Raw genomic sequence first — 72,089 nt, 5'->3', positions numbered from 1 at the left:
AATCTGGTTCTGGGCGCTGAGCGCATTAATTATGCGTTTTCAAGCAGCTAAAGCATGTTTATTTGTTTTTATTTTTTTTTGTTTTTTCGTTATTTTTGGACGTGCAAGCTTGTCTTTGTTGTTGTGGTCTGAAATTCTTGGCACGAGTTGGTTAATTAATTTAATTAATGTTTTTCAAAGCGACGGCGGTGCTGCCGTTGACGCCACTGATGAGTTCGTTGAGCATTTTGTTTTTCGTTTCATTTCTAACGGCAGCTCGAATGTTTGCAACAAAAGCAATATGAAAAGCCTAAGAGAAAAATCTAAAACACACACGTTTGCAGTTCACATAACATCAACTTTTCAAATTTCTACATAATTATTAAAATTTCGCTTCGATTTCGATCGGGTTTGCAATTAACGTCAGTTAATGTTTTGCATTTGATTTTATTTTTAATAACCCATCGGAAGTTTAATTAAAAAATTTAATTACTACAACATGTCTCTACTTCATATTCTACTACTACTTGGATAGCTACTTCTTTTCGGCTAATGAAATTCATTTAAATTTCCTGTTATTACGATTTGTCACAGTTCATTTTGTTGATAGCAAATCGATTTATATATATGTATATCGATATACATATAACAACTCCGTCTAAATGCTAAATCCGAGCCTCCAGCTAAGCTCTGAACACAAGTAAAAAAGAGATAATCAAATGAAAGAATGTAACTTTGTGCTTTCGAGAAAATGCGATAGGTTCTATTAGGAAGTATTTGGTATAATTGGTATTAAATTTATTCTAAAACATCGAGAAAGTCGATAAAATCGAGAAACAAAGAATGCTAATAATTGGTCAAATAAATCAACACTCAATTGAAATCGACTTTAGATGTTAGCTCTCAGCTATATTGTATCCATTTCTGACCATCTCTTTCTCTCCTCCTCTCGCCATTCAATCGGCTGCATTTCTGATGCTGATCAACAAATTTGCGCATTTGCCAAGTTGAAGGCCGAAATGTGCGCATTGTGCAACGATTGCCGCACAAAAATTGTTGCGGCAAATTTAATTTGTTGCCATTGGGCCAAGGAGGCAGGCGAAGCAGGAGCAGCATCAGCAAGAGCTAAAGCAAGAATGCCGCAGTAGCGATTGTCGCAATGCCAACGCCAACGCTGACGACGCTGCCAACGTCGCTGCCAGCGTCGCTGCTGCTGCTGCATTTGTATTGATTTATGCGCAAGCGGCAACATGAAAGGCGCCACAAAGACAAGAGGCACGACTATCGAGTAGGTTTGAGGATTGGGCATTGCGATTGGACTTGGGATTTGTGGATGCCACTGCAAATGGCTTATGATATGCGCCACAGATCGTATGCGTAATATGCCGAGGCAATGTAGTTTGTTTTTTTTTATTCTTATGACGAAGGGGCGGGGGCATAAGAGGGCTTAAATTAACTTCATAGAACACGCTCGACATGCTGCGGCAGAAGATACACCGCTACAGAGCATTGACACTGGCATCATTATCAACATTTTAAGCCAAGGAGGTCTGCGGCAAGAGGGGAATGCCCATTTGGTGAACGACTATTGACAGCCGCAGTTAACAAGCGCTTTATGAAATTTATCTTTCAAGCATCATAAATCATAAAACTAGAAAATAAAAAATAAAAAAATAAAAAAAATAGCCAAGCTAAGAAAATCCAAAAAAAAAAACTTCTTTTAGTCAAGCAACTGGCGTCGTCGCTGCTGAAAAGTTATATAACAATTTTGGATTCTGTTGCACAATTAGATGGTGCTCCAAGGAGGGGAACGGTAGTTGAGGAATTAAGAATCGCGCACTTGCCATGCTCGCTGACTTAATTACCCAACTGAGACTCGACGCTGCCCCCATTCTCCCTTCCGCAGCTCCGTAGCATATTTAATAATTACTTGAGGTAACTCTCATGTACTTTGCTTTACTTAGTTGCGCATAGGCCACAGCGCCAAGTTGCTTTAGTTTCTGTTTTGTTGTTGTTGTTTTTATATTTATTCTTTTGTTTTGACTGATTAAGAAAATGATGAAAATGCAGCCAAGCGTCCAAAAATGCTGCTGATAAACAACAAGAACAACAACAATACCAGCAATTACAACTAAATATGCGCAGCGAGTGTGTGCAGTCAATAAAACCAAAAGAATATACATGTATGTATATAGAAATAAGCTCTATGCTAAGAAAGAATGTGTATACATATATAAAAAGTATAAATAATTTATATGCACTTCTATAAAACAAAAAAAAAATGCATATGCAATAAGTGACGAAGAAAGCTTTTGTTTTATTTGACAATTTCCATCTATCAATTGGCAAATTGTGCCGTTTTCGACTTGACTTGGCTCAAATGCAATTTACCTCGACTTCGAATACGCTAGCATCAAGCTTGACTTGGCGTGCAACCAGTATGAGTATGAGTCCATTCAACAGGCTGTCTTCTCCCGACAGTCGTATATATGTATATATAGATATGAGCGACATCCAATCATAATTCAGCGCCTTATCGCATCCATGTTCATCTCCAGTGTCGTTTGCTGCCGCAGGCCAACTGTGGCAAGCTAGCAACTTGTGGCAACTTGTGGCAACTTGGCCAGTGACCGTAAACTTTCAACAAAATGTCGCGTGCTCTAAACTGCAGTTATGCAACTTTATAATGCCTGACAACTCGCTGACGGCGTAGCCATAAAATGTTGCGCTTTATAACAAACAACAATAAAAACGAACGTGATGGCAGAGGTGGCCTATCGATGTTATCGACTCTATCGATAAGCCCAGCGCAAAATGCTCTTGACAAATTGCTGGCCGTGCCTGGAACTTCCACTTGGCCTACACAGCAAACAATTTCAACTAAAATTCAACACATTTTCGCACAAAGTGAATTTGAATTGATGAACAAGAGACAGACAGCGAGAGAGAGAGGAGAGAGAGGCGCCAGAAAGAGTGAGGCAGAGGCGAAAGAGTTAAAAAGAGCAGAATATTTGAGAGAGAGACAAATAATGAGTGCTTTCAAATAATAGCAACAAACAAATCAAATTCTTTAGTTCGTAAAATTGATTAAAAGGATTTTGTTGAATCGATATTACAGGGAATTTGAAATTGCATCTAAAATATTGTACTGTGCGACAATGCGAAGACAACTGATTATAAATGCTACATTTCTGGGTCATGCCACCTGGCCGCCTTGCCACCTTGTTGGCTTGCCGCGTGGGTGTTAAATTATAGCCACTGGCCACATACTGACAGCTGGAACTGGAGCTGATGGACGTGGCAACATCCGCGCGTCAATGTCAACAAGCTGCGGCATGCGGCAACAGTCAGCGAATGCAGCCCGCTGGCAGGCAGCAGCTTCTAATAGTTGCAACCTGATTGTTCAACTTCCAATCACAACACCCCCCTCCCTGCCACCTCCTGCTGCAACCTAATAATTGTATTTTGCGCCGAACAGCGACCATTTTGGTGGGCGTCGCTGTGGGCGTCGCAGTGGGCTGCTCTGGGCACTTTGACACTTGATGGTGGTATATACTTAATGCCCGGCATTTTATATTCCCGTCGCCTCCGTGGAGACAATCATTAGGCGCTGCCACATAATTTGACCGAAAAAAAAAAGAAACTGCAGAGTCTGCTAAATTCAAAGTCAAAGCCACATTCAAAGTCAATAAAACGTTTGCTGCAACTGCCAACTGCAAACGTTGCAACTTTTGGCGGCAAAGATGAGAGACGCGACGCAACGCTAACTCTGATCCGACCACCAGCTAAATTAGTTGTCATGGGAATTTATTGTGCTATTTGTGCCCAGCACAAAGTCGAATCCCCACAGAACTGCCGCCGCTCTGAGATGGGCGTGTTGTGTTTGGAATATTATCAGCCCCCAAAAAGCACGAGTCTCCAGAATGACACAAAACACACGATGTAAATGCACGAAGCATGACAGTTCATTTAAATATGAAAATATTGGCAGAATATATTTGGAAATCAACTCACTTAATTCATATATTGAGTACACTTTTTATAACGCCTCTTTATAATACCAAAAACTTATTATTATACTTTATATACAATTTATGGAAATATATATATACCATAAACTACTATCTCAACCTTTTGCTCGACAGATCGTGCTCCTCTTTCATCTTGCAACACTTTTAAAAATTGAAATTATTTCCTACACAAATGAATTACGTTAAAGACAATATTATTTTCGTGCTGTTCGTGTTCAGACGAGAGGCACGTTGCCATCGTTAGTGCAACATTTTGATACAGTCAAGTGTAAGAGACTCTTGGCAGACTCCCAGACTGTGTGACTACAGCAATAGTCATCACTGCACTTCCCAGTTTCCTCTTACCTTCTAATCCAACCTTCCTCTTCAACTTCAACTCCCTCTCCAGGCAGTGATCATGCGCATGATTAGCCAGCAAAGTGGCCAACGAACCAAGTTCTCAGACAATGTTTCAGATTCTTCGTATCTTCTGCGGGTTACTTACTACTTTTGTTGTTGCTGCTGCTGCTGCCTTGCCCCATTACCAATTTGTATAAGAGTTTAATTATGCAAATAATGCGAGATACACAGATTCTCGGCCAGTGCTTTCTAACTGTCAACTGTCACACGCGCGAGCTGCCTGTAAAAGAATTAAGTATTTTTCTTTTCGTTTTAAAATTTGTGTTTTTTTTTCGATATTTTTTTTTGTGTGTGTGGTTTTGGCTGCTCATTTGTCTCGGGGCGGCCATCAGCTCATCACCAGCTGTGTACCTGATGAACTCTGCGGAGGCTGTCGTCGCCATTAACGCAATCTATTATTAAAATGCCATTAGAGCGGTGCAACAGCAACAGCAACAGCAGCAGCAGCAGCATCTGTCCCAACGGCAATCGCAATTATTGAATATATGTATGTATCTATGTATTTATGTATGTGTAGATTTGAGTATTTTCAATATTTGCAGTATTTCATATATCATATTTCACGGCAAGCAACCATTCCATATTGCCAGCCAAAAACATCATATTTCATTTGGCAAATTTCATAGAAAGCCAGCCCCATAAACGTTGTCCAAATATTTGGCGCGAGCAGATCGCGTGTCCCCAGGGCGATCCTATTTGTACAATTTGCAATGCTCTTACAAAAAGTCTTTTAATATTATCATGAAAAGTACAACACATTACGATTTAGACCAAAGATAGCAAGCAATAGGAGCAGGGATTAGATTTGAGATGATCTCTCATCAAAACTATATTGATTAATAAACTATTTCGAATTGTATTGATTAAAAAGTGACACCAAAGAAATGTATCAAAATCCGGTGCAGTTTACTTTTCAAGCAATATGTGTATATGTATATGTCCCTTTAATCTTCAATTTGGTTAATGCCTACAAGAGTATTTCATCTTCAGCAAACTTTTCTTTCTAGTGTTCTGCTTTCGGCTGCTTTATTTTTTTCCCTGTTTATTTAAGCCAATTAATGTCTGGTCCGTGTGCCAAGCGATCAGCCAGCGGTTCAGCGCGCTGCGTTTAGCCAAATTAAGACTTTGCATAATAAAGTGCCAAAAAAAAAAGAAACCACTGAAAAAAAATGGGTTTGCATTCCACAAAAAACCATAGTCCATTAAATACAATTAAGTCTTAAGCATTTTCCAACTTCTCTTGGATATCCATCTCTCTGTCTCTCTCTCTTTCTCTCTCTCTCGTACTAACCCTGTCGATCTCTGTCGAAATTAACAGTTCATTAGCCAAAGCTCTGGCAAATATTTTGCTTCTTGCAAGCAATTATGCCCCCTTTGGGCCAACCCTGCAGGCACCTCAAAGTGGCGACCCTCTGATGATGTATGTTTTGCCACAATCACCTCTTCGTTCATTCCTCTCCCCATTCAAGATGCCCCTTTTTTCCCCCACGAAAGGTTCAGCTGACACAACTATCGAAAGCCGTTATATAAATCTTTTCGCACCGACCATTTAAGCTGTGAAACTGGCCTCGGGTCAAATATGTTGTTGTAGACGATTAGTTCACTCTGCAATCAAAGCAATGGGCTCAGAAATTATTACTGTTATATTGCTATATCGTAATACTTGAGTGCAAATCTAAGGTTTTCTTTATCTTTTATTATACTTGTCCATTCTTGCTTACTTTGGAATGTTCTTCACCAAAATCAACATTTTTTTTTTGTTGGCAGTATTAACTATTATTCTCAGTTAAATTTGATCCTTTTGAGCATCCTCTTACATTCTGCATTTTTGTTTAGCTTCATTCTCATTTCCCTATACATTATCAATACAACAAGTCTCAACACATTTGCCTTTCGCTGTATTTAGCTTATAATCAAAAACTAATCTGGATACTCACCAATCAACATAATTATAAAATATGCCATTTGTCATTTGTTTGTATCTTGTTTTTTACATATCGCATCTTATTGTACTGTACGTGGAACAATAGATGCATCTACTTATGGTCCCATTGCATACCAACAGGCGCTCTCTGACTGGGCCAACAACTCTTCGGGCCTGGCTAATTGGCATGCGTCGTCGTTGCCGTCTGCGTCTGCGTGTGTTTCTGCTTCTGCTTTCGTCGTCGTCGTCGTCTGTAGCCTGTCAGCCCAGGAATTTGTTCGCCCAAATTGGCAGCTATTGTGGCTGGAGGAGCTGACCTACTTAGGCGCCAGTGCGCCTTTTGGCTTACATCCAAAAACAGTCAAAGCATTGCACCCGCGTTCGGCTTTGGGGTCGTTTGCCTTCATATATGTATCGGACAGATACTTTTTATGTATCTTTAGATGCCTCACTGACAAATTATCATACACAGCACTCTCCGTCGCTTCATCGCCCCATCTCTCTCTCTCTATCTCTCTCATTCTCGTCATCTCTCTCCATTTAAACCAAAACAAAAATGCGTTGCCCGAAAAGGCTTTCATATTGAATTTTCAGAGACTGCGGCTGTCCGTTTGCGAGCGTTTAACTGATAATTGATTGATTTATTGCTTTATTGTTTGCTAAATAAGCCACAAAAAAAAAAACATTAAATAAATAAACGAATCGAAAGAAAATACACAAAACCACACAATGAACAAAACGAATCGAAACAAAACAAAACAAAAAATTAAATCGATTCGAATCGCAATGCATCCAATTGAAATCGAATCGAATCGGTCTTTAAAGCGCCTCATAAAAGATAAAAACAAGATAGATTCAGCGTATTTCGATAGCCGATGATTAAATACTCTATGATTTCGTTTAATGCCATGCATCACTGTCTTTCTACCCCGTACTACTTGTACTATCGTTAGTACTACTCCTATTGCTACTATATTACTTAAAAGTCTGTGTTTTATAAATCGAAGAATCTGTCTTTCCTTCCCTCTTCTCTATCTGGATCTCTCCTTTACATTAAATATATGTCTCTTTCTCATTCTCTTACAATACTAAATTTTTCTTTCTTTCTTTTGAATTCTAAGGATCGTCAACTCGATGTTAAAATAACAGGGTATACAAAGCAACAGCGAATGCTGCACTTGGCGCAACTCAAAAGCAAACTCATGTCAAGTATTTGCATCCGAAGGGCAAGTGGAGGAGGGGTAAATGTAGCTTCAGTTATGGCATGATAAGTTGAGGTCTCTCTTTTTAAAGGTTGACACGCCAAAGGACATGTTATCTTGCTGACAACGAACTTGAACTAGTCGTATAAACAGAAGATAAATATATATTTAAATAAGTTTAATCGTTTAAGAACTTCTTCAAATTGAATTTAGATAAGATTCATAACAATATATTCAATTTAGTGTTGCGTTAACATTGCTTAAAAATAAAATTGATCTTTAGTAGAGATTTGTGGAACGGATTGAGTTTAAAGTTAAAATAACAAAAAGACATTCATTTATAAATCTATTGTAAATATATTTGTACTTAGAAACACAATCGTATTTTAGATTGAATAACAAAACTCTTGCATAAGAAATTAATTTGATGTATTTATAAAAATGCTCGAGTCTGTCGTAAGCAAGTTATATCCGATATGCTAAGTGTTTTGGCAATTACGTAAGTAGCTGTGACTTGGAACCAAAGTGGCAAGCAGAGCAGCTGCGCCAGTAGCAAGTGTGGCATCGGTTTGCATTTATCTTGCAATTTGACTCAGTTGCATTAAATGCCCATTACGCGACTCATTAACAACAGTTAAGGTTCGGAATCACAAGCAACTTGGCGAATGTCAATTGCAAATTGAGCACCTGCAATCAAAGAGTTACCAGATGCATAGACTTCAAGATACAAGATACGCAGATACAAAATCGATTTGCAATTTGAGTTGATTCGCGTTGAGCGGGGCTTATATAAACTGACCGGAACTGTGCGCATAAGCTGTAATGAGATGCGGCAAATGCTAATTGTTAACAATCCCCCCTCACCCAGTAGCCCCCCGCTCCACCCCCTTCAACGCCCCTTCTGGCACTTAACACTTAAATGAGGTCTGGAGTAAAAAAATGTGCATTAAATTGAAATTGAGGCAATTTCTTAGGCAAATCGCAATGCTAATTACTTGGCCAATTGAACACTCACACTTACACACACACACACACAAACACACTTACATACACACACACACACACACACATCCTGCTGGCAGCAGTTGCGGAAGCATCATACACTTGCGGAAGTACGGAAGTTGCGCGCGTATGCGAAATTAAAATGCACTTAAACAAATAATAATATTAACCAACAGCTGTAAATTATAAACAAATGAGAAGCAATTTGAAATGAAGAAGGTGAAGAGGTAGGGGTAGTGCGGAAGAGGGTGGTGGGAAAGGGGTGTTAAAGGGGAGCAGCCGCAGTACCACAACGTCATTTATTATGCATGCGACTCATTTGGATATTGTGTTAACACGAATTTTAATAGCCCGATTAAAATAAATTGTCGACAGAAAAGAATCAAATAAAAAATAAACACAAACCCAAACCGAAAGTCGAATGTGGAATACCCTTACCCAAGTCAGCTGTTTGAAATAGTAATGAAATTTCAAGCAAAATCGGACTTTGCGAACCTTTGGGACGAACCTTCTTGACTTTAAATAAATAGCTCCAGTGAAACAAAATTAGTGAGAAATTCCATACTTGAAATTGAGGTACATAAGTCACTGCATTTTCATGTCTTACATTTTATGTATGCTTAGGGAACGTTTTGGTTAAATACTTTAAAGAATATCTTCAGATTTTCTCTTTGTATAATGAATTTATAAACTTTACTCTGATTGGAATTTATTATTTTGAGAGTTGCTCAAGAAAAAATCGCTCAATTTGTAACTGATTGAGCAATATAAAAAATTGGAGCAGCAGATGAAACTGGGAGCCGTTTGTTGCTTTTAGCTGGAAGTCGAAACTTGTGCCAATTTGATGGGCTTCACTTGGACCGACTGTCAAACGCATGCCAACAACAGTTTAGTGCAACAATTAGCCACACATTTTCGCCAAAGTGCCACAGTCCAGAGACAGAGGCAGAGGCAGAGGCAGAGGCAGAGCCAGTGGCAGACAAGCAGACAAACGGACATTCACTTAGCCAGGCAGTCGGCCAAGAGATAGAAGCAGAACCAGAACCAGAACCACAACCACCAGAACCCATACTCATACCCATACCCAGACATCTGTCTGGCTAAGTGCTTAGTTGGCTGGTGCCTGGTCGCTTACCTGGTTGGTTCTTAATCAAGCGTTAATTTGCTGGCCAAGAGACAAGCTCACGAATGTCGGCAACATTGTTGCAACGTCTACGTTTACGATTGTTAGATGTTTCTCCTCTAGAGATGGCCAAATATCAAATTATTCACAACAGAACCCACAACTCGCTGTCAGATATGAAACTGGAAAATATTAGGCAGACATTGAAGAAAATGGCAAACAATCTATAATCATTCATTACAAAACTCAACAAAATTAATTCTTAAGTCACATGACATACTTTTCTTATAAATCACAGGTCGAAACATAGCAAAATAAAATATATTTTAAAGTTGTGTAACATTTTTAAACAAACTAAAGTAGTTGAAATATTATTTGCAATTTTTTGAGCAGTGCATAAGGTCAAGAACATGTAGCCAGCCTGTAACGAGCCAGCCTGTGTCCGAACTGGCAAAGAATAACTTAAAATAACCAGTATATGTATGATAAAATATATGTATCCTTTTGCAGCCTTAATAGCCAAGAAAATCTAGCCAGTTTTGAGTGTGACTCATCGCTAATTGAGTGTCAGCAGCAGCTCCTCGCGGAGCTTTGGGCAGATTTGGTACTGTGGTCATTTTTTTTTCCTTTGGACACACGTGTTTTGCATTTGTTGCCCCTGTCAGCGGTGACTGCTTTGTGAGACACGCCACACGACTACATCTCCACTTGGCCTAGTTTTAAGAGAAGTTGCAAATTGAAATTATCACCAACGCGCTCAGCGTTTAATCAACAAATCAAAATTAAAAACAAATTCTTCTTACAGTCATTAGGATAATCATGGATTGTGTTAGATTTTATATTTATATATATGTATATATATATTTATAATGTTACGCTTGTTAATTTCACTTGGCCGATAGGCTGAGAGATAGCTGGCTGTAGATGGGCAGGGAGAAGCGTTCGAGTGAGTAGGTTCAACAACCTGCAGAAGTAGACAATTCGCAGCTGCTATCATATCAGCTTATAAAATGACACAAACCATAAAGCAAAAACAATAAACAATTCACATACAAACATAATTTGTATGCAATTCAAATTGAAATGCGTCCGCAAAACATTTCGCAAAATGACAGAACCAAAATAAAAAAGAAGAAAAGAATGACGCAGGCGGCCGCATAGATAGACAGATGGTCAGATAGATGGATAGAAAGACGACAGCATTGGCACTTAAGCTTAAGTTTAGTCAAAGAGACGAAAAAACCAACATATCGGTAAAACATAATAAATTTTATGTCAAGCTTTTGTTCAATGTATTGTTATTATTATTTTTTCGGATATCTGACGAATATTTTGAGTACGACGACTGCGTCTGTTGTTGAACAATGAAAATCAGGACTATTGTCTGTCAATCTAAGTCAATACACTCCATTCCACAGCACAAACAATAGACTTAAGAAAACCAGAAACCTGACCGCTTATCTGTAAGTGATTGTGTCTGTGTGCCACACGTTGACAATTAAAACCGTTACAAAATAGTTCACCAGTTCATCGAGCAGCTTTTGTTCCGAATTCCTCTCATTATCAGTTTATTTTGAATTTTGATTGCTTTTCTTTAAGTCTTTTTTTTTGCAAAATTATGGCAAGCTTTATCATTCTTCTATTCATTAGCAAACTTAAAAAAATAGTTTAGCTAAAGCTTTGAACTTTACAATAATAATATAATACAGAACAGATATAATTCATTTATCCGAACTGCAGCTATATTGATAAAAATTAGTTAGTTCGATGTTTTGTAAAGTTAAAGAAATCTTGAATCAAAATTCATTATTGGATGTTATGCCTAAGGCTTCTGTTTCAATAGTTGTGTGAATAATGAGAATATTAAAAGAATCAATGAAATGTTTGGACATCCAGAAATCAAATCCGTAATTTTAATCAATAGATTTTGTCAAAATTAAGAGATTAAAATTTTTATTGAAAATTAATTAAATCATTAGGTGTTTACAGGGATTAAGTCGATAAGCTGTCTATCTCTGATTGAAATGTGAATGTCTGAGCTAAGAAGCTTTGCATAAGGCATGGCAAATGCTAAAGAGCAACTAATTTATTGGACCAAATATTAGCATCGGCTGTCAAAACTGCCAACATAATTTACGCCGGATTTCGATATGGGCGTAAACTTAATGCCACTGACAGTCAGGCAGCATCGGAATTCTATGCGAATTATAAGAAACTCGTAAAAACTCGTAAAAACTCGTAAAATATTTCTCAATAGACATGGGCAGAAAAAAGCAACCAAAGATCGCAAGAAATATGTAGAGAAAGAGGGAGAGAGAGAGGGAGGGAGAAGAAGGGAGAAGAAGGGGGGAGGACGAAGAAGACTAGTAGAGTTAGCACACCGATTAGCAATCAAAAGTGTCGTACCCGTCGTCAAATCTAAAAGCTGCCAATAAAAATGTTAAAATGCGCGAGCTTTTAAACATAGATATTTTACTGTCAACGATCGAGATGAAATATAAATGGAGATTGCTGGAATATTTATTTCGCATAAACAAATATATAATATCATAGAGTATCAAATTAAGTGAGCATGCTAGCTCCTTCGATTAGTTACGCAAGTAATTTCCTAAATTTAATACATTGCACATAAATAATTTTGTGCATATTCTTAAGGATAAGGATACTAATACTACAAATATATAATTAAAGTGTATGGTGAAAGTGCCCGAAAGACATTCCAAAACACACTATTAAAAAAGACTATTAAAAATTAACATGAAAATAGACTACTAAAGAAAACTGGATTGATTTTTTATATGAAGGCTCTTTTGAAGAACCAGAATTAAACTTTAAGTCAACTAAAATGAAATTTATTTGGCAGTTGGAACTAAAGGATAAATACAAAGGCACTAAACAGTTCGAAATGCCAACTATAAGCCAAATATTTGCATAAGTCCATTTCTCAAACTTTCTAAGGCATATTCGTGGCTATGAATCAATTCTAATTATGATATCTGAAAAGGCACCTTTCACTTAGCTGGTTGGCAAATAAGAGATCGACTGAATTGAATTGAAATAAAACAAAATGATCAGCTATAAATACATATATCAGAGCAAGTGCTTAAAGTAGCGTAAAGATCGTGAGAAAGGCAGATGACCAAGCCCATCCGCCCCTTAATTCATTCATAGCCCATGCCATGAAATATGAGTGCAGTTTGAACAGTTTGAAAATCTTTCTCCTCTTTCATTCTTCTGAGACAATCAAAGAGTTTAAAATACAGCCCAATAGGTTCTGTCACTCGTTCCGACTGCGGATGGGGCGCTTTGGGGCTATCTTAAGATACATAAATTGCTGTGAATATATCTATTTGCTCCAGTTGGAAATGGAATTCATGCATTTCCAGTTCCAGCTTGCAAATGACATGCGATTGATATAAATGACTAAGGCGGCACCATCGAACTTAAGATTGAAATTGACGTTAGACTTGAATTGGATGGCAAAGTGTCAAATCCACTTAGCGCAGTTGCACTGCGGTAGAGAGCTGTGAACCAAATAAAATTATGAACGGCATTTAACGGCACAAGATCAAGCCTCTCCTCTACGAATACAGTTTAGTTTATGTGAGTTAGTTGTTGCGCTTTCTCAGCTAAAATGAAGCCAATTTTCTAGGATAATTATGTAAGATTGCTTAAGACATTTCACCAAATATCCATAAAATTGGAATGTAAAATTTGTTAATGACAAGAACTTTTATTTGCCAAGTTGCCAAAAATGACCTTGCCCTGGAAATCACCTTCAAAGACATCAATCTTTAAAGGGCACACCATGGCAGATTAAATTATTTAAGTGACCAATAAACAAATGGATAATATGTAAAACTAGTTACATTCAAATATTTGGCAAAGTTTGGCTATATATTTATAGTCGAAATTCGATTTTATTTAGTTTTTATTAAGTTGTCAGGGTAGTGTGAGTGAGGCGTTTCTATGCCTCGCCCAGTTCATAATCGGGCTGACCAATAATAATTGATTGGTAGGTGTGAAAAATGTCTTTGGCTCTTGGTCTAGAGGTGGGAACAAAATAAAGAACTCCTCAAGAGTGAGAAATGTTTTGATTTCGAACAATAAAACGCCACAGGAGTCGCACAGCAGCTCAATAACTATTCTGGGCCCTCATCCGACTCTGTTATTTGTGGGCCCTTTCAAAAATATTCAAATTTGTGTTGTTGTTCTCGTTGCTGGCAGTTTTGAAATACGAACGTGTATTTATTAGCGATTAAGTATCAGACATAAATATACATAGAAGAGCGAACAGACAGATAGTGCCTGCCCAGTCCGGCTCGAATCGCTCTGTTCTGGTCTGGTCTCTGGGAGTTAGGGAGTTGATACTACAACTGCCGGCATAGATTAGAATTAGGAATTTACTGTGAAATTATGCAAATCGTTACTAACAAATTTTCGAAAGTGTCAAAAGCACTAAGAACTAAGAGAACATGCTATCGACGATACTCGACACGAATCGGATAGTATACTTTTCTATGAGTGTACAAATACACGATCAGAGTTTGGTAACGCTTTACAACAGATAGTGTTGTCCTCTCTTGGAAACTGATATCTTTATCTGCCGCGACTCGTTAGCAGCCCAACGAAAACTTATTAGACAGTGGAAGGTGTGAAAAGTCAATACAACAATAATACAACAACAAAACCAACAACTGGGCAGAAGGTGAATGTAAATGTGAATTGTGAACGATTCTTCATTCGGTATTGGCTCGCGCTAAAGTTCTGCTCTCATCGTTGTCGTGGCTTATGAATCAATTGAAATGCAAATGTCGCAGCAGTCGATAGACTAATATTTAAATACAAAATGACAAATCGTTGAATTATGAGCGGCATATTATCCACAAGATAAAATGCCCCCGTCCCAAACCCCAGCCATCTACGCTCTTCATCATGTCAATAGTTATTTATATTGATACATTTGTTGCCTTTGCTCAACTCTTGTGCAGCAGACACTCTTGAAGAGGGTTCTTTTGCCTGGCTACCCCGTGAGGATGAAAAAGGGTATTCTTAATCTGAATATATTTGAGAATATGTGAAGCATATTGTAACTTTTCTGCAAATCCCTTGCTGCGAATCATATACCATTTCAGTATTTGGTTGTAGGGTATATTGAGTAAAATGTGCGCTTTTGTTAAGCTTTTATTATGAATTGAGCTTTGGTTTGAGTTCTATTCGGTTTTTGTATCTGTATTAAGATATTTTGTGTGCGTGTTTACAAAAGAGAAAGGAATCTCAGTATTAATGCCATAGTCAAAATAGAAATGTAGATAGTTGGATGGATGGTTATTTGGCCAGTTGCTGCCATAGGTAAACGACTCGACTTGTGCCAGAGATGCGGCAGTTAAGCAAAAATTTTGCAGGTGTTTGTTACTGTTTGTTGCTGTTGCCAGTTATTGTTGTTGCTTGGCTTGACATATGCAACAAGCTGTCCAAAGCAAGGCCAGCAACTGGCTACAAAACTAAAGAAAAAATCAACGATGCGGCTGCAGTTGCTGCTGTTGTGGCCATGGCCAAGGTCCATGGCTAGCACGACAGCAGCAGCAGCAGCAGCAGCAACTAACGAGGCACGTTGCTAGCAGAGCGGCCGTGCGGCAAGTAGCTGTTGCTGCTGCTGCTGCTGCGGCTGCTGCTGCGACTGCGGCTCTTGTGTATGTATCTAACAGTTAACTATGCAAACATACATGTATATGGCTAATATGATGTGGTGCTGGGCAAGGCACACACACGTGTGTCGCTAATTAGATTGCAGCAGTCGCAACTTTAGATATTGCTACTGCTGTTCCTGCTGTTGGTTTTCAGCTTGCTCACATGGGTCGTAAATTAGCGAAGCGACAGCTAAAAGTTGTTTTTTTTTTGTTTTTGTTTTTGGCTGTTGTTTATTCCCAGTTATTCTCTTTCTCTCGCACCCTGATAATCTATCGTCGTCTATCAAGGCGCATCATGTTGCCAATGTTGTAGTGCTACTGCCGCTGTGCGTTACAGTTGCTGCTGGTGCTGTTGCGAATACTGCAGCTGCGCCCCACCACGGCAATCATTCACTTTTAGCCAAAGAGTAATAATAATATTTCAGCTAGTCTCAGTCGCCAGACATGCGATTCATCTTAACTCTACATTTAGATAAGAGCGGGCCTTCGTGGGGGGAAAGGGAGCGGGTGTCTTAAGAAGCATTGCATTTCGATTTAATCGAGTTCGCTGCTGTCGCTGTCGTTGTCGTTGCTGCTGCTGCTATTGCTGTTGCTGATCTGATCTTAGTTGCATTTAATAATAATCGTCGTCGTTGTCTGCAGCCTCAACAAGTTTGCAACAGGCAAAACAGGCTAAAACAAAAACTGCAACTCGAGAACATTGTTGTTGTTGTTGTTGCTGCTGCTGCTGCTGTTGTCAACGTCAAAGTCATGGCAAATGCGTTGCTGTTCTTGCGGCTGCTACTGCTGCTGCTGCTGTTGCTGTTGCTGCTCCTGGTGTGCCTATATTCATATTTCAGCAATTAAAAATCTAATTGACAAATACTTGAAAGACAACGTGCTGGCAGCCGGAGCCAACAGCAAACTGCAGCTGCTCCACATGCAATGCGAGTAACACTTGCAGCCACAATCTCCAGCAATTGTAATAGCAACAGCACACAGTAAACAATTGCGGTTTTTTTCTTTCGATTTAATAAATCCTAATTAAACAACTAATACAACTACGCTCATAATTGTCACACTTTGTGTTGAATAGTATGGGGCATCAAACCCAAACTCCTACAACAAATTTAATTATATTAAATTGCTATACAACTGATATCAAAAAATTAATGTGATTGATTTTTTATTTTTTTACTGTGCATAAGCATCAGCAACAGTTGCAGGTGCAGCAATTGCATTTCACTGTTTTTGGTCGCATCTTGTTGTGATATTTAACTGCCGTTTGCCAGTAGCAACAGCATTATTATCCACAACAGCAATAACAAGTTTTAATAACTTTATCTGTCTTAACCTGACTTTGCTTTTGGTCTAATACAATGTTGCTGTCGTCTGTTCACTTCTCCCTTTCAGACTTAAGTACAGTTGAGCCAAGCTTAACGGCGAGTTGCGTGCAATGATTGACCATTGAAGAACGTACCAGCAACAACGACAACAACAGCAACCACAAGAGGCAGCCAGTTGGCCGATTGGCCGCTTGGCCTAACAAGCAGGGCACGTGCCCTATTAAGCTTTGTGGTCAAAACCACTTGATGAATACCTCATGCCTATGGTTAAGACTATAAACTAGTTATTAAATATGCTCCTAAGACTTGGTTTGGTTTTGCTGTTGCTGCTTAACTACATTAATTATATCCAGAAACTTGTCATCGTCTTCTGCTGCTGTTCACTGGGTCAAGACAGTATGGGATATCAATGGTGCGGAAAGAGGGGTTGAATTGGTGCAGTTATTGTTTGGTATTCGAAATATGCACGTGATATATATAAAAATATATATATATATATATATAGATAGAGAAATATGTCCAGATACTTGTTCTTTAAGTTGAAGTGCATTTGAATTAAACATTTTTAATATTGAATATTTTCTAAAGGCCTGTTGTTGCCAAAATAGTTAATTCTTCATTATTTTAATTACAATTTAAAATTGCATAAAATATAAAATGAAGTAAAAGTGTTAAAAGTATCGCAGACAAGCACGAGTACGACTCACGCACATCTCTACTGTAGATGGGATATAAAACGAGGCATTTCAGCCGTCGACAGTTTAATTAAAGAAGCGTCGATAGATTTTTTTTTGTTTATGTTAAACGCATTTCGAAGCAGTTCTCAGAATTAACAGCTTAGCCACCTGAAGTTCCAAGACCAATAAAAAAGAGGAAGACGATGCGAGATTAGGGGGCTGATAGGGTGCGGGGTATAGTGAATGGTATAGTGTGTTAAGACAATCGCTGAGGCGTGTAATATTTCGTTGAAAAGCTAAATGATAATTTCCATATACATTTAATGTTTGCTTCTTCCCCTCAGTCTCCTCGCCCATCCCACGCACTCCGACAAAAACGCAGTAGCCTCTTCCGCTCAACGGAGCTGAACTGAACCCATGAACGGAACTGCGGGGGGTCTGGCTTGGCTTCTCTAACAACTCTGTGCTCATTAGAAATGCTCATGGACTCATTAAACGAATTGCCATTTAGGGATTTAGGAATAAAGGCACTCACGGATTTGGGATTTGGCGATAAGCGAAAGTGAAAGTGGACAAACAAATGGAGAGAAGTGTAAAGGTGACAATTTAGATTCAAGGATCAAGGACGAGCGATAAGCGATAAGTGAGCGCAATGCCAAAAAGGACAATCGAACGAAACTGTCAGCAAGATAACCAGGGAGAATGGATAGGCAAGCAGAGCGTACGTCGCTGTCGTCCTTTTTATTTATTTTACCTGTCGCTGGTCCCTTTTTACCTGCTGCTCTGCTGCTCTGCTTAACTGCGAAGTTTTGTCTGCTGTCTGCACAATAATCACCATCACAATAACAATAATAATAATAACAAAGCTGCTCATAGTTCGCTCTTCAAGGAAGGGCGTGTAAATTTACGCCCATTTTTGATAGCAACAGCAGCAACAACAGCGTCAATAACAGCAACAACAAGAACAACAGCAGCAGTTGCAGCGTGGGAACTTGTATACGATTCAGGATGCGCCAAGCGGAGAGGAAGTGCGTTTTGTTAAACTCCCTTCCTTTCTTGTGTTTGCCGTTATGTTTGCTCATGTTTTCTAAGGGCTCATTTATTTTGAATTTAAATCGCGAGTTTTGGTCGATTTTCAAGCCAGACACATTATACCATATAAGCGAAACAAATGTTTTTGGATCGTAAAGGTCTAAAAAAAAATGAGCCCCAATTAATTTGAACAAGAATTCGCATTTCAATTGTTAATATCTATTAATCATTGAAAAGATAATCTCACGTCTTAAGTTTAAAACTTAAAAAAACATTTTAACATTAAAAATGTTATAAATTATAGTTTTTAAATTAATACAAATATATATTTAAAAATGTATGTGCAAATCCAATGAAACTTATTAAATAAAATTAAAATATATAATTTTTATTGAACAAGATATTTTATTAAGTAACTAATTGCTACATATTCATTTTGAAGTCAAAATTAGTAACAGTTACGATCCCTATTGCAAAGTCCAGCAAAAAGCGGATATGAAGACAGCGAGACGCTTTTGAGTTGCAGCAAACAAAAGACTTAGGCAACGAACTTGCTCAAGACAATTTCTGGAGCTATTGTTGTGTTTGTTTTTGCTGTTGCTGCTACTTATTGGCAATATGTCATATGCATGTCGTATGTGCTGATGCTGTATGTGTGTGTGTGTGTGTGTGTGTGTTTGAGTGTGTGCAAGTACTGGCCTGTATCATAGTGAAGTCTGCGACGCATGTAACCGTGAAAATCTATTTTTCTTGTTCATTGACCAAAAACCTAAAAACCAACAGCAACAAAAAAAAAACAAAACAAAACAAGAGCCACTTGGCCAAGCAGTTGGCTCTTTCACTGGGCTCTCTTTTCATACCCCGTACGGCGGCTTTTGTTTTTTCTGTGATTAACGTTGTCTGAGCCTGCAACTCAACTTAACTCGACGCTGGCGTCTTTGGACTCAGTCACGAGTCTTGTGTGATGTCTGTGTGTGTGTTGTACTTACGCGTGCTGCTGGCAACTATGACAATGGCAACAGCAACAGCAACAACAACAACAACAACAACGGTAATCATAGTTTTAAGTTGGCAAACAAACAGGTGCCCTAATGTCAATAATGTTGCTGCTGTGCCCGATGTTGTTGCTACTGCTGCTGCTGCTGTTGTCTGTTGTTGCCAGTTGTCGTTGTCATAACATATTGACAAATTGCCTACACATTTTGGCCACAATTTTTGTGCAGCAGAGTCTTGTAGCTACTGAAGCATGCGACCTGATCAAATGTTGACAACCAGAAGCCAACCTGAGCTTAGCAATTGCCAATGTTGGGGCAATGTTGAGCACTAAATGACGGACTGAATGACTGACTGACTGTACTACGAACAGCAATTGCTACTGGGAATAAAATACAACTGCGTTTTGGGTGGCACAGCTAGCATAGGCCACTAGGCTGTTCATTCAAGCAGCGCTTGGGCAAAAGCGATTGTTGTTGTTGGCAGCCGTTTGCTACATACTGCTGTTCTTGTTCCCCTGATGCTTAAATTTGTTCTCCTTTTTGTTTCATCTTTTTTGGATTTTCAGAATTTTTTCGGACAGCAGAAATCGTGAGTTTTGTGTTGCTACCGCTGATCGTGATTTGTTGATTTGTGCGATTGTCATTATTGCGGTTGTTGTTGTTATGGTTGCTGTTGCCATGCTTTTCACATATGTTGCTCTGTTCAGTCTGTTGCTGCTGCTGTTGTTCTCTCATGTCATTTTTGTTAATTGTGCCCTGCGACTTTTATCCAAATCTCATTCCATATTTCACTAAACAAAAATCTAACAAAATTATCCAACAGCAACAACAAAAGCAAATGAAATTCGAGAAAATTGTGAGCTCAGCCTCCGACTTCTTTTAAGATTAAGCAAATATTTGCAACAAATATAGTATTTGGAGGGGTGCGACAGCTGAAATTTTGAGTTTGGTTTCAAATTTCAAGCACAGCAGCAACACGGTAGCTTAGCAACTCTATGAATTTGGAAACAGCACCTGTGCCGGGTTCCCACGTCGCAGACACACACAGAAATGCGAATCAAATTGTGCTGATCGATAGGCGAAGACCAACTTTGCATTGCATTGCCAACATCAGATGCACTCTGAAGGATGCGGCACAGGTACAGCGAGAGCAATAAAGGGGGAGAGAGAATGAAAGAGAGAGAGAGAGAGAATGAGAGGTAGACTGCTCACCTGATCATGTTGATGATGAGCAGCCACCCTTGTGACAGATTTGTGATAGACAGACACAGACAGAGCAGTGCGAAGGGTGCACAACAAAAACTCGAAAGGGTTGCCCTGGGAACCTGAACCGCAAGTTGAACCTGTGTCTGTGTCTAGCAAAGGAAACTCTCCACCTTTTATCCTATCGCAAGTGGCGTAGGGCGGGGCAATATATATTTTATACAACATGTTTTGGGTTAGAAATAACGCCAAAAAAAAGGGGACTGCTGCTACAACAATGGGCATAGAATGTACGGCGCTTCCGCAGATGCTTTTGAAACGGAATACCGCAGCCCAAATAACTGAGCAAAGTGTGACGCCATGGGAAACGGAAGTTCACTGATTTACTTTGATTTGGAAGCGGGGATGGAGTTTCGTGTGTGAAATAGACATGATAGATCAGTTACGATCAGAGTACAACTATTTATCTCACTTGATCAAACTTGATTAAATGAACTTGCTTAAACGTTCCACTGGTAGTACTAAATTCATGTTTGGGAGCGTGTCGCATAATCAAATTCTTTTAGCACATTATGTAGATTATGGCTGAAAGCTTCAAAATATTGAAATTCAACAAAGATTATCTACACGAAATTCACAATTTGTCTAATTTTAGGCTTTAGCACTTTAAAAGAAAGCGTGCCAAATGTGTTGTATGCAAATGAATTTGGTTGCCGATTAAGACAACATCTTAAAAGCTCAGTCCCTCGAAGCAGCGGCGACCTTGATGTTCGTTTTGGGAAAAACAAAAACTTTGAAAAACAGTCAAACTTACATTTGGATTAAAAATCTATAAAAGTTGTTAACACAATGGGCCAATGGAACAAAGACAATACAAGACAACAATGCATTTTGAGTTTTAATGGTAATGGAATTGAATTCGTATCGAATCGTATCAAATCACATAGATCTCCTAGAGCTTGTTCATAATATGAGATTACAAAGACATAGAGAGTGGGAGGGAGAGAAAGAGAGACAGGGAGAGCGAGAGAGAGGTAGGGTGGTGGAAGGTGAGCTACATTCATCAAGAGTCAATCAAATTAAATAAACTCATTGGGTTTCTATACGGAATCCTAATTAAGTAACAAAAAAAGAAGACACTTAAAAACTGAGTTCAATCAAGTTAAAGAGAAAAGAAAATCTACAAATAAAAAAAAACAATAGACCAAAATATATTGTCAATATTATTGAATGACGCATCCAGCTTCTTTCCCATATATACTAGAAAAATAATCATTTTTACATATTTTGTCCCAAATACCTTGAAATTTTTATTTCTCTTGAGTTGAATTAACAGATATGGTATATAAAAAAAGAACCAGAACAAATATGTTACAACAAAATATAAAAACTCTATCTCTTAATGATGGGAAACATATAAATGAATCGAACTGGAACAGAAGCCACCGGCAACTAAGAGTGGGCAGACACCTAAAGATACAAAGCTTAATCCAATTATGTTTCACTTAAACTGCATTTAACAATATTGAAACTAGTTTAAGATGTGTGTCTCCATTTCAGGCAACGTATTAAAAATGGGAAAACAATAAAATCACTTCAGTATCAAATAAGAATGGAATATTTTATGTATTTTCCTCGACTTGGTTTTTATATAGCTTTTATGAGCTAGTTTCGAATTAGCGATCAATATTTATTGAATATATATTGTAAATACTTATGATACGTCTAGTTTACGGCACACCTAAGCACCACTCACGTCCTTTTAAATTTTCTTGGATTCAGATGAAAAATCTTGTTTCTCAAATGATTTTATTTTTCTTAGAAAGTTTGTTAGAATTAGTAATAGCATATGGGTCAAGCGGCCTTGCAAATATGATAAATCAATTTTTGAGCGGGGTATGTGGGATAGGGGAGAGGTGATGGTGAGGGGGGTGACAAGGCATACTAATGTCATTGGCTGGCAACCTTCTGGCGTTGCGAACCGAACAAAAACAACATTAAACAAAGAAACAGGAACAACTTTTACGCGAGTCAATGAGACGGACAAGAAAGAGACACCGTAAGACAATCACCGAAGCGATGAGACGTTGCCATTGGTAAATGGTTAGATGGGAAGATGATCTTGACCATTAAGTTGGCCAAGCCGATGGCCAATTGAGCTGCACATATTTAAGCGCAAAATACGACAGTTATTATTGTTGCTGGGATTGCTGCAGAGCCGCTGATCGTCGCGGCGCAATCAATTAATTGACAAAGCACATTGATCGAGAGACGAAGATTTAACACAGATGAATCCTCCGCCCGAAACCGATCAACTTTTTATAGCAGCATCAAGCTTAGAGTCTGTGTAGACTGTCGACTGTAGACAGTGTCTGCTGCTGCGGCTGCTGCTGCTGCGGCTGCTGCTGTTGTAAGTAATTGAAAAATAAAAGAAAATGCGCGAAAATCGCAACGCATTAGCCAACATCATGCAAGGGGCCGAAGCGTGCGAACAATTTGGCCGTCGATTCGTTGCGCCTTTTGGCCAAGAACCGCTCTGAGCCAAGCGAATACACCGACACACACATACATGCATAGTCTGTGAAGTACCAGCAGACCTGCCGCGATTCTTAGCGATTCTCATTCGTTCGTCCATTTTAGCCATTTGCATTTTGCATTTAGAATTTTTTTGCAATTTGTATGCGTGCAGCGTGCAGCGTGGAGTGCGGCATGAAATACGCTTTGCCCATTTGGCGCCTCGCACAGACACCTGAGACGACGTCGCTGGTCGTCTATGGAGTGACTGGCCCCTGGCCGGTATAGACGCTGCACGATTCACCAAATGAAAATATAAACTTTAAATTTCCTTATTAAATAACGGTCGCCAAAGCGGTATGCACAAGAAATACATTCTATGTATGCGTATACATATATCATAGGCATTAGCATTAGCATTGAAGCACATGGAAAACTGAACTCACTCATGGAAATCTCTCTATCTCCTTTAGCTGGAGAAACAAGCGTTGAAGCAGGTGCTTTCCACATGGCGTTACTCTTGGTTTTGCTTTTGGTTTATCTTCGTTTGTCTGGGGTCGCCCGATCACTGAGAAACTATTGGGAATTGTTTGATTGCCAACGAGTCATAGCTCAAACGTGTATTCAAATAAATCAGTCAACGCGAATTTAATACTCTAAAACTAATCCCCAAGTCCGAGCTTGATCGTTTAGTCGCTTAGTAAACTTGTTTTGCGTATTTATCTATTTGCTTATTGGACAAATATGTTTATGTTCTCATTACAAAAGCAATCAAAATATTAACACCACAATGACTCTCTTGAGGATTATTCTTATAATTTAAGGAGTATTTACATATCCAAGGTACAATTTGTAGTACTGCTTGGGCGTCAATTCTGTGGTAGTTACAATATAATCACTTAAGTCTTACTATATTGACTTATTGTGGTTGATTTCGCTGCTTCCCTTGACTATTTAAACAAATACCTAATGCATAATGTAACAGTCGATGTGTGCACAAGCACCTTTCTTGCATATTCAGATTAGTCGACAGTTTGCTGCAAGTCAATGCCTTTGACTAACTTTGACAACACACACACACATAAAAAAATCCAGGTGCAGTGTTGTTATTTGCATGAGAAATGTGTCGTGAGCAACGTGGAGTTAAGCAAGTGCGAAAGCGACAACTGACAGGGGACAACGGACAACGGACATCGGACAGTGGACAGTGAACAGTGAACAGTGAACAGTGGACAGTGGACAGTAAAGCCAACATCAGCCACAATGTCAGCATCAGCATCAACATCAGCATCCGAGGTTTGTAGAAATGGCTGCACTCTGGAGGCAGTCAACCGCATCATCAGCTCATCATCGATCACGGCGGCTCTGTGGTCCGCAACAAGAGAGAGAGGCTGCTAATGCCAATGGCCTGCAGCCAAGTGCATTAGAGAATCACCCGATCCCTCTATGCTCCTCTCTGTTTACAGTCTCTCTCCCTCCCTGCCTCTCTCTCTCACTGTCTCTCTCTCTCTCTCTCTCTCTCTCTCTCTGCCTCTCTCTCTCTCTGTCTCTGTCTCACACTGTAACAGTAATTTGGTGTTTTACTTGTTCTTGCGCGCCAGCAATCACACCTATGGGAATGTTTCTTACACATGTCCGATGGCAATGGCAATGGCAATACCAATGCCAATGCAATGGGGCAACATCTAAAATTCCAGCATGCACTTTGAACAACATTTTCCTCAAGTCTCTCTGCCATCGTCGTCATCGTCGTCGTCGTCGTCGTCGCAGTTGCATCATTAAAAATTTATCAGTTGATTGGAAAATTATAATTCTTTGCTTTTACGCTTCGCGCAGCGTTATGATTTTTATACGTTTACCCCGTCTACCCCCATCACCCATCACTTCTTGCATCTCAAACGGAACTCAGCTCAGTCGATGTTGTCGTCTGAGCGCCAGTTATGTAATAACTTTTGCTCCGATCTTCACTCCACGGTTTCTGTTTGTCTTTCTGTTCTGCTCAGTTTAGTTTTTCTTTTCTTTTTTCTTTCTTTTGGTCACATTTAATAACTTACTGGACGACTGTAGACTGTCTATGCGTCTCTCAGTCAATCTGTCTAAATGAATGACTGACTTACTGACTATTACGAGCGATTCAGCATCCCCCAGCCCCACACCACCCAACCAGTCGCATCTCATCTCATCTACTGTTGGCTGCCTCTTTGTTTTGTTTTTTCTTCTTTTTTTTTATTTTTTTATATAGTTTTTGCCAGCTGCCAGCCTAGCTGTAGATGCGGAAATAAATGCGCTCGGTTTCTTCAACTTGTTACATAAATCGTAATTTTCTATAGCCTCGTTCTAAGTATATCTAATGTATATTGCATTCTGCTACCCGTTTTTCTATTTGCCCACTGACCACTTGCCGCGCCACTGGATTTCAGCTAACTGGTGGCAGTGTTGTCGTTTTGGTGGGATCACCCCAACATGCAGCGGGCTTATTAGCTTGCTAGCGGAGAAAAATGCTAGTGGAAAGACTTAAGGACGTATCCAACTATTTACACTAATATTCAAACGTTAAACATTTTGATATTGTTTCACAAAAAACAATCAAAAAAAAGTCAAGCTATTCACTTGATATATTAAGACGATTATTTTTTAATGTTTTTTAAATTTATTTATTTGTCAAAGACTCTTAGAGATTTGTTTTAGAGCGTTGGCAACACTGACTGGAGACTAGCTCGACCCTTCCCCACCACCCATTTTTTGACCTGGCAGCCAGGTGTACATAGCTCATAATCGCACATGTCATGGCCATTTCACTCGCACTTGAACTTCCTGCATGACCAGCGTTAGCTAAGAGTTCACAAGCTCGTCCAATGAACCACTGGCTCTGCTCTGCTCTGCTCTGCTCTGTTCTGCTCTGTTCGCCGGGGTGAAGTTCTGGGTGGGGTATGGCGGCTTGGTCATCGGTGATTTCCACGCTCATGATGTGATTAGGCGCTTTAGCGGTACAGTTCATCGTTTTTTCTTCTGCTTTTTCTAGGCCCCCTTCCTGCCTGCCGCCATTGGCTGCGCTGAAAAAGAAGCATCTAACAGATTAGTGAGAACCCAAAAGTACAGATTGACACAAACACACTGTGAGATTGCAGTTATCACTATACACTATACACTGAGAATATTAAGAAATATATAAATAATAAATTCAAGTTGTCTGTCTTCTCCAATTATTGTTAGAATCTATTTGGCCAAGTCAAGCTTCGAGCAAACTAGTCCTTGGTGCAGAGCAAACTTAACTCTTTGTTCTTCTTCAATTTTTAAAGATTTGCATGGGTATTGCATAAAAATTTAGCTTTTGATAGTATTTTATGCTTATAAGGTCCCACTGACGGTTGTCTCTGATCGGGTGTCAGTTTTTAAGAAAATTCAATAACAACATTCTTAAAATAAGTAGCTTAAATGATTACATTTATTTGTGTGTCAACTTTCATGGCATTCATTGAGATGTGATTTGCGACAAATTAAAGAGCGTTGAAAAAGCGTTTGCAAATGATGTTAAAGACAACTGTCGCTCAACACGAGACCCGCATATGTATACCCCTGTTCCGGGCGGCGAGCAATCCGAGCAACTTCGTTGGAACTGGCCGAGTTGCAATTCTGCTGGCAATGACTTTGTAGTTGGCCTGCGAAATTCCACAGTGTGACAGGGCGATCAGCACTTAAAAGCCTGTCAACAGTTGCACATCACCAAAAGCGAAACTGCGGCCAAAGGAGTAACACATTACATTTGGTATATACATACGCCCTAGCCCCGAAATCTTGAAAAGCAATTAGCAAGAGCCGAGTAAAGTAAGTTTCAAACCGCAACCGATGCCCAATTGCAATGCCACAAATACTTGCTAGATGGCAGCCAACAAGATTCTAACTCACAAAAAAAAAAAAAAATTAAAGAAAAAAATACAGGAGGCAGAGAGAAGCAACAGAAGCGGGACTTATCAGTGGCAGCAACGGCGACGGTGGCAGCAGAAAGCAATTCTGTGGCTGATGGTTTCGCAGAAAATTACAACTTGCGGGTAAACAAAGTCAACTGCCCCAGACATGGCAATAGCATGGCAGCAGCAGCATATGCAAAGAGGAGAAAGAAGCAGCAGCAGCAGCAGCAACAGCAGCAGCAGCGGCGGCAGCGGCAGCAGCAGCAGCAGCAGCAGAAGTCAGAGACGTGTAGACATGAACTCCACTCAAGTTGAGACACACGCCAAACCCCACGGGCCCGTGGCTGTGCATCTGAATGTGGCTGTGGCTGTGAATGTGAATGTGGGTGCGCAATTATGCCGCCACAGCAACTGACTAACCATAAATTTTCTTATCAGCCAAAGTCGGAGCACAGGAGCGCATTCACGGAAACGGAGACAAACGTTAAACTATTTTTAATGAAATGGTCAGAAGATACATATAAACAATTTCAAAATAAGGTAAGCATTAAAACGTTATTTGTTGAATTTAAACAATCTTAACTCAGAATCGAATTTCGCTTATTCTCAATTTAATAACAAAAGAATCTAAATTATACGAATCCGTTGGCAATTAGTAATACAGATTTGATTTTAAATTATGAATTCAAAAAAGCAACAAAGCAATCCCTAATTCAATATTGTTCACATGTCAAAAAGCTTAAAATTTGTAGTCACAAAAGAGAAAGATTTAGAAAAGAAAAACGTGGCAAGATGGCGAAAACATCTGATGATAATTCGCAGGATCAGATCATTGAGGGACTGGGAGATTGCAACTTGGTCCCCGTTGAACATATGGATTTGCTGAGTCATCGGACGCGATGCCGCAAAATTGAGATATTTCATTTTGATGACGAGGTCAGTTTTACACCCAACGACACCGATGTCGAGGAGGAGGAGGATCAGGGGCTGAGCTTCGCTCAGTTCACTGAGGATCACACAGACGATGTGGATCGTACAGTGCAGCTAGCTGGGGATGTGGATTGTCTGATACGACGCATCCAGCAAATGCAGTTGATCATTAAGCAGCGCAAACAGGATCAGCAACAACTTGACACGACTGAAGTATCTACTGAACAGCAGGAGGAGGAGGAGGTCATCAAGCAGCCACCAATACCGCAACTAGGGAAATTTCTGTTCCAGGAGTGTATGGAGCAAACCCTGGAAGAGACAAAGCTAGATATACTCAAGCGCGAGCTAAAAGCAGAGATGAAGCCGGACTCAAAGTTCAATTCACTTAGTTGCGATGAGCAGCTGGAGATACGCGATCTACGGCATGCCCATCATCGCCTCCAGTGCGAGATCGACGAGATGGTATGCAATGCTTGCACGATGCGCGAACTGCTGCTCAAGATTAGGAACCAGGTTGGCCAGGACAAAAAACGTTTGCTCAAGCTGGCGGCTATAGCCACCAAGCACCATGAGTGGAGCAATCTTATTTACAAGGAGCTGCCCGTCTGCAAACAGCGCTACCAATATCTGCTCGAGAAAAAGCTATCCAAATCGGAAGCGCATCGTCTGATCCACGCTCACATGGTCAAGGTGATCCATTACAACAAGAAGTTTCTTACCCGTCGAGAGTTGCGCTACGAGCTGCGCGAGTTCCACTTGGAGATCGATGAGCTCGAGAAGTATGTCAATGATCTGCGCCAGGACATGGTGCGACGCTTTAGCAGCATTGAGAATGAAACGTGAAACGTAAACACAGCCAGCTGACATACAGATCCAAATAAATATAATATATATATAATTGCTAATTGTAATGCATATAATAGTAATAGTAAGAATCCGAAGAGCTTCTATCGCAAATTCTTTCTGCTTTGGGCGCACAATTAGCCCGCGCTGCGCTCCTGCTGTGTGCTGCGGCTGCCGCTTAAAACTAAGACGCAAACAGCAAACCACCAGCAGAAGGTAGTACATCATTTTGGACTTTATCAGCAGCGGCAACAAGCAGCAGCAACGCGTGGGCAGCATCTAGCAAAATTCCTACGCCGCCAACGCTACACAAGAGCAGCAGCAGCAACTGAAACAGGCAACAGGCAGCAGAAGCAACAACTGCAATTGCAACTTAATTGAGGCTTGTCTATGCAACTGCTTTCAGTGTGTGTGTGTATTTGTGAGCCTAAACAAAGTAACTGCGGTTGCTCTGCATCCGTCTTAGTCTCTCTGTGTCTTTTTTTTTTTATTGTGTTGTCCATCTCTCTTCCGATGTATAATGCACTCCCCCTATATCAGTCAATTGCTGGGTCTGCGTGCTGGCGGGTTGCTGTCGCCCGTTGCGAACTTGATGCCTCGCTGCCCCAGTGCCTTGATGCTCCACAGACGAGCGACCAGACAACTGCAATGGCAATAAGAACAACAATAACAGCCGCATAATAACGTACTGAGGGCGTTGAGGCAACAACATGCAACAATCTGGCAAGTCAGGTAAGCAGGCAGGCAGCCAGGCAGCCAGCCAGCCAGCCAGCCAGCCAGCCAGCCAAGCAGCCAACCCAACCAACCAACTAACCAGTCAGGCAGTCATCCAGGCAGTCACCATCTAAGCTCTGCGGCTTATGCAGCTGCAAACAGCTACCTCCCCCCGCCTCCTCATTTTGCTTCTCTCCTCCCTTTTGATAAGCCTAACCCCCTCCTACCGCTCGTTCGTTAGCTGCTGCCATGGACAATTTAAGCTCATTCACTTGCCGCTGATTGCTGCTGGCGTTGGTGTTGTTGTTGTTGCAGTTGTTGCTGCTGCCTGTTGCTGCTGTTGGTGGTGGTATTGGTGTTGGTGTTTACTTCATTCGTCGTCTGGCAAATTCGCAAGTTCAAGTCCAAGTCCAAAGTCGTAGGGTGCACACTTTTCTCATTTCATATGACCTTTCAATACTCTTTCCGAACAATTTCCCAATATATAAATATGAAGCTTGCTTCAGCAAATGCTTGTCTTTTGCCTTTTCAATATATTTTAATCGCTAAACTTTTCTATAAAATCACTCCCAAAAGTCAATAATCGAGAATTTTTTCATGATTAAGAAGTTTTAGCAGTTTTGGTTTAAAATGTGAGCAGTTGCATTTGCAAGTGTGTGTTAACAATCGGTGTGCCACAAATAGTTCTTCTCGCTGGCTTCGTTCAGTTTTAAGCCATCGTCAAAATTGCATGCGCTGTGCGCATTCAGAGCAAGCACTGGGCAGGGTGGAGGCAGCTAGGAGGGGTTGGGGAGGGGTGTAGGGTCGCTGACTGCAATTTGCATTGCGCTGAGGCGTTTGTCAAATGGTAGCTGGCGCGTTGGCGCGGCTTTAATGCCACGCGAATGTGGGTTAAACTCAGCTTTAAGCCAGAAATAAAGCAACCGCTACAACAACAGCAGCAAGAAAACAATAATAATAAGGAGTTCAACCATATTTCGGCCAAGTGGCCCGAAGAGCAAAAAGACGCGCATTCATATCATTGTCTTATATCGCTCTATAATCTGTGTCATTAGATGCCACCAAATCAAATTGTAATTGTAGTCCATTAGATGATCGTATGCTCTATCTGACTGACTGACTGCCTTGCCTCTCTCTTACCTGGCTGGCGCCTTGGGGGAGTGGGTGGAGCGTCATTGAGACAGCATTATTCTGCTGAATTCGTCAAAGCCAAATCGTCAAACTGCAATGAAATCATCTGCTTAACCCATTTACTCTGTTCCATTCTGTTTTCCCAATACGAACTCCGAATTCATATTTGATATGTAAAACATGTTGAGTAACTGAAGTATTTACATACAGTCCTGATGCGTTTATGGGTAGCTGATTATCATTGTACCCTGCTCCCCATTAATTCAGAAAAACTTGGAAAACATTTGCTCTCTCTTTTTTTCTATTTCGGGCTATCATCTGTTGTTCGATCATCATCTCTCTCTGAATCTAATTGTTCTCTGTGTTTATCTTTCTTTGCTTTCGTTCTCATCCTAATTTTTTTTCGAATTTTATCTTTGTATCCTTCCTTGTTCTCTGCCGCTCTTTCCTTCTTCCTTAAACGTTCCTCTTAAACATTTGTATCACTTCTTGAACTTACGTTTAGTCAACTTTTTTTCAACTTATTCCTTAGTGTTAGACAAAATCGCACATTGGCTATAAATGGGTTAAGGCTGTAGAAAGAATTGAGCGGCTCTTATGAATTTTGTGAATCTTGCCGAAATCAGTAAAGTGGCGTATTGCATGTCAAATGCTCATTTGCTCAGCTGTTGCTCAACAATGTTGTTTAGCTGTCATTATGTAATGGCTACAACTAAAGGCGGCGACTGCAGTGGATCTCAGCGCACCTATTGCTATTATTGTTGCTTTTAGTTAGTTTTGGTCATGCACTCTTCATTTGTCTTCTGGCTGATGGGAATAAAAAAGTGTCCTGAGCTCATGCTCAACACACAACACCAATAATAACAAGAACATCAACGTTTACACACACACACACAGACACACAAAATGTATGGCAAGCGCCTTTTTTGTTGTTGTTGTTAATTTATTATGGTTACATCTAATTAAAACGGTTCTACAGTGCTGAAAGAGAAGCACGAGCAGCAGGCCAAGACTCGAAATGGCTTGACGTAATGAAGCTAAATGTTCCGCGCTATGGTCAATTGCTATTGCCCATAACACATGGATTCTTGAAAGATGATGCCTGGCTGACTTTAGTTCTCCTCGTTTCTATTCTATGCTTTGGCCGTAACGATTTCAGTCTCAACATTGTAGAATAAGAACAATGTAGTCAAAGTCAATTAAGTCAAACTCTAAAAGGCCGCAAATAAATGACAAATGACGTGTCTCTTCTTCATTCCAAAACGCAAAAAAGCAACGAGCTCAAATGTCCGTTTTTTTCTACTTAATACCCTCTATATGAATGACTCCAAAGTTGTCCAACACGTATACACAATAATACAAATTTTCAATTTGCTGGCAAATTGCTGTGTTTCTATTTATGCATTTAGCATTATAGCATCACAAAATCGAAATCCGTATCAATAAAAATATAACTAATATTTTTTAGCTCAATTTGTATAAGTAAAATCCTAGGCACAAGAATGCTATTGTTACTAACGTACACCTCAGCAACTTTGGTATACCCGATTTATAAATTGTGTTTGTCTACAGGGTATGGGTAAACTAAAGTAAAGTCCATTTGGCATTCGTGACTCGTCTGGTTGCTGGTCGATGAAGCTTGCCACACACTCGTGTCCATATAATTTCCAACATAGAAATATCGCACAAGTGCAAATGCAATTAGTTCCTAGCTTTATTTGTTTAAGCGAATGCCGACACTCACACACACACACACACACACACACACACACACACACACACACACACACACACACACACAGAGCAGACAAACATCGATGACTGCCTTTTTTTCTATGGAACTTGCAACAAGTAGTCGCGACTCTCGGCCTGTTTGTGGTATTAGTTTACAGACTTATAATTGTCCACATCATTTCTCCTCTTTTTGGTTTAACCAGCTAATTAAGATTTCTCAAATGGTTTCCTCAATTCGCCAATCGTAGCAGCTGCATTCTCGACTTTAAATGATCGTCATTCGATAGTTGCCTTTTAAATTAACTCCAAAAATAAATGTTGTCTGCTTAGTGGCACTGGCATGCCAATACAGCGGCCCTCTCTCTCCCTCTCTCTTTCTCTCTCTAAACATTTAGTTTAGTTTTTCTGCTGCATAGTTTTCGGCAGTCTTTTAAGGTACAACTAATATTATCAAATTGGATAACTTCCTATTGCAGTCATCTGATAGCTTTATAGTTATCTGATCTCTTACATTCTTTGGGTAAGGCAAATTTGCCCCAAGTTATTATCTTTCTTGGATCGCGTCTAATCGCAAAATATGCTGCAATGTTTGAAGTCATGCCCAATATGCCCCCAGTAAATAAAGTAAATATAGAAAAACAATTTGAATGTCTTATTAGAATGTTTATTGTTCTTGTTTTGTGTTGCACTCTGTACGTTTTTTTCTTTCTTTGAATGCTATAATAAATGCTATATAATTATAATGACAATTTTAATGTTAACGTTGCTGTTGCTATTGTTGATTCAAGTAATGCATAGATTAATATTTATATATATACGAAAATTATTGCACTCTAAAAAAATGAGCATCGAGACTATTAAAGGAATTGGTTGACTATATGTAACTACAGTTAAATCCATTGATCATATGGCAAAAACGTAAGATATTTGTGTAGCCCCTATATACTAGACATATAACTCGTATATAAACCGTACGAAAAACATTCGAAACAACAATAGCAATAACAATATTCACAAATCCACAAATTTTTATCTAAATAAAAAAAAATATTTATATGTATAATTAAAAAAAAAAAATAATTAAATACAATTTGAAATTAGCTCCAAATAGATAATACACAAACGATATGTAAAAAGCTGCTAACGCTAGATAATACAAATACATATACAGGCACACATCATTTACAAAGTAAAAACATAATGATAAAAGCATAATATATATATAACATTCACATGTGTGTGTGTGTGTATAGTAGCTATACATGTATAGGAGCAAATTGTGTGTGTTTAAGCTTATAATAATGCAATACAATACAATAATATAATAGGTGTAAAAAAATAGAGTTGTTCCTTTATAAGTAAGAAGAATAGCTAAATTATAGCTAAACCTGAAACTTAATATTAAACGCTCTGTTGTTTTGGTCTAATTAGCGGCATTAACACGATTGGAGGCCCTATGGCAATCGAGGGGCGTGGGACGGAGGGCGGCGACGGCGGCGGCGGCGGCGAGTATTGTGCTCTCAACAAATGCGCGTCTCACTCACTCAGTCACTCGCTCGCTCGCTCTTTCTCCTTCTCTCTCCCTCGACTTGACTGGCTGCTGTTGTTGTTTCTTAATGCTTATGCCAAACTCGTAGACAAATCACATCCAGCACATCACAGGCAGATTTTTTTCTTTTTTTTTTTTCGTTAACATAACCATCTAGGTATATACATATGTGTGTGTGTTGTATATATGCATATGTATATATACTGTTAGCTTATTATAATGTCTTATAAAATATATGTATAAGTTTATAAATATCAGAAGCAAACAGCAACACGCTTTCATATATACTACTACTCCTCCTTCTTCTCCTTCCTTCCAATCTCTCTCTCTCTCTCTCTCTCTCTCTGTCAATCTCCCTTGCTGCTTTATATCTCACTCTAGTTTTGACCGCCTTTTGTTTATCAGATGCCTGTTTCGGCAATCCCTTCGTCATCTGTTTAAAGAAATTAAAATACAATTTAGTTAAGAATCTTTTATAGTTTACCAATTTTTTCTAAATACTTTTTTTTTTTTTGTTTTTCAAAATCATACACATTAATTTATTGTAAACATGCCCAGGGTTAGTTGTAAGCGTGTGTGTGGGTTGTGTGTGTGTATGTGTGTGTGTGGGTGGATTTTAGTATTAGTTTGGCTTTAAATTACACTACTCTACAAGTTACAAGTTGTGTTTATATACAATAATGTTAACTTTTGGCGTTTTTGTTGTTTAACTTCTTTTTTTTTTGTTTTTCTTTTGGTTTGTTAGCAAATGTTTGCAAAAAAAATGGACAACTACGTAGAATACACTACAAATAAATGCGATTGTAGTTGTTGCCATTGTTGCTGTTGCTTGGGGGTGCACTTTGTTGTTTGTTGTTGTTGTTGTTTATGGTACAAACCTAAAAGCGGACTCTTATCAATACCATCACCATCCTCATCCTCAGTGTCTGTGTCTGATTGAGTGCTAGTGCAAATGTTTGTTGTTGTTGGTGCTGCTGCTGCATGTTGTTGAACACATTGTTGTTGTTGCTGTTTTTGTAGCTGCTCCTGACTGCTGCTGGTTGAGCTGTTGCTGTTGCTGTTGCTACTGCTGCTGCTACTGCTCGCCGTGGACAAAGTGGCTGTTGTCTCATTGTTTAATGGCTGCTGATCATCATCATCGTCATCAACGTCAGGCTCATCATCATCTGCATCCCGGTCCAGCTGCTGCTGCTGCTGATGCTGCAGCTCCAGTTCCAGCTCTCTGTCCAGCTCCTCGGCGAGTGCCAGTGAGGCGCGCAGCGGCGGCGCTAGCAACTTGTTGCCTTCAGCCAGCGACTGCTTGGGGCGCTCTAAGTAAATTTTAGTCACTGAATTCGTGAGTTGCAAAAGTTTGTTGAAGGCAAAATTTTTGTTCATATTTGTTTTTTTTTTGGTTTTTTTTTTTTTTTGTTTGCAGCAGTTGAGAGCAGTTGTGTGTGAGGTGTTAGATAAGTGTGTGTGTGTGTGTGTACGTGTGTTTAATATACAATGTGTGTGTGTGTGTGTTGTGTGTGTGAAAAGAAAGAAGAAAATCATTAAATTATAACAATTATTTGGTTAGTGACAATCAAATTTATAAAAATTAAAAACAGCTGCACACCAAAAAGTTAAATGCACGTGTGTATTGTGTGTGTGTTGTTGTTGTTGTTCTCTATATATATATAACATATATATACAGTAGTTGCTCGCGAGTAAAGACTCTTCTAATTTGCCAATAATAATATCAAACAGTGTTAACAATTTTATAATGATTATTAATATCAATTTAGTTTTGAAAAGTAAACACATACTACAAATGATGATTCTTATTTCTGGTTTTCTTTTTCTTTTTTTTTTTTAGCGAGCGACCACTGTAGTTCTGTATAGTATAGTATAGAACTTTAGTACAGCGTTAGTTAACAGTGTCATTTAAAAGTAGCAGCAGCGACGGCTACGTTCACCAAACCAACGACAACTTGGAAGAGAGTGCGGGGGAAACACGAGTAGAAAGGGGTCTTAAGGAACGACATAAGTTCGATCCAACTTACCCTCGTAGCCATCATTCTCATGCAGCTCATGGGAATCGGCCAGCAGATGCTCCTTGCCCTCGAGAACCGCCAGCAGGCATTGATGTATGCACACATACTGCTGCTCCGTTTGCACCATGAATACGCGCTCTAAAATATGAGAGACAGAGAAAGTGGAAAGTTAGATAAACTGCTAATGATATATGTATATATATATTCTATATTCGAATTCAATGTATACCCTTGCGCATGGCAAACACAATGCCAAAGATATCCACATAGTCGGACTTATTGATGTGCTGCAGTATGCGGTCCAGCGCTATGAATGTGCCCGATCTGCCAACGCCGGCGCTGCAGTGCACAATGATGGGTCGCATATCTGTGCCGATGACGTCACGGAATGCGCGCACGAATCGCACCAGGGATTGTGGTGGCTCCGGCACACCAAAATCCGGCCAGGTCGTGAAATGAAAGTGTCGCATAATCCGCGATTCGCAATTCTATAAACAGCAGCAGCAGAGAAGTGCAAGAGAAAAATTCAAGTTAGTTCAATGTTAAGGAAATCAAGGATATGAAACCTAAAACTTAAATATTGATTGATAACACAGATAAAACAAATATTGATTGATGCACAGTAGATCAATCATATGTATGGATATATTATATATCAATTCGAGGTTTATATATTAAAAATATTATTATTATTCTCGAAAAGGGCAAATGTATCGCTAAAATGATCTTAACTTGATCTTGACCTGGAATGAATTTAGTGAATTAAAATCAAATATGTCTCAAAACGTTGGCCAAACTGTGTTGCTTCTAACTGCAGCAAGCTGAGTTGAGTTTGCTTCGCTCTGCTACTTACCCTGGAGACCATAAACTCGGCTATGGACCAGTCACGAAAATGCGTATCGGTGATCAGTTGCACTTTGATGTCACCGTAGAAGATGGGCACACGATCGATGGGCCAGTATTGGTCGCACTTTTCGCGTCCCTTCTCGAAGCAGCGCGTCAGCATGACAATCGCCCGGGAGTTGCTCTCCCAGCACATGCGCCAGAATTCCTCGCGCGTCGAGTGCAAGGGGCCCTGGGTGACAATGAATTCGCGTGGCGAATTGTGACCGGGCATATAGTTGGCATTGATATAGTCGGAGCCATCGTCATCGTCCACCGGTTGCAGCTTGAAGCGCGAATGATCGTACGGCAGAATGTTGGTGAAACGATTCTTGGGCCGATTGCAGGGCAGATCGGCAAAGCTGCACGCCTGTTCGCGACCCACATGCTTCAGCTCCTCGAACTCCTCGCTAAAACGGAAATCCGAATCGGCGGCCATCAGGCGATAATGTTCAGCAAAATCCTTCACATGAATGGGCCGATTGGGCACTATATAACCATCTGGCAGTGCAGTCAACTCATCCTGCATGCGAGCCACCTTATTGGCTGAACGTCGTATGCTCTGACACCGATAGCGATAGTAGCCCACAATGGCGATGATGCAGATCACAAATACAGCTATGGCGAGAGCGCTGGCCAGCCACAGGACATCGTCGCGATCTGTCGTTATTGGTTCACTGTACACCGTGTCCGTAAACTTATCCTCATCGGTGAAGGCGCGCACCTTGATCCGATATGTTGTAGCCGATTTGAGCGGGCCATTGCAGTAGCCGGGACGATGTTTGTCACAGCCGGCGCTGCCAATGGTGAAGTCCTCAACGCCGATGCTTTTTAGACGGCTGACGTTGCCAAAGGGATTATACGGTTCGATCGCCTGATACGGCAGCCACACTGTATACGATTGCACATCCTGCCAGCTGGGCATCTCCAATCCGGACGCATTCTTGCCCACATCCTCGGCCACAATGATCGTATAGCCGCGCACCATTCCATGCGCATTCGAAAAATAGCTCTGACGGAATCGTATCTGTATCGTTGTGCTGCTGTGCCCCATCTCGATGGGCATTATGTGGGACTGTGGTGATGGCGGCGCCAATATGGGCATCAGCTGGCGATGCTCACGCTCCAGCCCATAGCCATAGCCCAGCGCCGATTTGGCCTGTATGCGAAAGACATAGCTATTGCCGGGCACCAGGCCATCGATGCGTGCCTGTGTCGCATTTGGCGGCAGCTCATAGCTGCTGGCATCCGCCACATCGTCCACATTCTGGCAGCTGATGCGATAGTGCTCGATGGGACCGTGCCGCTCCTGGGCGGCCAGTTGCCACTCGAAGCTCATCTCGCCGGGCTGCACATCGTTTGGCTGGAAGTACTCGACGCGACCGGGCGCCGCTGGCAGCGTTTCATAGCTGGCCGAGATTGGTGCACTGGTGCGCATCATGGCGCTGCCCGGTTCGCTGCCCGCTCGCACCGAGACGGTGAATGTGTAATTGTGATACGGCTGCAGGCGCTGCAGCGTTAGCTGTGTTGCCGTCGTGTAATTCTGCAGCAGTACCGGCGCATCCTCATCGGGACTCAGATACTGCAGTTCAAAGTCGGCATATTCGCCGGCTGGCGGTGTCCAGCGCAACGTTATCTCTTTGGCGTCCAGCTGCGTCGCTTGCAGCTCGCCAATGGGCAGCGGATGCAATCGATACAGACGCTGTATGGGTAGACTGGCTACGCCCCCGCTCACCGTCCAAACGGTTATGTTGTAGAGACGGCCGGGCGTCAGACCCGTAAAGCTTAGCTTGCGCTCCGTATCATTGGCCAGCTTCTCCTTGTCCTTGATCAAAGGATCGCCCAGCGAGAAACGATAGATATCGAAACGGGTGCTCGACTCGGGCGTTGGCGTGTAGTTCAATATTATGCTATTGCTGGTCTCCTCCTGCTGCTGCGGCTGCGTCTGTGGCTGCTGGTGTTGATCGGCATCCTGCTGCTGGTCCATGGCACTCGAGATGAACACATCCGATTGGATGAGCGGCATCGTGCGCGTCGACAAATGCGTGGTGCCGGAGCGTATGGCATTAGAACTGGCCTGTACCTCGAACTTGTACTGTCGACCCGGCGCCAGATCATCAATGGGTATGCGTACGCTGGCCGAGCTGACTGTTTGTTGAAGAGAAAAAAACAAGCGGAAAAGTTCATCAGTCATGGTGGGGGTTGGGGAGGGGCATTCCAATTGGCATTGTTAGACTTACGATCTTCGGGCAGCTGTGTCACGTTCTTGTATTCGACCAACTGAGGCGCATCCGTCGACCACCATTTAATGGTATAGTAATCGACATGACCATCGGGTCGGGGCCACTCGAGCGTAAGATTGCGTGAATCGACCAGCGGCACCACATTCGACACGGGCTGCGGCGGCATCGTAATGTTCAGCTCCAACGGTGCGGGACTCTCGACGCCAAAGCTTAGGCTGTTCACCTGCACCAGATAACGTTCGCCATAGTGCATGTCCTCGATGCGCGCCTGGGGCTCGTGGACATTGGGCAGACGCTGCCAGGTGGAGGCATCTGTGCGATAACGCACAGCGTATTCATTGTAATCGCTGCCCTCCGGCGGCAGCCAATGCAACAGCACCAGATTTGTGTTCACCGTGCGCTGTGTGAGATTCCGTGGTGGTTTGGGAACTGCAATTTGAAGTGTGTTAAGTGATTGTTGCTGTTTGTGGATTGGTTTGATTGGATGACAAGACTCACAGACTGCCTGGAAATAGGAATGTGGCTCGCTGCGCATTTCATGACTGATCGCATAGACCTTGATCGCGTAGCCGGCGCCCGGATGCAAATACTTGATGGTCAGATTGGTGCGATTCGTGCTAATTGTGCGCTCCTCATTGGTCCCGTTGCGCTGATAGTGCACCTCGTAACGATCCTGCTGCGAATTGACATCACTCCGCCAGCTAATGTTCAGGCCCTGGGCAATGCTGCGCAGCTCCTGAATTATGGGCGCCGCTGGCCTTGTGTCGCGTGTGAGGCTGCTCCCATTCGAGCTGATGCCATTGGACAGGGCCTGCACTTCGATGTGGTAGCGTCGTCCCGGCAGCAATCCATCCAGCTTGTATTCCGTTTGCGCGGTTTGAACGTTTTGCGGCGTCGTTGCTGGTGTCGCCTCCGATCCATTGATCTTTTCATGGTAGCTTTTAATGGAAGAATGAAGAAGAAAAGATGAGTTACCGTATGCCAACTGATTGACTCGCTCACTTACCTAATGCGATAGCTATCCTGCTTGCCGGTCTCAGCTGGCTCCCAGGAGAGATACACCGCATTGCTGCGATCATCCAGATAGCCTCTCAGGCTCCTTACCGCACGCGGACGCAGTGTAATCTCAGCGGTCGCTGGCCAGGAATTCACATTGTCCGACATGGTCTTCACCACCACCTCGTAACTCTTGCCCGGCTCGAGCACTTCGGGGTAGTCAAAGTGCACGCTGCTCGCCTCGGTGCGTGGCACAGTGAATACCCGCCGCGATATCGATATCTGGAAGCCATCGTATTCACTGTACGTCCGAGGCGGCTCCCAACGCACCCGAAACGTGCCGGTTGTTGTGTAGTGCGGATCAAAGGTCACGTTCAGGGGTCGCTCCGGCACGGTTAGATAACGTGCCGTCGTCGGCACAGACGTCTCGTTCTCGGAGACGGTCTGCACAGAGATATTGTAGGCGCGACCCGGCACCAGACCCTTGAAGGCCGCCTGCGCGGGACCGGGTGGCTCACCCTCGCGCTCCACATACAGCACACTCTCGATGGCATCGTCCGGCGTGATTGAGACCTTGTAGTGGGTGTAGAGACCCGCCGGATATGGCGGCTGCCACAGCACCAGGAGCGTGGTCTCGTTGCGGAACCACACGATGAACTTGCCGGGCGTATTGGGCTCTGCATGGGACGTGGGTTGGGAGGAGTTACAAATTATGCTTTACTACGCTGGACAGCTAATGGTGTGCAGGACATTGTGACTGGGCTAATCGGTTTAGTGGGGTAAATATGGTGGAAGGGACGGGAAGTGTGACAGGGGAGTCATTTAGCACTGTTAATGGGGGAATTGACTTACAAATAGTACAAACACAACAGACAGCAACACCGAAATAAAGACGCAACACGCAAAGGCACAATGATCCCCAAGTCGATCGAACCAAGAACCACAATTCAAAACTTAAGCTAATTAAATAACAAACAAAATAAATAAATAATAATAATAATTGTGATAATGTGTTTTATAATGGCTGGTGTTAAAAAATGACTGTAAACAAAAGATTAAGGAGCTCGAAATGATATCACAGTTCCAAAGAAATTGAGTTTGGTGAACGCATTTTAAGATCGGGTGAACTCCATCGAACTACCATCACAAGATATAACAGCTTATAGTATTCGGAAGACAACAGACGGACTTGAATTAAATCTTACTAAGAGAAATCAAATAAAATTCTTGGGATATTGGTTTGTTTCCAGTTGGGGAGCACTGTGCAAGCGTTAAGATTAATTATTAGACGTTCAAATACTCGTTTACTTATTTATTAGCGCAACAACTGGGAGACAACAAAGTGAGAAGATTCTTAAAGTTACCTCTAACAAATACCTTGATCCGCAAGCAGCAATAAAAGTGTAAGGAAGAGAATGAGAGAGAGACAGAGACAGAGAGAAATGGGGGGAGAGAGAGAAAGTGTGTGTGTGAAGAAATTTGAGAGAAAGAGAGAGTTTCTGTTAGTAGACACCACAACCAATCTGGGGAAAATGTGTGTTTGGCGGGGGGACAGGCGTGGAAAGACCCTCACCCTTAATACACTTGAACCAAATTTGGATTAATATTAAGTTAAGATTAAAGGCTAAAGATGAATCGTTTACCAAAGAGTTGCGAGGATTTTTAAGGAACTGTATTAGTAGTTTAGAAATTGCAGCGACGATTGGGTTTGCGTGTGCCAGCGGGCCGGGACTTACTTGTGGTGAAATTGCGACTGGTGTAGGCGACCGACTCCTTGCCCTGGTAGATGGTATAGGCCTGCACCTGATACGTGCCGCCCGGTGTTAGTTCCTTGGCCGATAGCTGCAGCATATCGTTGCCATCTAGCAAGTAACTGCGATTGTATTCGCTATGCGACGGTTCCGTCAAACCCAAAACCTTAATCTTAAAGCTCGTATATTTGCCCATGCTGGGCGGCTTCCAGGTGATTAACGCACTCTTGCTGGAACGCAGCTGCACGCTGAGATTGTCGGGCGGATCGGGTGCTAAATGGTACAGACAGAGAGACAGAGAGTTAAAAACCGATTTCGATATTCAACACAATGCAGAATCAACTTTCTCACCTGTGGTTATATTCACCGTCCAGGTGAGTAGCTCGCGATGCGTCGAATTCGTGTAGTACAACCAAAAGTTGTATTCACTGCCAGGCAGCACTCGCGACAATTTGATATCCTGTCCGATTTCGCTGGCAGGAATTGTGGTATTCGGTTCGGGATAACCAAATGGCGGACTGTAGTCGATCCGATAGAAGGCATTGTCATTGCTGCTCGCATTCGGCACACTGATGACCAAATCGGCGCCATTTGCCTAAACAGAGAAAGAGAGATGGAAAATGTGGAAATAAGAGTTAGTTGATGAATTTTAGTTCGTTTAGCTATTGATGGTTTATTAAATGCTAGTTCCGTTGACCCAACAAATGGTTCCTAACTGTGCCGAGCCGTAACTGACCTATATTTTGAAATCGTTAAACTGTCTGTCGCTGCTGTTGCCACTGTCACTGTTTCCCAACCCATTAATCATAGCGATAAGACACACACACACACACACACACACACACATACACACACACACACACATACACACACACACACACACACACAAACAATAAACGATAACACTCATTTGTAGCTGTTGCATCTCCAAAAACAAATGTTGACTCACAATGTCAGGGCTGCAACGATTCCCTCAATCCAATTTGCCACCATTTACTATAGATAACGATAATGAGTTAAAATCATCGTATGAGTCATATATATTTGGCAATTGCGAAAAATTCTGCCATATCATAGATATATATCTGACTAATGTGCATAGTTATAGTACATACTATGACAGTCTATTGATGTGGACATTATCTAAGATCTCAGATTAGGTTGCCAAACACTACCTCAATAAAATGAAAATCTATTTATAATGTCGATTGTGTGACTGCCGTTATAAGCTGCTCGTAAACTCTTTTAGTGGGTATTATAATGATGTCATGTAATGTGTCACGCATCGAAGGAGCGTTCTTTTTTTCGACACCATCTATAGTATATATCTACATTAACTTTCCGGCTTACAAGTATAATAAAGATTCAAATGTTCAATCAAAACTAGTAAGAGTGCTTTAGCCAGAGACTATGACTAGGAGATAGGAGGTCCTAGACTCATGCCTTTACATACCACAGATCAAATTCATCGAATGTGTTGAATAATTAAATAGATATCAAATACTCAATCCCAGAGACACAATCGTTTGAAAATCAAATTTCAGTCATTATTTCATTTAAAGAATTGTTTACAATCAAATTTCAGTAATTACTTCATTTAAAGAATTGCTTGCAATCAAATTTCAGTTATTGGATCATTTAGAGAAATGTTTGCAATCACTACGAGGATCGCTTTAGGGCCAATTTTCGTTTCGGTTAGATATGCTGAAACTATCTATTGGAATTGGCCATCTAATTATCTTATAAAGCAGATCGCAGTATAATTTTAAATGCTAAAGTCGCAGTTTTAACGCAGGCCTTAGCGGGGAAGCGAAATCCGTTGAGATATGTGTGGCACAGATGGGAATTGCAATAACACGAAGTTTGCATAACATCAAGATTTTTTATTTATTTCTTCTGCCATTCAAAATGATAATGAAGCTTTGATTAGCGAATTTCATAAACATGACTAGTTAATTTAGTGTATTTAGCTTGTTAACTGATACGCGGATCTTCGGATCTGCGGATATTCATAGATGACGATTATCGCGAAAAGTGGCGCGCTCTCGGGCACGTGTTGTTGATAAAATAAAAGACATACGGAGAGAGAGAGAGAGAGAGAGAGAGAGAGAGATAGAGAGAGAGAGAGAGAGAGGGAGATGTAGTCAAAGGAAACTCATGTAGGTAATTTTCCCTCAAAAAGTAAATATATTGTGAATGAATTGAGTAGTTTCCCAAGCTTGAAGTAAGCGAACAGCAGCAAAGCGGAAAATTACAATGGAAAGCCGCAATTGATTTTTTTTTCAACTTTCAATATGAAATATAAATTGAGGCTCCATTCAAATTGTTCGCTGCACTTGCTGTTGTTGTTGTTGCATGTGACATGCAAACAATACAGCAAATACGGAAGTATATTTTTTAGATTTCCGATTTGATTGTGGGTGGTTTTTTCTATATTTATTTTTTTTGTTCAAGTCCCTTCCTAATTTGTCATTTAATCAAAGCTAATACGAGTTTAGAACGACCCATCACATGAATAATTTCCGTAAGCCAATTTAAATCGGCAATTTGCTTGACTAATGGAGCGCTGTGTTCGCCATAATTCGCCATAAGAATAACCCATTAAGAGACGATCATTTGAAAGGCATTAAAAGAAAAAAAACAGCTGCATAAATTGACAACAGTCACACAAAATGTGTGCCACAGCTGAATGTTTAAGGATGCCGCATATGGAAAGAAGAACTGAAGAACCAATTGATTGCAATTCTGCGAGGCATACAAATGACGCCTGTTTGCATATTGGTTGCATGTGCAGCACTTTTGGGAAAAGGTAGCTGAATCTTCGAATTAATCATACCAAATCTTTTTGAGTTACACAAATAAACTAGATAAAATCGAGCTTGTGCTCGGACAAAGCAAATAGACTCAGACTCTAGAGAATGCCAATAGATCGATGATATTTCCACTGTTTATGCTCTATTTACATACAGAGGTGCTAAACCCTATCGAGTGGCAATTGGCATATTAATTTGCATTGGCATGCGAAAACATTGAAAGCAACTCAAGATTCGATATTTGGATTTGGGATATTTTCAAGCTACATTTACAATTTGTACCCATGTCTGGGTGAGTGTGTGTAAAACGAAAGTATTTGAGTCAAATTCATATTTCATATTACTATTTATTTTGTGTGGCATTTGAGATATGAGAGTTGCGAGAGATGCACACATCCATATATACAAATACATAACAGACATATATATATATATTTATATATGTATATATATATATATATATATGTGTGGGCGACAGTTGGGGCTATTTATAAAGCACTTGCGATTGACATTGCGCACTTATCTGATCTGCAGTTGTTGCCGTAGTTGCTGCTGCTGCTGCTGCTGTTGTTGTTGTTTTCTTCACATTTGACTGTCTGTCTGCCTTTCACTTTCCGTTTTTGAATTTATTTTGTTTGGGTGCCTTCGAAGTACAGCGGGAAAGTTGTGCGACTGCACGCATGCATAGCAGTCAGCTTGTGTCAGTCAGCTTGGCGTTCAACTTAGCCCAGTTGTCAGCCGTTTGGCATTAACGAAGCTACGACCTTGTCCGCTCATTATAAATGCAATTGTCGCCTCGACGCGTCGCCCATGGACAATTGCAGCCAGCTGCAATTAGTTTTGTGCTTTGCAAATCAACAAAAACTGAATCTGAAAGACGAGGTCATGAACCAATCAAACGAACCCCAATATACTTGTATATATATTTATATATATATATATATATATATATATATATATATATCTGCATCACTCTTTCTCTCGCAACCCCCTCGCACACACACACACACACACACACAATAGTAAATTGCAAATGAAAAGAACCCAATGCCATAGTTGAATGATAACAATAATGATCTTGATCAGCATCATCATCATCATCGTTTTGGCAGAGGGGCTAAGTCGGTGCTTTAAATAATTCCATGACGTGTTGATTTCCTGACCATGCGGCGCTAAAAAAAAACTAAACAAAACATTTTTTAAACACCAACACAAAGAGCATCACATAATTCTCCCCATCTCTCACCCTCTCTCGATAGACAGAAAAAATAAACGCAGCTCAAATTAAAAGCACAAGCGAACATTTTTTGCGTTGAGCTGGCAAAAAACAAAAAAAAAAAAAAAAACAAATGCCAAAAAAAAAGCAAATAAACAAATGACAAAAGTTGAAAATATTGCCGAATATTGAATACTCTTAGTTAGCGAACAAAGTTTCAACAATAAATAGTCGCAGCAAATGAATGAATCGTGATAGAGACATTAGTTTAAGCAAATGATTTGTTTTGGGTAGATGTGTAATAAATTAGAATAATATTAGTAAGTGGCGATGTTTGTGGTTAAACTAACTCAAACAATGAAAAACAAAAATAACCTGTTCCATGTGCTGAAGATAATATCAAGCTGAGACACACTCAAATCGAATAGGGTATCTAGACAAAGAGTCGGCTGCATTAGTTGTAGGCACAACGGGCAGGTGCGCCATGTGGGTCGGCGGGTTGCCAGGCGTCGGGGGGAAGTGGGCCGGTCGCTTGAGCCATGTGTGCCGTGTGTGTTGTGTGTGTTGTGTTTTGTGTGTGATTTATAAAGCGCTGTTGGTTTTTGCTAATTATTTATATGGCAGCTGCCGAAACCAGTTAGGTGAGCTCCATGTTTTATTTATTTAGTCTTTTTTTTTCAACTTTTATTAAATCACTTATTTTTTTGTAGTTTGTATTTTTCATATTCGGTATTCAATAAACAAATTTTGCATTGGTATTTGGCATGTGAATGTAAATGTGAATGTGAGTAAATGAATAATTTGCAGTTGAATTCGTGCGACTAAAAGCCCAAAGACCAACAACAAACAACCAAACTGTTCAGCGTTTAGTTTTCTTTTTGACTTGGCCCAGTTATTTTGCGCCATACATTTACAAAGTGATCGTGGAGCGGGGGATGGATGGTGGGGGGGGGGGGGGGGGTCGTCGATGTTGTGGTATGATAATGTTGCGAGCGTGTTTGCAACACGTTGATAAGAATTGATATGCATATATATATATATATTCGTATAATCTTGTTAAAGCTTCAGATATGCAACTTGATATGCACGTTTCATGCTAAAAAAAAAAACTCTGATAAGGAATACGAATAGAATTCGTTGCAATCATTTGAAATCTGCTTAGAGGGTATCCATCGTCGGGTCAAGTGTTCCAGTGTACACTTGTCGTAAAAGGTCGTTGCAATTAACATTAATTAATGCAGCGCATTAGGCAGATTACATTATAAGTATAATATCTAGATATATGCATCTGTATATATATATATATATATATATATCTATGATCCGATCTGTCGACAGCTAACTGCCCGATACAATTGCAATTATAAAACACAGCCTCAACCTCATCCACAACCACATCCAAGTGTTTGGTTTGGCGCAACGCAATTGGCCAATTAACTGCTGCTGGCCATTTATGTATTAGGCCCAATTTGTGGTTAATTAAGCAAGGCAATCATAGCAAAGTCCATAACTGAATGAACACTGCAGCACTGGGTAGGTTCAAGGCTGTGCGAGGGGTCTGAGTTGAGCATTAACAGAAGCGCCACTGATGACCTCTGCGTAGCAACCCGTGTAGATAGTTGCCAGAGATAAAAAATAGGTTAAGATTACAAATCGTTGATATTGTTAATTAATGCTTGATAGCTTTAAGCTTATATAAGATTACACATACTTAAATACGAGACGGGGGTTTGATTATAATATGATATCGATAGTTGGAACAATCACTTAACTTAACGCAGCTTTCGAATATCTACCTGGCACTGAGCATGTGTGTTCCGGATTCGAAATAGTTGCAAAGTTTTTAATAAGTACAAAACTGATGTCAGTGTAGGCCAATGGCCCACAAAACATTTTGCTCGGTGGCAGCTCTTTCGGAGAGCAACTCTAGGAACAAAAAAGACAGAAAAAGAAAATAGAAGGAAACTGATGTTCTTTAGTTTACACGACTTTACTCAGCACTCGCTGCCTGACAGCAGAAATAATTTGCCGCTAAATGGTGGGCTATTTTTAAAAGGGCACTACATCAAGTGCTGCCGGATAGTTGCATGCCGCAAGCAGACACACACACACAAACACACATGTGTCTACTCCAGTCTAGGCGGAACAAAACGAGGTTGCTCGACCAGCTGATACTCTGCACTCTGCACTTTGATAGCAACCGATATTAGACTTGAGTCAGTCGACCGGCGGCGACTATCTGCTATTCGTTTATGTAAATTGTATTCGAATTCGCATACCACGTTAACAGATAAGGAGATAGCAAAAGAAATTGAGCAAAAACAGCTGACCGGCAGAACATAAACTGAATGATTTAACGCAAGCGACTTGTCAACCCATTTTGGGGCCACTTTTTATTTGAACAGTGAGGCAGCGGCCACCCTCTCGGTCCAAACAAGGCACAGCCTCAGCCTGCATACCAATTAGTAGGCGATACAACGATTCTCTCTGAACCTTCCTCCTCCCCACCCCACACGCCTTTTTCTACGGCACTGCATTCGAATAAACAATAAACAATAAACAAAAACCAAAAAGAGCCGAGTACAAAACTGAAGTTTCGGTATAAAAAAAAAGAAGAAAACAGAAGAGTGTGAGGGGGATGTGGAAGGGGGTGGGGGGAGGGGCTTAAGCAAGTAACCCGCTGCCCGACTGCGGTTTAATTAATTAAAATTAGATCAGGCGATCGGCGGCAAGTGCATCAAGCAAAACAAGTTTATATTAAAACCGAAAGGCCGAAAAAACGAAACAATTAATAGTAATAAAAAATGGAAATAATATTTTCGAAATTAACACTTTAAATTAGAGCAATAAAATTATAAACAACTAGCGACAAATATAATTGGCAATAGAAATACCCTGCAAACTTAGTTAAATAAGGAGAAAAGTTAGGATATGAGATCATCAGGTATCAAGTATCATTTGATACCCATCAGTTAAACTGCGCGTTAAGTTTAGCACAGCTTGGCAACCAGTTGGCTTTATATACGCTATACCCATTCAAAATGTGTAAGAAGGGTATAATGACTTGGTGCAAACATATGTAACAGGCAGAATGAAACATCTCCGGCCCGAGTTGCTGATTAAGTCAGAGACTAAAAGAACTAGATATTTCAAATATTTCAAATTTAAAATATAAATTCCCGTATACTCCGTGCAGATCAAGTATATTTCAATTTATCGATAACTTCGATATCACACGCACACACACACATCTAAAAGGATGCAATTTCAGTTCGGGCTTGTGAATAAAAAAAAGTGCAGCCATTGATTTCTTTTACTCTTCATAAGAAATGAAAGCACTTGCATACCTGCTTACATTTGGGTGTGCAAAACTTTTTCAATGGAAATTTAGCAATGCAAGTGGAATATATTTAAGAGCTAGATTCAGGGTATCTCGTAGCAGTCAGTATGACAACCCTTGTGTGCTTTCAATTTACAGATAGCGGCAACAATGTAAGAGCTAATGGTTAAAATTGAGCGATTGGTGGGGACGGGGAGGGGGCATGATGCTGGCTGGGTTTGAGGTTGGGGAGTTATGTGTTTTTGTCGTCTATCGGTCCAAAGCGTGCGCCTTATTAAATTGAGAATGGTCTGAACTTTCTGCGCCAATTGCAGAAAAGTCGGCGCAATGCGTTTGATCTGTGATTATACCAAATGTAATGCGCCTAATTGGTATAAATGCCAAGCGGCCAGCGATTGTTACCAGCAGCAGCATTTACATATCTTCCAAAAAAATGTAACCAAAAAACACAATCAAATTTCATGCGCTGATGTCATTGGTGATTTTTGTGTTTATTTTTTTGATGGGACGCTTAATAAAATACGAGTCTAACGTGAATACTTGCAAATTAGTCAGTAATCGAGTGGCAAAAGTATCGAGTACTCGAGTGCGTCGAGTTCAGTGGGAAAATGCCGGCACGTAATTATCTCGTTCGTAGCATTTGATATTATGATTAAGTCAAGGCAAGATTCTCTTTGTGTTGTTGTTGTTGTTGTTATTTGTATACTACGTTGTCTTGTTCTTCATCTGAAATTATTATCTGGTTGTTGTTGTTGGTGCTGCTGCTGCTGCTGCTGCTCACTTGGCACGTGAGCCCGGAGACGAAACAGTCAGCAGCGGCCGCATTCCGAGTGACTTTAATTGGCAACTGCAAAACCGACTTTGCGACAATCTTTCTCTGTTATTCAAGTTTTTTGGCTTTGTATAATTGTCTTACTATTATTATTAAGTGTTTATTTTTTTTTTCTTAAAGAGATAGCCAGCGCTAGAGTTGGAGTAAGAAACAAATTGATTAGTTTAAGAATAGGACAGATTTGTAGCCAGCTAAAAGAGCAGCCACAGTGGGCCACACATCGAGAGAAGCCATCAACCTTGAGCAATTCTTCAGTATATATATATATATATACATATGTATGAATGTGTGAATGTATGTGTGTGAATATATCTGGTTTCTGTTTCATTCGTTTCTCGAGTTATCTGTCTTCTCATCTTTTTTTTGTAATATACCCTACGACAATGAGGTAGTCTGCGTTTTTTACGTCTCTAAAAATATATAGCTTGAGTCGAAACAGCAATTAAGTGGAGCGTTTTGAAGGGTATTTAAACGTCGGCTACCCAATAAGAATGATAGCTGCTCTTACTGGTTTATTCATCTTCTTGTTGTTTGTCTGTTGTATTTAGTTGTACGCAAATTGAAACGAGTTTTATTCAAAAGTAAACACAAAAATAAAATAAATTAAAAAGAATCTATCATGAATTGTTATTCAAAAGAAATGTGTTTGAGTGAATGACATTTACGAAACGGATTCAAAAACAATGTATTCAAATCGAAACTGAACAATACAAAAAATACATATACAATTATATATACGAGTATATACTAATATTAGAACGAGTTCTCGGTGCACTTTAATCGACTGCAGGCGCATTATGGAGTTACGGAATCGTGGGTTTAACCCCCATTTAGTCAAAACTGAAAACAATACGAATGCGAAAAAAAACAACAGACAGAAAACCGGCCGAGCGACTTAGCGAGGAGAGATTAAAATGTTTATAACACAATTAAAAATAAAATAATCATGCAAATTCAGCAACGAGTGCGCACTGCCTGCCTAGCGTCGACCCATAATGTGAGCGGGGAGTTCCCCGCGTTAATTTGCATTGTTGTAATTTGTAATTTGGAATACTGTAGGTGGCAGAGGGAGAGAGGAAGCTGTGCCGATTGAGACGCAGTAAATCCCCCAATCGAAATGCATCATATAAATATATATATGTATATATATATGTACATAAAAAAATTGCAACATTTGGTGTTTTATGAGTGCAGCGACAGGTTCATTCCAGTTAAAGAGGGCGTGGGAAGGCGTAGCAGGGTAGGAGAAGGAGCAGTTGGGGAGGCAGAGGCTGCAATTGTTTACTTGATCGAAATTTGAAACGGAAAACGTGAATTGGAATAGATGGCAATAGAATAGTGCAACTATGCCGCATCCTCCCTCTCTCTCTCTCTCTCCATCTCTCTATATCCCTAGCAACCAGTCCTAATGAGCTGTATTCCAAGAATTTCTTTTAACTACACACATTTGATTGGTAAATTTGTGACCGAAACACGCATACCCTGTAAATCATAAATCTATACAGTGAGCTATTTATCTATTGCAACTGAAGATATACTACATATTTATTAAGCTTGATCTTAATAAGCCAAACTATTGAGTGATCACTGTAGGTGCACAACCTCTAAACTTCAGCAAGCCCAAACAAAAAGAAAAAAACAACAATCAACTTACCTGTGGCCAGAATATTGTTAAAATGCTAAAAGCAAGCAGAATTTGTTGTTGCTGCTGCTGCGTCTTCTTCTTCTTCTGCTCCTGCTTCATGGCGCTGGCCTTTGCTGCGAGTACAGTGGTAGCCCAAATTGTTGTCTATTGTGGCTTTTTGGTGCTCTTCGTCGTTTTTGTTATAACATCATTTGTCAGTCTCTGTATGTGTTTGTGTAAATATCACTCTCTCGATAGGACGTCACTTAATTAATATTGCACTTGTTTACAGCGGGTAACAGCGACGTTGACGTTGGCGTTGGTAGCGACGTTCGTTTTCTGCAGAGGGAAAAAAAGATGCGTCGCGCCCATGCTTGTTACAAATTGTTGTTGTCTGCTGTTAGTTGTTGTTTTTTTTTTTGGTATTTGTTTTGCAATTCGAGGAATATCCAATGTACAAATGCATTTTATGACCAAACAAAATTATAACGGCACTCTCACACTGCCGCTGCTGCTCTCTCTAACTCTCTCAAACAAACCAACCAAAAGAGTGTAATGTGCAAAACCGAGAGAGAGCGAGAGAGCACGCGAGCGAGCAACAAGCGAAAGCGTCGCAGGTAGAAAGCAAACGAATGGACGGAAAAACCGAGACTGCGACAGCGACGACTGTCTGACTACCAGCCTGCTTGAGGCGTATGGTAGTGCAAGCGAGAGGCACGCACAAGTGCGTGTGCGTGTGAGTAAGTCTGCATGTGCATACAAATGCAGGCCTATGCATGCATGCGTGTGTGAGTGTGTGGGGACGGCGTGTAATAACGGCGCTTTACAACCGACGCAGTTGCTGCACTGTTGTTGTTGCTGCTGCTGTTACTGCGCTGCTGGTGCTGGCTGCATTACGAAATAACTGCGCGTCCGCCATGACAATTACTAAGCAATTGTTGTTGCTATAGCTGTTCTTCAATTATTGCACCCCCATTTTTGTGCACTGCACAAGTAATTATATTAATGCTAATTGCACGCATTTATTTCAACAACAACAACAGACACTGTCGCCGCCCTTTCCACGCACACAGACACACACATACAAGAAGTGATGACAGCGGCGGCGCGACGGCAACAGCGACCGCGACAGCGACGTCATCTGCCCACAAAAAAAAAATCACTTGTAATTGTTGCTGTTGTTTTTGTTGCTGCTGCTTGCTTCTTTTTCTGCTGCTGCTGCTGCATCAATTAATACACTCGTCACGTTTTGTGTTGACGTTTTTAGTATAAAGTATGTTTTTTTTTCCTTCATTTTGGTGAAATTTTAATGGCCGTCGCACTGCTTTATATATATATTTATATAGATGTATACATATATTTATATATATCTATATATATGTAGACATTAACTTATACATATGCATATTCGCGAACTCTAAGCAAATACAACTAATACAGGTAACACGCATTAATTCAGGCAACAACAGAAGCAGCAACAGCGATTTGTAAACACAGCGCAACAAAAACAAAACGAGAAAAAAAAACAAAAAAAATATAACCGTACACAATGTGTAGGAGAGAGAGAGAGAGGGAGAGCGCCTTTTCCTTACTCTCCTCTCTCTCTATATGTATGTATTTATTGCTTTAATTGTTAAATGAAACATTAATGAATAACATTTGAAATTGGCATGGGGCTGAGCTAGCGCCAAAAACAACTAACCGAAAACGGGGCTCAGCAAATCGAAAATTTAACACATTTTCGTTACAAACACAATAACATGAAGCGCGGCAGCGACAATAACCGAACCGCACGAAGAAGCGTATAAAAATGAACAAAACAAGTGGATAATAAAACAACAAAAACAGTGCATCCAGCAACACTTGAGTGCGCTGCGCAGCGCTGCTTTGCTTAATCGATATATCGCTATTACTTATCGAAGAGCCTCCATATTGCTGGTATTTATCGCATGCGTTGACCATTCACAGCTTAACGCTGCGCAAGCGCCATCTAACGCTAAGTTCCCGTGCATACCGCTTGCTACAATTCAAATTTCACTTGAATTGTGAACCAATATGTGTAGTTTTCCTATTTGCAAAAGTCTACGAAGAGTTTCACAACAGCATTAGCTCAATTTCAATTAGGTTTGGTTTTTATACCCTTACGGGAGTATTATAATTTATCGTGGAGTCATCTGCAGCGCCATCTGATGTTCAATTCGTGCGCCCACCGTTTGCTTTAAGTTAAATTTAATTTTTTAATGTGCATTGGAATAAACAGATTTTTTGCAGATTTCGCTCGACTCGACGCTCCACTTGGCCAGGAAACACTAGGCATCTATGCAAATATGGCAACTACTTAAACTTGGTTAGCAAAGTTCGCATAAAAGAGGAAATATAACAAAGAACATGGGCAGTTTCAACTTTCGCATTTGCGTTTGTCTGAACGGAATTGAAAACGGAACCGGAACCGGAACCGGAAGCGGGACCTGAAATGAGCATTGCAAGCTTGGCAAACCAAAGAAAAATGTGTTGCAAATCAAGTTGCACTCTGAGAGTAAGCAAGCACAAAATAGTTTTAATGTTTGAGATATATTTAATTCTATGTATTTTCAAATGTATGGCTTGGATGGTTATAGTTATCATTCTAAAATATATTTAGTTCTTGGCATTTATAATATTTGTTGTGTTCTCAGGTAAAATGTCAGACGCAACAATGGGCAATTTCAAAATAGTATTTGCGCGCCCGTTTCAACTCAACAGCTGCATTGTGCTGGAATCGATAGTACGTATCGATACGATAATTGATGAGCTGCAAAAGCAAAAAAAATACCGATTCATGTGGCGCCAAATGTGCATTCAAATGAAAATAACTCAAATTGAGAAGCAAGGATTTTATTATCGGAAAACCGAAAGTTATCGGAGAACTTTATATCCCCTTATTTCTTTCATCAAGCCGGTTATTCAGCATTTGAGAATCTTCTACTTTTATCAAGTAAGTAGAAGCTCGACTAAGAGAACCACTAACAAAACCAAATAAGCAGTGCCACACTACCCACTTAGTTGGCTGCCACGCTGAAACTAATCGTTGAGAATGTTGCGAACGCGAAACACAGCACGAAGCAAGAACTCCCAGTCAGTGAGAAACGACAAGCGCGGCGACCACTCGGCTCGACAGCCGAACGCCTGTTGGTCGATAGGAGAGGGGAGTGCAGTGTGACTGATCTATGTAGGCTAGTGCTTGAGCCCATCTGTTATATGCATTATGCATAATTAAATGAAAAAAATATATGCACTGCAGAATACACGCACACACACACACACACGCACACAGTGAGCCTAACTGGCTCACTTCGATTATCATGCTGTCCCCTTCTCACATATGGAAATTACTAATACTAATGAAATCAATATTAGAATACACTTTGGGTCTTAACTTTGGGGTTACTAATTCGATCTTAATGACATTTCGACAGTTAATATATGATATGCCCGCGTATATCACGTATTAAAATTGGGACTCGACACTACGAAATATACTAGAAATGCACGTGATCAGAGGATTATTTCTTTATAGCAAGAGTATACACACCTGGACACTAAAATATAAAATAGTCAATAATAATTTAAGAGAAACAAATTTATAAATAACTAAATCTCATGGCCAAAATACATTTTTTATAAAATGTGTAAGAAAACTTTAATTTATTAATCGATTTTATTTGAATTTCATTTGAGTTTATTCGTTATAATAAAAGCTTAACTGATCTATTAAATAATATAATATAATCAAAATATATAAAGGATAGCAGATAGAGCGTAAGCTCTAAGATCAAGGATAATTAACAATTGCATAGCCACATTAATTGGACGGTCTCAGAACTTATCTACCAATGCTCCTAAGTCAACAAAAATAAAAAAAAAACCTTGAAAACCACGCAGGATTAAAAACTTCATCAGTAGGGTTCCCTTGGATAGAACAGAAAATATTAAGATGGGGGTCTTGACAAAATAAAATCAACTAGGTATGCACATGGAATACAGGAATTTATATTTTTTATAAGCTTATATCGGGTGTAGATATACATATGTATTTTATGGGATCGGAGATGCTTCCTTCTGCCTATTTCATACTTTGCCACAATGTTATTGGATTTGGGGCACAAAAAGGAATTAAGGTCATCCCTGGCAAATTATTACCTTTTGTTATGTAAGTGCTTCTAAGTAGTATTCTTGCATCTTTTCTTATCTGCAAAATCAGTCAGAATCGGTTAGATCGAACCACTTTATCATATAGCTGTCTTAGCTATAATATTTTTATATATGTAATATAATTTACTATATTTATATAATTATATAATTTATTCTTATATATACTTTTATTTCAAATGTTTTTTTTTTGTCGGCGAAAAGTTGCAACAAAAATCGATTAAGCAATTAAAAATTGAAAACTCAAATATCTTTTGTAGTTTGAAAATATTTACAGGGCATGTGGTAGTCGAGCATTTAGTGTGTGTGTGTGTGTGTGAGTGTTGTGGTTGCTGTTGTTGTCGTTGTTGCTTGTTAACTGTCATGTTAATTCCTTCGTAATACGCGTGTTCATTATGTTAAACACTTAACTTAACGAGATGTCTGTGTGTGTGTGCCTGTGTGTGCGTGTGTGTGTGCCTGTGTGTGTGTGTGTGCGTGTGTATAAGTGATGCTCTGCAAACAATACATAGACAAAAGTGTGCTACACACTAATTAGTATTGTATGCGATTCATAATGATAACAGAAATGAAAACACACACGTTTGTCTGTGTGTGTGTGAGTGAAGCTGTAGCTGATGGCAAGATGGAGACAGAGTGACAGAGACAGAGACAGAGAGAGAGAGAGAGAGAGAGGGGGGGAATGGATTGCTGTGCTTGTTGAGTTTGTTGGCAGCTTTTGGCAGTTGGTTTTGTTGTTGGCGTTTTTTAGTTGTTATGCATATGATTGCCTGTGCTTTTGACTGTCGCTGCCGCGTTGTCTTCACTGTGGCACGTCTACGCCCTGCGCCTGTGGCGCTTTCTAATGCCCAAGTGTTGCTTGCCAGGCACACACACACACACACCCACATCTGGCAATTATTTACACACCAACACACACACACATAGAGACAGTCATCTTCTTCGTCGTCGTCGCAGCATTTGATCCTCGCAGGATGCCTTGTCATGTTTTCATTATGCTCATGTGTCTAAACAATTATCCTGCAGGCATAATTATGTTTGACGTTTATAAGCTTTGACACTTTCGGTTTTCGCCAACATGTCTAACACACACACACACACACACACACACACACACACACACACACACAGACACACACTCGCATGAAAATGCTTCTCGGAATGCTGTCGCAAGTCTGTAAAATGTGCGCTTATTGAAATGATTACAACTAATTATCTTTTCTTGATATACATGCATGTGTTTCTCTGTGTGTGTGTGTGTGTGTGTGTGTGTGAATTTATATATATGGAATACTTACAGGCATAAGAATCGAGCGCCTACCCCTCCTCACAAAGCTCCCCTTGCCCATTGCCCAGCCTTGAGTTGAAAAATTACGGGGCCTGGCCGAAACTTATTTTGGCGTAAAATTGAAAAATTCTTTGGGTAGAAGGAATTAAGTACAAGCGGAATTCTTTTTTTTTCTTCTCTCGTTGATATACGCTTGCAGCGGGTATTGTGAATATGCCATGAAACCGCCTAATAAATTGAACTCCCCGTTTATGTTTAGAATTTAACTTTCATTGATTTTATGTAGTGAATCAAAAACATTTTTGACTGAATGGAACTTCAGAATTATTGATAGTTTTGGGGGCTAACTACAACATTAACGGTTTTCATTAGAATCGAATACGATTTTAGAGTGAATTGAGCACTTGCAATGCATCCAATATTCGTTTTAGAGTATTCAAACTTCTGTTGAATTTTCTGCTCGCTTTTTTTTTTCTCGCTTGTTTCGAGTTCTTTGTCTTTGCTGCTGGCTTCTTTTTTGGGTGCTGGGCTGCTGGCTCATCCTGTCGCCCCCCCAACCCCCCAACCCACACCAGTTCACTTCTTCCTCATGCTGCTGGCTTTATTTTATTATGCAAGAAACAAAAGTTTCATTTGTTTGTAACGCTTCTCGTTCAGCAGGAACCATCAATCATTCGCCGTGTTGTGCGACGTCTTTCAGGACGACAACCAGCACTAAGAATGGAGGGGAAGAGAGAGGGGGGGCGGATGGGAGCTAGGCATGTGGGTGGCTGTGAAAAGCAAAAAAATGTTTCATTTTCACACACTAAACAAATTGCAAGCGAGTGGGGCAAAACGGGGGGCGCTGTGTGGAGTAGGGTTGGGGTTAGTCATCCTTCTGCCTGCCACTTGCCACGTGCTGCCTGCCACGTGCTGCTGCTGCGTGTCGCTTGCTGCTTTCTGCTTGCTGCTTGCTGCTTGCTGCGTTCGGTGTCTTGAGTGTCCTGTGCCGCATTCCTTTCATCTGCCTCTTGCTGCTCTGACAAATAGTTTCGCCGTAATATGTTGCAACTCTTTCTGTGCCTTTCTGTGCCCTCTTGCCGTGGGGCAGATCAGCAGCCACTTGCAACTTGAGTTCACACGAATCGGATGTACTCTGCGTGGCATGATATGGACTCAATTGCGATATCAGCAAACAAACACTTCTCGCTCTTCACTTGCCCATGCTGCTGTCGAACTTAACTAGCAGTTTCAATTTTCCTTTGGTTTTCCCTGCTGGCCGATGGCAACCCTGCAAAGCTAATACTTAACATGCCACAACGCTTTGATGTTGCGACTTTGAGTTTAATCTTAGCAGGAAGATAAACCCTAAACTGATCCAACTTCTGCAGTTAACATCATGAACTTGGAATATGAGCAATCATTTTGGTAGATGTGCTTCTCGTTGAGAGTTATTCGCTGAAAAGATATGCACTGCAAATTGTGTGGCATGCGGAATGTGTTGGCGCACAATGAGTCCATTCATTATCCGTATTCATTTGCATTCACTTTTAGTTCAGTTGAACGCATTCACCTTGTCAAACATTTGACCTTTAAAACTGCGATGTCTGCTGCTTTTCAAGGGTTTAGCAATTCATTTTGCAACTAATAGTAGACATGCCAGCCCCATTCCCCACCAGATCCCACACCCCCTAGCTTGCCCCTTAGCTCCCCGCACAGCTCGACACTTGAGTCATGCAACTGAAATTTATAGAGGCACATTAAACTTTTAAATGATAAATTGCTGAATATAATTTACGTAACGCACAACTTTACCCTGCCGCCCTCCTCCCTCTCAGCCACCTCAGTCCCTACACAGACAGACGAACAACCAGCCAAATGAGCGAGCATTGGCAGCAGCTTAAAAAGGTGGAGCTGGGGGTTTTTTGGTGGGGAAGGGGCATGAATGGTTAAGGGGCTGTGGATGTGATGCGGGAGTTTCGTGGCAGTCAAGTTAATAACTCTTTCGTCTGCCACTTTCTTTGTATTTATGTGTGACTGACTGTGTGTGTGTGTGTGTGTGTGTGTTTGTGTGTGTGTGTGTGTGTGTGTGTGTGTGTGTGTGTGTGTGTGTGTGTGTGTGTGTGTGTGTGTGTGTGTGTGTGTGTGTGGCTTGTTATTGTTGTTTGCTGGCTGGCTTAGCTGTTTAATATGCACGCAATGTCGGCGTAAATGTTTGTTGATTAGTGTGTCCTTTAGTCCTTAGTTTTTAGTGGCTTTCGATGCCAAACAAAACTGATGACTGACGACGCTGTGCGATGAATGCGTGACACGAAACGACACGAAACACTACACGACACGACTTTTGCATGAACTAACAACCAGATGAATGTACTTATTTTTTGTATTTATTTATTTAATATTATTTTGCCTACTCCAATTTAAATAAATATTTATGTGTTGAAAATATATTTTATAAATTAATTTCATGACAGCCCCAACATCATGTTTATTTAAGGATATGTTTATCCGTTGTATTTAATTTTAATTCTTATTTAAAGTTTGGCACTGATTTCATCAGTGACAACTTGAAAAAGACTACATAATATTAGTTTTAACTTGATTTATATTATAATTACAAGATCATATAAATATTTATACATATATGTGTATCACTCATACTAATATATACTACTTATATATATATATATATACTTACTCATATATATATTTGATATATCATATTTTAAATTGATTTAATTTGTTGAATTATTAAAATAAGTGCTTAGTGCGTGACTTAAACCAATCACGATGCACGCACATCTCTAGCGACAAGCTGACAATCCAACGTCAACTCACGACTCACGATGCACGACTCACGATTGACGAATGCGTCTCGCTCGACAGGCAGCAAGGCAGGGAGAGATGGAGTGTGGCAGAATGCCTTCTAGCGGAGTGTACACTGCACACTGTGCGAATGGAAGTGGGAGTGGAAGTGGGTGTGGGAGGGGGTGGGTTGGGCTGTCTAGCTGGCAGGCACTTCATATTCATGCTCATTGACAGCACGCTAACGGCATATAAATTGACAGGCGAGCGGCAAAAGTCCTTGTTGCTGTACCTCTTCCTGTTTCACATCCTGTTGCTACTCGTACAGTATTACATCTATTATTGGCTGCCACTCGACTATTACCGACCCGCTCGCACCCATACACATTCAAGTTGTGCGTTTCCTTTCACATACCCTACGAAACTGTACACAACTGTCAGTTGTCTCTGCTACTCTGTGCGTTAAGTGAGCCTATTATTAATATTGTGCACATAAATCTAATTGTTGTTAATCATTGATTGCTTTTTTGTTAGTTTCTCACAGTTGTCAGCTTTGTGTTTTTTTTCCATTTTCTTTAGAGTATCTACTAGTCGGGGTTGCTCTGCTGTGGTACTCATCTGTACTCTTGTTTTGTCTGAGTGTTGTGCTTGTCGGCATATCCTTTTGTTGTTGCTTTTGTTGTTTGTGTTTGTGTTGCTTTTCTGCATTTTCATTTTCAATTACAAATGACACAAGTGTCTCACGCTCCAGTTTCCTTCGTACCTCGAACCTCATCCGCATCCACATCCGCATCCGCATTCGCATTCGCATTCGCAAACCCTGCTCAAGTGTATGTTATGTGTGTATCCATAATAATAACAAGTATCGCAATTTGTTGCTCTTAAGAGTCACCAACAATACTAACTGCAATTTAACACGTACTCGTTTCAGTTTCAATCGACATTTTCCACACTTGTTGTTCCAAATTGTCGTTTCTCTCGTTCTTGTTTGCATAATTAAATCGCAGACAGTTTCGATTAAAAATATATTTTATTTTTATGCCCAATTTAAGCAACTGAGCATCCAAATGGTTAATTAAAAAGATGCTAATTCATTTGCGATACAGTCACAGACATGTTAATTAATTTTATTTAATTAATTTTGTAATTTTTCAAATTGTTTTTATTTTTACAACATTTACCCCTCGAGCTGAAAGGGTTGAAATAACTGTGCCAATGATGGTCCTGAAAGGATAAAAAAAAACCATAAACTCTTTTATTTACTCGTCAATTTAATCATTTATTTCAACTGCTGATTATGTTTTTATCCAAGTGAGCCTTTGTTCAATTAATGTGTCTCAGTTGAATTCGGAATTCTACGAAGATTATTATGGGAATAGTTTGAAGGGCTCTTGTTAATTGGCCAAATGTTGAAGAGGTGGATTGGTGAAGAGCTTGTGCCAAATTCTTTTATATATAAATAATATTTTATATTTTATTTTATTGATTTGAGCTGAAAATTGTTCATTTAAGATTTTCCATTATAGAATGATAAATTCCCAAAAAAAGGTCATCCAAATCTTTAATTATTAGATGTAGGAAATTGTTTGTGTAAGTTTTTGCATTCTAGAATAAACAATTCTAGAATAAACAATTCTTTAACGAAGAGTCATCTTAAGTTTAGCTATCGGAATTACCCAAATTCATGTCCCGATGTATTCGATACGCTGTAAGCGTTAAAAGATTAAAGTGCGTGCCGTTCAATGCAGTTCGATAAGCACGTTCCATGCATAAGTAAACATACATATACATATATATATATATATATATATATATAGAATAAAAATATATATTTATATATATATGTGTGACGCGCCCACTCTTTAGTCACAGTATGGGCGACAGGGCGCTGAGAGAATTTAACGATATTTGTGATAAGCGAAACAAAACCGCAGCGGAAAGCTCGACGGCCACAAAGCCGAAAGTCGATTATAGAAAACTTGTAATACAATTTTCGTCAGCCCAAAACCAAATGGAACGCGGCCAAAAGGGGGCGGGGGCGGGAGCGGGAGGGGAGCAGCAGGATATAAGCTGCAGATGCAGCTGCAAAAGAAGAAAATGCGCCGGAGAATGAACCGAAAAAAAAAACGTCAAGAAAAAAAACAAAAGAGAAAAGAAATTACTACAACAACAACCACATTGCCTGTGGTCGAAAAAACGGGTAGGGGGTGGGTGTGGGGGTGGGGATGGGGATGGGATCAGCTCAATTGGAAACTGTGAAAGAGGCGACCACAGTTTAAAGGGTTGAAAGAGTGCAGCCGAAAATGGGGGTTTTGTGGGGGCTGATTGCTGCCAGAATTGTGTTTACTTTTGCTGCTTGTAGGAAAAAGCATAAAACTGCAAAGAACTTGAAACAAAGTGTGTGTCGAAGGGGAGATAATAAGCTTGAGTGGTGTGTGCGTGTGGGGAGGGGGTGGGGAGTGGGGGGGGTTGGTGTGGCATAAGGAGGGAATGAAACGCATTAATGCCATCATTTTTGAGCTGACGCCAAGTTTTTGTGTTGCCTGGCGCTGGTCAGTGCAACAGCCATTCACACGAAAAATCAGCGGAGGAAATCAAAAGTCGATTTGGTGACGAGCAGTGACTCATAGGCACGCACACACCACACACACACACACACACACACACACATACATTCAAATATGGAGCGCAGTCAGCCAATTCACTTAACAACTTGATTAACCAGTGAAGCCAAACTGGCAGCTTCATCATCAGCATCAGCATCAGCAACGCTGTCGCAGCCCCTCAAACTCAAGCGTGAATACACTCAGTCAAATATACAAACACCCAAAAACACACACACACACACACACACACACACATACACTCGCATAATTTTCAATTTCATTTCAATTCACCAAGTTCGGATGATCATCGTGCAGAATGATTTCATCATTGCGTTCTTCACCAACGCCAGCCATTGTCATTGTCATCATCCTCGTCGCATTTTGGCATCGTTTGACATAGAAAATACTATACAGGAACAGAAATCCGGCGTACGTGATTTTCAGCCTTAATGCCAAAATTCTTTTCGCTCGCTTAAATACCCTGTAACCAAGTCACTCTTCAAATGGGCAAGCGCAATCGAAGGGCGTCAATGTTCATTTCCCATCAAGTCAACAAAGAACTTTATAAATAACAAATATACACATGATGTGCAGTTGGATGGACAAACGTATGCAAAACAGATTGTTTAACTAGTTTACAGGACATCTCGCCTGGTCTATCACTGCCAATGAAGTAGGACGACTTTATTTGGTTGACAACCTTCTGAGAATTTGGCACCCCTTGCAATCCATAGAGTCAACCTTTGGCTTTCTTCTATTTGGCGCATTTCACTTTGTGTTTCCGTTCTTTTTGATACTCTGTTACCGAAGCTTTAAGATTATATTGGTTAGCGACTTTCAACTGGCAACACATACTTGTCTGTGTCCACGTCGGGTGAAGTGTTAAAATTGATTTTGGGCGATGTTCATTAAAGATCAGCATTTGAGTTAGAGTCACCAAATTTGTAAGATAGATTTCTACTAATACGAGTATATCTCCCCTGACTTCATTTGTTATCAGTTGGTATTACATTGGCATTAGAGTGTTTCGCAGTCGGCTACTCTCGACTACACCCTTCTCACTTGTTGTTTTTCTTCTTTTGGCTTTTTGCCTTGCCCGCCTACTCGCTCCTCAAACCGTTCTCCATAGCATTCACACTTGACACTGAGAACTGAGAACTGAATGAGTGGCACAGCTCCTAATCCATTCTCATACTCGCCCCCCTCCCATTACCGAACCAAATGCCCCTTCACCCTGCCCTGCTTTGGCTTATCGTGCAAAGTTTTTAAGTTTCGTGTCGTGCTTGGCATACGTAATAGAACATTTTTGCGTGACATCCCCAATCCCCAATCTCCAATCCCGAATCCCGAATCCCCCCTTTCAGCACTAGCTGACTTTTTCAGGCTTTATCTGAGTTTTCTATTTGCGGATTTTCAAATTTCTATTTCACTCTTTTCTATTTGCCAGTCGCTCGCTCGTCAGCCTAAACTTCATCATCGTCTAGTTAAAGTCCCAACTCTTGTTTAAATCATTCAATAGCAAACACTCTTGTATTATTTTATTCTTTTTTTATTGTCCAGGATGTTACATCTGTGCAAGGATAACGCTGGTGTTCTATTAACAGACTATGCCAATGCTTTTCATGCCAACAACTCTCAAAATTGTTCATCGTTCAACAAATGTTAAAAAAAACTTTTGCAAAAATAAACATTTTTGTTTTTGGATTATTTTCGAGATTATAATTTTGTTTGTCTGAAATGCAAAAATCCTGAATAGTTTTCCGTTTGCAAAATAGTTTTAATTATTAATTGAATTAAATTGAACTGCTTAGACTTACTATTGGAGCTTGTATACGTATATATTTGGGGTCACTCGGTTGAGCATGAAGTTGAAAATACTTGGTACGTAAATTGACAGACAATGTTTAGCTTTAAGCGGCTTACGCAGCAAGAAAAACACGTACAAATCAATGTAATCAAGATGAAATCAATCGATTTACGCCTTTAGGCACACACACACACACACACACACACACACACAGCAAAAGCAAAAATCAAAAATCAAAGTAGAAAAAATAAAACAATTGAAAAATGCCTTTGTTTGAAAATGGCAGACAAAGGACACAGGACACAGTAACAAAAACAACACTGTAACAAAAAAATAGCAACAGCAACAGCAACAACAACAACAACAACAAGGGGCAATTCGCAACGCCTTCCCATGTCGCGCGTGGGCGTGGCTTAAGGCGGCATGGGGTTGGGTTTGGGTTCGGGTTGAGGTTGGGGTTGGGCAACAGGGCAAATAGAAATGCTAATAAAAAAATTCCAGCATCAATCTGTGGAATTTGTGTTGAACATATGCGCCAATAATGTAGCCTCCACCCAACCTCAAGCTCCATGCCCCTGCCACTGCCCCATGCCCCATGCCACTGCCCCTCTCCTTGCCCGCTACCCGCTCTAACCAACATACTCAAAAAAACATACGCACACATATATAGAGCAGTGGGTTAGGGGGGGGTTGGGGTGTGGTGGGTGGCTGTGTGGGGTGTGGAATGGTAGCTGTAGCATCGTCCTCGATGAGGTCGATATGTTTGCTTAGCTGAATGTTGGTGATGATGTGTAAACATTTACATGACGTGCCCCAGTTTATTTTAACCTTTGATCCGGTCCGCTGTCGCAGTCGCAGTCACAGTCGCCGTCGTCGTCGTCGTCGTCGTCATCGTCGTCGTTGCCGTCGCCGTCGCCGTCGCAGTCAGAGTCGACGTCAGCACCTGCCACAGCGCTGACGAAGATGATTTCGGGCCAAAATGTAAAAATAAAGTAAAATATTTGCATTAAAAATGAATTGTTTGTGTAGGCAGACAACGACGACAACGTTCGACATGTGGCTGCACCAGGGCATGGGGCATGAGGCATGAGGGCATGAGGGCGTAAGGGATGCGACTTTAAAGTCTGCATGCATAAGTAAACACTATACACCTTAAGATAAACACGCACACACACTCACACTCACACACACTCGCACGCACAGATTGGAAGACAGTGAGGCAGATGAAAAGCGCAATGAAACCTCAAGCGCACAATAAATTCTCATCCTTAGCTGCTGCAGGAAGCAATGTACACTATGTGTGTGTGTGTGTGTGTGTGTGTGTGTGTGTGTGTACATGCTATGAGCAGAGCATTGGCAGAGCAGGGCAAATGGCGCACGAACAAACAAAACGTGTCAAAAATATACGAACAACAATAAACACATTGCTTTGCCGCCCCGTAAACCAAATCTGGCCCCAAAACGACACCCAACCAGCCAACCACCCACCTCAGACAATCAGTCGTCCCAAAGCGAAACGACTACGAAATAAGAGCAACAACAACGACTAAGGGTCAAACCAATTTGCTCTCACTCTGACCCTGGACATAGAGTTGCTAAGCCAGCCGAGGGTTCATCTTAAAGTTCGCATCCAGTGATCTCCCAGCTAATTGCAATTCAATCTGTGTTCAATTTATATGCTTCGTTATGCCCGAAATCACAGACCATACATATATTGTTTGCTCAAATGCAATCAACTGGCAGAAGAAGCCGACTCTCTACGAGGTAAATTGATTTTTACATCAGCATCAAATCATCATCATCATCATCAAATCATCATCATCATCATCATCATCATCATCATCATGCTTAAATGATAGCTTATCATTTCTGTTCTTCGATTATTTTCATCAAGTTGAGACTCGTATACCCTAGCTTGCAGCCTCCGATCTGTTCTGCTGGGCATGCCATAGTCGAGCGAACTCGACTGTCACATTTCGATTTAACTGATATTTGGTCATAAGGTCTGGTAACTTACCAAATTTGACACTCAATTTAACTAGCTGTTAAATTCGATTGGTTGGCTGAGAATTTGCCATAGCATTAACTCATCTAAATTTGGCGATTTTCAGTGGTGAAACCGTTGACGGGAATCGCTCCTCCTCAGTTGGGTCTTAAGCCACTGTTTGTCCCGGGCCTATGTACATAGGATGCAGCCTACAGCCAGCCAGACAACAAAGGCCGTTAAGCAGCAGATGGCAAGCGTCGCACAGTGTGGCAGTCATGAGGGGGCAAGGGGGCAAGGGGGCAAGAGGATAAGGGCTTATGTGTGTGTGGGGTTGGGTGTGTTTTGATGATGATGATCACATGGTAATCACAGCGCGACGCGCTCTCAGCTTTTATATTTTTTTATTGCTTCTTTATGACATTGGCATAACTTCCGCCTTTTTGTCCCTCCACGCCCCCTCCTCCAACCCTCCTGTCGGTGGGTGAAACATGTGGCTTTTGTTTTTTGCATGGACAAAGGATATTTTTGTGCTTGCTGCGTGCGCCATGCGGCAACATAAGGCAACCGAAAGCAACAAAAACAAGCAGCAAACGAGCCAACTTTTACGAGCACATAATCGAAAGACTTCCCCTGTGGCACGCTGCCACGGCATGGGTGAAAGGGGTGAAGGGAGAGGGGGGTTGGGGGAATTGGGGGAATTGGTAGTGGGGTTGTTGAGCTGCCTGATGGACCAGGCCCAAAACTGTCTTCTGTTTTAGTCTGCTGCGAACAACAACAGCAACAACAACAACAAAACCAAGGGACACAACAACATTTGTCATTGTTGCCCATTTGCTCAACGTAACAAATGGCGGCGACCTGTGTTCTGAAACCTAAAATTTACCTCCATGTCTCGTGTCCTTGTCCTTGTGATTGCAACTCACAATTGCGACCGTCCTTGTCCTTGTCCTTGTCCTTGTGCATCTGCCTATCCCTGTTCCTGGTCCTGTTCCTGTTCCTGTCCCTGTCCCTGTCCCTATCGTCTTTGGCTTTTACCTGACTTTTGCTAATTGTGTGCGCGACTTTTTGATTTTGCATTTGGTTGCCAATGCATTTGTGTGTGTTTGGGTGTGTGTGGAAGTGTGTGTGGAAGTGTGTGCTAGTTTCCAGTAGATGTCTTCCGATAGTAGATGTCTGTCTGAATTGGTTTTTGATCACCACTTTTGCTGTAGGCTCGTGTTAGATTAGGAAATGTAAGATTTGAACTTCTACTAACCGAATAAAATCGGTTTCCTTTTTCAATCAGTCTGATATATAAATACACATATTTATATATATATATGTATATATGTGTATATCTTATATATATTATGAAAATGTTGTCATTATTGCTTTTAGTCCAAAATAAATAGATGTTGATGTATATGAAAACTGCCAACAATTAAATGAACTTAGCCGGGTTAACTGCAGTTGATAACTAATAGAAATTTACGGCAAATAGGCAGTCCTTGGCATAAAAGATTTCCTCCTATCTGGTTGGTATGTGATGGCTTAAATAAGTGAGAGAGAAAGAGTATCTGGCTAGCTGATTGCATTGGAAAGCAACGAATTGAATGCTCTCTGCTCTCAGAACAGACTGAATTCTTAGTTTGGTGTTTGGTTTTTATTGGCTGTACTGGCAAAGCACACTAACTGAAAGTTATATAGTATCGTTATATATAGTTATATGTCTGTTGCTGTGAAGTTTAGACTGAAACGCAGTTAAAATTGAAATCGAATCGCTTTAGGGCTGCTAATTTGGTATAATTTACAACGCAAGTTGCCGGTTAGAGTTGCAGTTGATGCGCAACGGGCACATGCAACGGCAGCATTACAAGCTCTGACAGGCAGCAGCAGCAGCAGCAGCCGATTTTGCAACTGCGCAGGGGTCTCGCAGGGGTTATGGTGGTGGAGGGAGCGCTTTCAAGTGGGATATCAGCTGGTAAATCCCACGTCTCAGCTGTTGACACGCGCCGCAAAAGTTGCTCGTCTCATATTTATCATATTTAATTAGTCCACAGCTCGCATTTCGCTCGGCGTTGCAACTGCAACAGAATATTGCTAGAAAACTTGGTACTTTGTATTGCCGCCCCCCCCTCCGTGCATCCTTCGCCACCACACACATTCCTTCCTTGCTTTTGAAGATGCAGTTGGCAAACGTTTGCAGCAGTTAAGAAGTAATTTTCGACGAAAATTCACAAACTTTTTGGAGCCATGTCAACAATGTTGTCACACAGGACACATGTGTCACGCCCCCTTTTTGATTATAGCTACACTCAAGCGTATGTGTGTGTGTGTGTGTGTGTGTGTGTGCGTGCGTGTCAACAAATATTTGGCCCTAAATTGCAATATTAGTTAGATGAGTTATGAAAAGTTAAATACTTGCAACAAAATACACAACAAGCAAGAAAAAAAAAAGAAAAAACAAAAAAAAAAAAAAGAAATACATTCATAACTACATCTCGAAATTGCGAGAGTAGCAGATGGGCGAAGGGGCGTGGACTGGCCAAATTGAAGCTTTTTCTTGTCTTTTTTTTCTTTTCTTGATTTTTATTTTTTTGTTGTTTGTTTGTTGACAGGCATCGTGTTCTGAGCTCTTCCTGAACTCAGTTTTGGCGCTTTCTGCTGACACACGTTTTTCCATTCCGATTTCGATTCACTGATTGCCATCGGCTCCTTGCCCCCAGAAAGGAACAATATAGACGCAATAGTTCACCTTAAGATGTGAATTGCTAATACCCTAGCAGATATTTATACTTCACAAAACTCGTATCCAATTACTGAAATTGATTATTCCTGTGGCAACTATATATGATATAGTGTAAAATTTCACAAGAGTTTCGCAAGCTGAAAATAGAAAATTACTTACATCCAATATGGGGATATGTATATATATATATTTGGTTATGAAATATAAAAATGTGATTTGATAGATTCAAATAAATGTGGTTTGTACTTACAAAAATGATCATATAAAAGTTTTTTCAAAATCACTATCAAAGTTGTTGAGAGTTTAGTTTATTTTTAGTTTATTTAGTTTATGATATGTTTCGAATCTTATGACTTATATGACTTATGTGCGCGTTGCACATTTGATGACCAGATCAACATTCTCTTTGGTAGGGTAAACACAAGACTGAGTAAACTTCAAGTCGCCGCAAAGTATCCACAAGTTGGATGCCCTAAGACGATGCAGAGCGAAGAGCGAGTGGCGTGTGGCAGGCGAATGAGAACGGGAACGGGAACGAGAACGGGAACGAGCAAAGACTTTCAGCTATAAGTTAGTGCTCCCCAGATAGTAATTATCAGTAGATTGTCGGCCAGGCAAACAACTTTGACAAGTTTTGTAATCGGTTTTGCCTTTTTGATTTCATTTATTGTACATGACAGCCAAGTGGAAATGCTGCGCGCAGCACCGCTACGGGGCAGTTGCAGAGGGAAGATGCAGGGGCAGGGCCAGAGGCAGAGGCAGAGTCAGGAAGATGAAAAGATGGAAGGAAGCAGCTAGTGGGGTGCTAAAACCATTTTAAAGTTGGCGTTCGAATATCAAAATTGATGGCGAAAAACGTAACCAAATTAAGTTGAAATTACTTTAATAATAATCATGTCTAATCTACATTTATAACTAGCTGTAAAAAGTTATTGTAAAACTCAAAAATTATTTTACAAGTTAAGCTAAATGAGGAGCTTAAAAGTCATTTTCGAAATTGCCTCAACCGGATGAGATTTGAGATATGTGCAAAAGTATCTCGGCTGTAGAATACGATCAAGAGTATTTTGTGCTACTTGAATAGTCTCAACTGTCTCAACACACTTTTTGGTATACATATGTCGTATATACATATATGTGTGCAGAGATGTGTGCTCCTACTGGTAATCACCCATTGGATGGGGGTGTGATGGGATTTTTAGCTCAGCCCATCGATGATTCCCATTTGATGCGTGTAACTCAAAGTGGCTCAAACTAATATCCGCCCCAGATTTTGAAGTGCGTAACAGCTGAGTCCATTGGTGGTCACTTCATTGGCTGCCCCTCACATATGACAATATGCGAAATACATGTTTGATATATACGAATGCTTCTGGGCCATGCTACACAGATACTCCCAATATATTGAATAGCTTTTTGTTGTCCACTGTTCACAGCGCACTGTCTGTATGTGTATCAGTATCTGGGGCCTGAAAAGGACGGCAACATCATTGGTGTTTTATTATATTTTCTTTCATTTTTTTTTTGTGTTTGTGGAGATAGTGTTGGGGCAGCAATAACATCTATGCCCCTTCCCTACTGCACTCCCTTCCATTTCCCCTCGCCACAAGCACTTGACACACACGCTGCGTTAAAGGAAATGAAAAATTCTTAACGAAATTCCCATCATCCCTTATTGTGCTCTGGGGCATTTTGCTTTTGCCTTTTGCCCAGTGTCGTTCCTCACTATCTGACGATACCCTAACCAATGCCCAATAATCCATTATCGAAAGCTCGAAGCTAGAAAATTAATCAATTTTTGAAATTATTTTAAAGAGTTAAAATTGAACAACATGTCAAATGTTTAGAAAATAGAGAAAATGCCAAAGAATATATTTAAGTATGAATACCTTTGGCGAATATATATTATAATAATATAATAATAATAATAATATATATAGAAGAAAATAGACGAAATGTAATCATCTGCATAGTATTAATAAAAGTTATAATAAATCGGGAAGAATCTCAGTGTAGAATATGCAATCTTCGGCTTGCTTAAATTTCGCTTAGAAACAAATAGTTTCTCCTTTTCATTTTTTTTTTATATATATGTATATGTACATATATTTTTAACAAAATTGCAATATGAAGTGCGTGTGTGTGTGTGTGTGTGTGTGGATGACAATAAGCACCATATGTAATAAAAGTGAACACATTATAGGAAAGTGCCGCGGGCCCCATCTAGAGCCCATAACAACAGCAATATTGAATGGGCCAAATTGGAAATAAAAAAACTCGCCAACATTTTGAAATCAGTTTCATTTCTGGTCAGTGCAATACATCAAACATTGAACGACCAGTAGTCAGTACACTAAATTAGGCTGGCATATCAGGGGAAAACAGGCTTGTGAACTAGTTAAATCCGATTTACTTTAAGCCAACTTAACGAAAAGCAAAGAGTGTAGGAGTCTAGTATAATACTTATCGGTGTTACTTATTTTGCATTCAATTTGTGTATCTGGCATTTATTTATTTTATTGATGTTTGCGATTGGTTTGCGGTTTGTGTTTAGCACAGCAAACCCAGTCTTAAACTCAGATTACAACATTTTCTTGTATGCATATTCAGCTGACATTGAAACAGTTTAATAATTGTGTCTGCAAAGGTATTTAATGTATGTCAAATGTCGTTTCGAGTTTGATATAATTTGGTAACTTGCAACTTCTTAAATTTCAATAGCCAACAAAATTGCTGACAACAACATCTCAAACATTTGACAGTGGTAGATGTGCGTGTTGGGTGTGGCAAATGCAATTAGATATGCATAATTGAATACTTTTGTTCGAACAAGTGTTTGCTTAGCAATTTATTGGTTTATTTATGTATGTAAGCTTTCGAGAATTTTGTGGCCTTTGCACAAACTAATTAAAAAGACTGCAAATTGGCCAAGCGTGTTCTTTGTTGCACCAAAATCGTAACTGAAAACCAAACAGATTCAAACGCTTCCTGGCCACAGCAATACGACAAGGTGATGGACACGAGTGGTGGAGCAGTTAGGGGTGGAGTAACGGGTATTTAACATAGGATGCAAGGGCAATA

At 40.5% G+C, this 72,089-nt stretch overlaps 2 protein-coding genes across 2 annotated transcripts; one reads left to right on the top strand and one right to left on the bottom strand.

Moving 5' to 3' along the window:
- The first annotated feature begins 27,754 nt into the window (after positions 1-27,754).
- Positions 27,755-28,833, top strand: LOC6565702. Its single transcript, XM_001992274.2, has one exon. The coding sequence runs from the start codon at positions 27,797-27,799 to the stop codon at positions 28,775-28,777; it is 981 nt and encodes a 326-aa protein (XP_001992310.1). The 5' UTR covers positions 27,755-27,796; the 3' UTR covers positions 28,778-28,833.
- Positions 28,834-33,004: 4,171 nt separating this feature from the next.
- Positions 33,005-53,398, bottom strand: LOC6565701 (tyrosine-protein phosphatase 10D). Its single transcript, XM_032738577.1, has 11 exons — positions 53,323-53,398; positions 51,651-51,959; positions 42,147-42,390; positions 41,781-42,068; positions 40,055-40,721; positions 39,547-39,986; positions 39,046-39,477; positions 36,777-38,953; positions 36,153-36,411; positions 35,933-36,061; positions 33,005-34,338 (listed from the first exon to the last, which is right to left on the bottom strand). Exons 2-11 carry the CDS (start codon positions 51,738-51,740, stop codon positions 34,307-34,309), a joined length of 4,758 nt encoding a protein of 1,585 aa, XP_032594468.1. The 5' UTR covers positions 51,741-51,959; positions 53,323-53,398; the 3' UTR covers positions 33,005-34,306.
- Between the last annotated feature and the right edge of the window lie 18,691 nt (positions 53,399-72,089).

Source organism: Drosophila grimshawi, unplaced genomic scaffold, assembly GCF_018153295.1.
Source record: "Drosophila grimshawi isolate 15287-2541.00 unplaced genomic scaffold, ASM1815329v1 contig_848, whole genome shotgun sequence".
NCBI classification, from domain to species: Eukaryota; Metazoa; Arthropoda; class Insecta; order Diptera; family Drosophilidae; genus Drosophila; species Drosophila grimshawi.
This window is presented reverse-complemented; position numbering and strand designations above follow the sequence as displayed.

Bases quoted from the DNA above. Each gene is read 5' to 3' on its own strand.
- LOC6565702 (XM_001992274.2), top strand. From the start codon at position 27,797: ATGGCGAAAACATCTGATGATAATTCGCAGGATCAGATCATTGAGGGA.
- LOC6565701 (XM_032738577.1), bottom strand. From the start codon at position 51,740: ATGAAGCAGGAGCAGAAGAAGAAGAAGACGCAGCAGCAGCAACAACAA. The intron at 42,069-42,146 runs GTGAGAAAGTTG...TGTACCATTTAG, and splicing joins GACGGTGAATATAACCACAG to CACCCGATCCGCCCGACAAT. The intron at 40,722-41,780 runs GTAAGTCCCGGC...CGTCCCATGCAG, and splicing joins CAGTCGCAATTTCACCACAA to AGCCCAATACGCCCGGCAAG.